The sequence below is a fragment of the Phocoena phocoena genome, chromosome 1 (genome assembly GCF_963924675.1).
Source record: "Phocoena phocoena chromosome 1, mPhoPho1.1, whole genome shotgun sequence".
Lineage (NCBI taxonomy): Eukaryota > Metazoa > Chordata > Mammalia > Artiodactyla > Phocoenidae > Phocoena > Phocoena phocoena.
In genome coordinates, this window is record NC_089219.1 from 153587697 (window position 1) to 153659785 (window position 72089).

Sequence of the window (72089 nt, forward strand, 5' to 3'; positions counted from 1 at the left end):
GGTGGAGCGGGAGTGGATGTGGGTGGCGGTATTCAACTGTTGCTGGGTGGAGGGAAAAAAGGAAGCTTCTGCCGGCGGTTGGCTTCCTGCAGCTCCTCTCAACCTCTTACTCACTTAGACCCAGAACCCAGAAACCCAAGGTGTCTGCGAAAACTTGGACCGCCCCCTGCCACCCTCCTGCCCCTGTCTGAGTAGGGGGCCCACTGGAGAAGGCGAAGGCATTGCTTTAGATGCACACACCTGTACACCGTTTGCTTATACACACACATTAGTACGCACTCCTCACCCAGAGTTCATACACACACTCCCAGGTCACATTTTGCTCCCTCTTGCCTCTGTACCCACATCCACAGTGCATGAAAATAGCTGCCTACATTTTAAAAATTATTTAATATTTATTTATTTGGCTGCTTCAAGTCTTAGTTGCGGCGCGTGGGATCTTCGTTGGGGCCAAGAGTGCGTGGGCTCAGGAGTTGTGGTGCACGGGCTTAGTTGCTCTGCGGCATGTGGAATCTTGGTTCCCCACAGTTCCCCCGACCAGGGATCGAACCCACATACCCTGCATTGGAAGGTGGATTCTTAACACCACTGGACCACCAGGGAAGTCCCAATAGCTGCCTACTTTTTTTTTTTTTTTTTTAGCTGCCTACTTTTGAGTTCAACTATGTGTGGGCTATGGCACCAAAAGCTTTGTATATATGGTTTATAATGCTCATGGCAATCTTGAAGGGTCTTATTATTTTCATTTCAGAGTTGAGATTGAGGATCAGTGACTCGCCCAAGATTACACACCTGGTAAATAACAGAGCAAGGATGCAAGGCCAAGTCAGACTGACTCCAAAGCCTGTGTACTCTCCTGCACGTGTATCATGTTCCGGCACTCATTTCCATTTTAGTTTGCACACACTCAGACATCCATGCACACTTATACATAGACTATAAACTGTTAATCACACCCAGCAGCCACACACCCACCAGCATTGTGCAACAGTGCCACTCCTAGATTTTGCCTGAAAAATTCTGGCTTTCAGGTGCAAACGTGCACCATCAACTGGTTCCCGCTGCATGTCTTCATTGACTGATATAGTCCTACACCTACCTCAGCAGGCGCATACACACACACACACACACACACACACACACACACACACACATATTCATATGCTAATGGAAGGCAGGTTAACACACACCTCAGAGGTTAGAGTTGTAAACTATGCTGAGAGACGGGTGACTGGCCACAACTTCAGGGTTGGGGAAGAGACCTCTTTGATCCTCCCATCCTAACTCAACACCTCACACCACACCTGTCCTCCTTTGCCATCCGACCTCCCTACCCGGGGATGAAGAACCATGTGCACGTGGAGAAACAGAGTTGTGGATTAGACACAACTGGTTTCCCTCTGCCTATTAACACCCTTCCCAGTGTCCTAACATTGGGGTCCTTTCTTTCCTCTCTTTATTTTTCTATCCTAATATTTCTCAATAACTCATCTATGTCCTATTTCTGAGCCAGGGAAAGTTAAAGAGACAAAAGTAAAGAAACTTTTTAGAGTGGTTGGGCTGGGCTCGGAACTCGGAGTTTCCTAATGTGGTGCTAGAGGTTGCCTACTGCCATCTATTTTGGGAGCTGAATCCAGAATAAGCCCCTGCCTATCTTTGTGCCTCTCCTTTCCAGCCCAGCCCAGCAGACGGAAGGTTCCAGGGGTGGGGAGGGGAGTTTAGGGTCACCCTCTTTGGAAGTCATCATGGATTGTTTTTCAAGCAGTCCTTTTTTCCTAGGGGTTGAAAGTCTCCTCCTCTTTGGCATTTAGAGGACACCAAAGGTGAGGTGTGCTCTCATTCACTCCCCGCCTCTCTTCCAACTCCTCTGGTCCATCCCACTCCACTCCCCAGGGTATTTCAGTGGAAGAACTGATGGCAGGGATAGAGACGGTACCTTGTTAGAGTTTGGAAGGTCCTACCAAAATGTCAGTTTCAGGAGCCCAGATCAATTGTTGGGGAAGACAGGGCAATGGAAGGAAAGGAATCAGCAGAACAGAGCTGCAGATTTAATGGCTTGTCAGGCTCCCTGCCGGACTGCAACAGCTTGACATTTTAGTCCCCAGTGAGTGTCAGTTGCATCTTTATCATGAGAAAGGCAGTCTCTGAAATGGTGCTTTAAATGTATTAAAGCGTATTTTAAGCTTGTCTGCAGTGGCTATGCGTGGAGGCCTTGCCTAACTGTTCCGTAAACTTGTCTTGGAGGAGGAACAATTTAGGCCAGATGTGTGGGCCCATTAAAGGAAGAGTCTGCTTTGGCTGCCTGGCATGTGGGGGCCGGGAAATGATGCCTGGTTAGTATTTGAAAGGCTAGATCCTCTCCTCAAACTCCTTGGGTTCCAGGGAGGCAGGCTGTGCAGGGCAGGTACTGCCAAAAGGGGCTCTGAAGTCTGTCCTACCTCTGACTGGCTGGGGTCCCTGGGCCAGTGTCAGGTAGATCTGCCCAGTGTCCCCTTCATCGGTGGGGGTTTGTGAGATGAGGGAAGAACTCCCCGACCCCATCCCAACTCCAGCCCCCTTGTAGACAGGAGGGAGAATGTAGGAGTGGGGTGGCTGCCACCTACCTGATCTCTATCACTGAGCCAGCCCCTGAAGCCTTCCAGTGTTTTCTGGAAACCCAGAGCCTTGGTGCCTTGTTTCTTTTAGCAGCGGGCTTGAAATCTAGAATGGATAAAGATAAAGATAAATCTACACATAAAAGTAACTGCCAGGCTTCCCTGGTGGCGCAGTGGTTGAGAGTCCGCCTGCCGATGCAGGGGACACGGGTTCGTGCCCCGGTCCGGGAAGATCCCACATGCCGCGGAGCGGCTGGGCCCGTGAGCCATGGCCGCTGAGCCTGCATATCTGGAGCCTGTGCTCCGCAATGGGAGAGGCCACAACAGTGAGAGGCCCGCGTACCGCAAAAAAAAAAGTAACTGCCAAGCGTGGGAGAGTAGGGTTGTGCCCCTTCCCCCACCATGGCAAGAGGGGGGTTACTGTCTCTAGCATCAAAAGTTCCTAGTTGGGCTGTTATGTATGGCTGGCTGACTAGCCTCTGACTAGAACCTTTTCCTTCTTATCCCTGCCATGCCCTTGACTTTGCATGTTCTCTACTTCTTGAGCTCTAGCCCCGCTCTCCTCATCCAGGTGTCATGGCCTCCCCAGAGCAGGTCAGTCTAGTGGGCTTCCATCACTGTGGACCCTGTCCTCAAGCTGACTCTTACTTGAAGAAAATGCAGTCAGCCTTGTCTCTCCCTTAGCTGTTAACAGAGTATGTTCCTCTGGCCTCTTGAGAGTCCCACTTTGAGTTCCCCAAATTACCTGTGTCATTTCTCCCCAGCTTTCTTGAATGCAGACTATACCTCTCCTTCCTGTGAATATCTACTGTTTTATCTGCCTAGAACAGCAAATATCCTCCCCACTCCCAGACCCAGGTCTTCTTTAAGGTGGTCTTTCTCCTCATTGTTAATACGGGAACTGTCATTTTATTAGAGGCCCCATCTCTACCTGACCCAAACTGAGCCAATTATATTCTTTCCTCAGATTTTTGAGTTTAAGGCCAAAAAGAAAATGAGGCTTGATTCTCTCCAGCAGTGGACACTCAGAGGAGTGAAGCTCTGGAAGTATGAGGGACTGTATTCCCTGCCACATGAAAGACGCCTGCCATAGGAAAGAATAAAGCTTACCTGCAGATAGAGACAGAGAAGGAAGCTAGAGACCAAGTTCTGGAAGCATTTGAATCAACTCTACCTCATATCCTACTGTACCCTTGCTATTCCTACAAATGAGTTAGTTACATGACTCATTATGAATGTATAATCTAGACTAAACTGGGTTTTTTGGTCACTTGTAGTCAGTAATATAGAAATGTAATATAGAAACCTTTTATGCTGGTACCTACTACTTAGATACACTCATTTCAGCAAATTTTATTCATTCATTTTATTCATTACTGAACATCTTCTATTCGATTCAGTACACATATATTGAATGTCTACTGTTTCAACATCTATTGGGCCCAGATGAGGTATACAGAGATAATAAAACTTACAGTTTAGTGGAGGAAAAAGAGATATTCATAGCATAAATAACCACAATAGAAGGTGTTTAGTCATTCTTTTAAACATATTTATTGAGTGCTTACTATGTGCTAGACAGTATATGTTGAAATATGGATTATGAAAATATTTCTCTGGAAATTCCAGGGAGTGATTACTTCTGACAAAAACATTAGGAAGGCTCTAGGAAAGAGATGGTATTTGGAGGTACCTGGAAAATCTTGAAGAGTAAGCTTTAGCCTGTTTTTGGCGTTGGGAGGGGGGGCAGGTGGGTTGGGGTGGAGCTGTGAGCAAAGGTCCAGAGGCAGAAAGTGTAGAGAGTGGAGGCTGGGAGATGGGCTGGGAATGGACTGTCCAGAGCCCTGAGTGGCCACTTCAGGTCTATGTTTAGCAAGCTGGCTGTGGCAGCAGTGTGTCTGGTAGCTTGGAAACCTAGGTGGCAGGCAGGGATAATCCCCGCCCAGTGCAATGCTGGGCAATTTTATATAATGTAGTTATATTTAACATAGTCCATATTTTCTAGAAGTTTCTGATCAGTTGTGGAGACACATAAAACAGATCACAAAACAAAGTGTGTGATTAAGTCTAAAACTTGGATCCAGGTGAAAAATCCAGTGAGGGTCTAGTGAAGGGAAAGGTAAAGATGGGCTGGAGCCTTTGGGGAAGGCTTTTTGGAGTTGGTGGGACTCCAGCTGGACTTTGAAATTCTTCCCAGTGTCTCTCCTCCCACTGCCCTGCAGAACAATTCTGGTGATGGCTGAAGGCAGGATAGACAGAGGTATTTATCCAAGCAACTTCTGCCTCCATGCCCTTTGTTTGTCCTTGTACATAACCCAGGACAAGGCTACTGATGGGGAGGAAACTGGAAGACAGAACTTAGGAAATTAATTTGGCCACAGGCTGGTCTCAAAGGTTGGGGGACAAGAGTACCTGCTAGTAACTGGGGGTCAGACTGCTAGGCAGAGATATCAAGACAGAAGTCCATAGAATTAGCCTGGGCCAAGATGACAGGAGATAAAAGAAGGCTGCAACTAGATAAGAACACAGATAGCCAAGACAAGCTCATCTGCACTCAGACAACTCTCAAGTCTGTGGTGAGGTTTGTTCCAGGAACCAGATAGGGAGGACTCTATCCTGGAAGGCAATAGTGATTTCAGCTGGGAGGGTCCAAGGATTATTAAAGGATGGATAGCTCTGGCTGTTAGTATGAGAGAGAAGCAAATCACAGCAGCTGTCTCAGCAGCAGTAGCAGCAGCAAGCCAGGGCTATTTTTCCACTGCAGGAACTTTGCTGGGCCCGCCACAGGAGGCCTGGCTCCCGGCTCACCCCCTTGCTGAGTGTGGGTGGTCACCTACCGTAGACAAGCAACAATCTCATTTTTTTCCACTTTCTGGGATTCCTATGGAGAGGACTGGATGATGGGACAATCTTTACTGAGATCATTAGAAAGCATGTCTGAGCTGCAAGGGTACGATGCAGAATTAAATCAAAGGATGCTTTCTCTGCTGGCTGGGAAGGGCTGGTCTCAGGAGCACCTCATCACAGAGGCCTTTGGTGCTCAACTTTTATTTGTTGGGTTTTTGGTGTTTTGTTTTATGGCTGGTGTCACGCTCTGATTCTGGCAATAATGAGGCTTTGTGGAGGTGCCGAGAGTTCCATCTCGCTCTGTGGTCTCAGGCAGAAGAGGGTTTAGAGTGGGGAGGCAGTTGAGATGGGCAGTGGGAGCATGTTTGAATAGGAAATACCTGTGTGTTGGGCCAGTCTCCTGGAGGGAAGGGATTGTCTCTTCCTTATCTTTGCATCCTTGGTGACTTAGCACATCTGGGACGTCTGGGGCATCCTGTTAAATGAAGGAGTGCAGAATCTGACTTGGGAAAGCGTGGACCAGCAGAGGTGAGGGCCAGAAGCGCTTCTTGGATCCAGGGCCTTTGATGATATGTAGAATCAGTTTGATTTACTTGGGAGCATATTTTGCTGTTCCAACTTCATTATGGTTCAGTTGTTTTAGAAGCTGCAGTGGCTTGGTTTTAATTTCATTTTGAACTCATTAGCTAGGTTTTTTTAAACTCAAGTTTGGTTCATAATCTGTTTTTCTAACAAAATATTTGTCTTTCATTTGTTTCAGTCTACATCAAATTAGTGACAGTTAAAAATAGTTTTTGGTTAATGGCTGTGCTCAATAGAGCTGAGGAAGTGAGCGTGGAAAGAAGGGAACACGTGATGACTTTTAAATTTAATTTTTTAAAAATAAATTTATTTATTTATTTATGGCTGCGTTGGGTCTTTGTTGCTGCGCGCGGGCTTTCTCTAGTTGCAGTGAGCAGGGGCTACTCTTTGTTGCGGTGCGTGGGCTTCTCATTGCGGTGGCTTCTCTTGTTGCAGAGCACGGGCTCTAGGCGCGTGGGCTTCAGTAGTTGTGACACGCGGGCTCAGTAGTTGTGACGCATGGGCTTAGTTGCTCCGCGGCATGTGGGATCTTCCCCGACCAGGGCTCGAACCCGTGTCCCCTTCATTGGCAGGTGGATTCTTAACCACTGCGCCACCAGGGAAGTCTCTAATTTTTAAACTTAGAGTGTCAGCAATGCCTTAAGTGCTCATTAAGTTTCAAATGAAGATCAAAGCAAAACCAATTGGAAGGATTCTTTCTGGCCCCCCTGCCAGACAGGAAGAATTTACAATCTGTCCCATCTCATATGTCCTCTGTTCCAGAGCCTTTAATAGCTCTTCTGTGTTTGCACAGTACTTGCAGTTTACAAAGCGCTTTTTCTGCATAGAATAATTGGATCTTTGCAGTAGTCCTGTATGGTAGGGAGAATAGGGTGTGAGCTATTATTCCCATTTTCCAGTTGGGGAACTGAGGCTCAGACAGGATTGCATGAGATCACACAGTTCATGTGGCAGGACTGTAACGAGGTCCTCTGCCTGTTGACCTAGGCTCTTGCCCCTACCTTGAGTTGACAGGCTTTCTCACCCTGCACACCTTGGGCCAGTTCTTCAGGCTTCAGGCTTTCTAGGCTTGGGTGGTACCAGGGAGACGTGGGGAGAGCACCCCTGGCTGGGAAGGGCTGCAGCAAAGGGGAGGTAGCAGTAGTTCTGCCTCCATCCCAGGAAATGAATTCTAGCCCCTCTGGTTTGTTCTCAAGCTGACACTGGATCCTGGATTCCAGAAATCCTCCTTCCTTCACGTTTTCACCTGGGAAAGACCACAGGAGAGGGACCCTCACAGAAACCCAGGGTGGAATTTGCTCTGCAGGGGAGGCTCAGGCTTTTTACCCCAGGATCTAGGGCCCTTCAGTCTCTCCCCTTATTTAAAGGCAGCTCCTTAGGCCCCATCTTCATGACCCCTTCCAAACACAGAGTGAACTGAAGTGTTCCCACTGGGACCTGGGCAAATGCTCAGGTTGGACACTTGCCTTTCAGTCATTCATCCAACTAATATTTATGTGCCAGACAATGGGCAGGCCACCTCACTTGCCTTATCTCCTTTCACCCTGGTGGTCTTAAGAAGTAGGTGGCATTACGCTCATTTCATGGGAAATGAAGCTCAGAGAGGGCTGCTAACCAGTAGGTCACAGAGGTGGGGCCAGTTCTAGACATTCTGACCAAGCCTGCTGTGCCCTCACCCTTCTGTGCTACTTAAAAGAAACAATGAACATATGAGTACGGTGTCCAGACCAACCCAGAGTGGCCAGGGCAGGGAGGAAAGAGAGGTTTTAAATGTCTGGCTAGTCTGCTTGTCCATCTCAGTTTTGTTTTTCTTAAAATATTTATTTATTTATTTTCTTTATATTTTTTGGCTGCATCGGGTCTTCGTTGCGATGCACGGGCTTCTGTCTAGTTGTGGCATGCGGGTTTTCTCTCTCGTTGAGGTGCGCGAGCTCAGTAGCTGTGGCTCGCAGGTTCAGTTGCCCCGCGGCATGTGGGATCTTAGTTCCCCGACCGGGGATCCAACCCGCATCCCCTGCATTGGAAGGCGGACTCTTAACCACTGGACCACCAGGGAAGTCCCTCCATCTCAGTTTAACAGCCTCCAGAAAGCAGGGACTGAGGATGGAGAACATTTCTGGGAAAAGGACACCTACTTCCTGTATTTAACCTGGGCGTGGGGAGGGTTGGGGAGAGGGAGAGTAGGCAGATGGAGGGCAGACCCCAGGTGAAGGGAGGGTCCTGTGGGCTGGGGTGGTGTCCCTCCCCAACGACTGTCTGCCCCACTCTGCCCCGAGCCCTTGGGGTCTCAGCCTGACCTCTGGAGGAGCCACGCCCTGTGCTCCCGGGAAGTCACTTTGTCCACACCCCTGCCTCCGAACAGACCCTTGTAAGGCTCACCAGGTAGAGTGCCCTCTTCCTCAAAATCCCCCTGAGAAGGAAACTCTGCTGCCTCCTTGGGTTACCACACATTCCTCTTTTATCTATTAGAAATAAGTAAATTCTTCGGAAGGTCTAATCTGAATCCTTCTTATTCAGATTCTGACAGGCACACACCAGAAACAGAAAGAGGACGATAACTGAGATAGGGGGCGTTTTAAGACTTACGGAGTCTCCCCAGCACCCCGTGCCACACTGACATTTGGGGTCTGCGGTTCTGCCTTAGAGGCACCCTCGTCTGCTGGAGCTGAAAGTGAAGGTGCCGGAGGGAGTGCGTCCACCAGAGCCAAGAACAGGCGCGTAGGGGCTGCTTCAGCCGTTGGCTCTAGGCTGGCTTCGTTTATCTGCTTAGTTTCTTCTGGGATTTGGTGGTTGGGGGTGGAGAGAAAGTGTGTAGGCAGGAAAAGCTGTTTTTCTTTGCATTGTTTGGAGGGGTGTGGCTTACCTGACCCATTGGAGTGGCCACAGACAATGTTCTATTTTTGGTTCCCTGAGTGGCCTTTTGCAAAGTGCTCAACTTCTGTAGGCCTCTATGGGCTCCCCACACCTGCGGCATAGAAGCATGGGAGTGGGATGCATGGATGCCTTTCCTGTGGTGGTGTGAAACCTGGCTAATTAGTTTGAGGGAAAGACCAATGGCAGCGCTTTGAGGCAAGATCCTTGGGATAAGTTAGAAATAAAGCCAAATTCTGAAACTTCTTATCAGAGGAGCCTCCTGAGGTCATCTGGTTCTTCCCTTCCACATTCCAGGCCGGATGGTCCTTGTCACCATCCCGTCTAGCTGATTCTTCATGAAGAGAAAATGATTCCACACCCTTCCCCAGTGGGCCACCACGCCCAGTCTCTGTGAGGACCAGGCCTCCATTCCTGCACCTTCCATTGAACATGGAGGCTGCAGCAACCCCTGTGGTGCATTCCAATGGGACCACCTGCTTCAAGGACCTTAGGGCATCATTCACCATAAGAGCCCATGGTGCCCAAGTTGTCATCACCCTGGAATCACAGACATTGGGCTGTAACTTCTGCTTGGTAATTACCCCAGCGCCTTCAGCATGATATCATCTCCATGGGATAATCAGCCTGACAGTAACCAATTGTTAGGCTTCTTATGTGATAAAGGCTGAGAAATAGTTCTCAAAGTAACTGTTGCTCAGATCTGCTTGCTCAGCAGTCCCTTAGGACTCAGCTCAAGTGTCACCTCCTCTGAGATGCCTTCCCTGAGTTCTCTCTCCCAAACCCAGGTTAGGTGCCCCTCGGGGCTTCCAAAGTGTTCAGAGGTGACCTCTGTTGAGGCCCTTACTGTGTACTATGATGATGGTCTATTGCTGTGTCTCCTTCCCACTAGACTCCAGGCTCCTTGAGGGCAAAGCATCTTATTCATTTCGTATTTCCAGAAGCTGGCATGGCGCCTGGCACAACAGGTGCCCAGTAGTTTATTATAGCAAAAACGAACCAACAGCTGAACGGATACTTGAATGAATATAAACTCTGGTTGGTGCTGGAGGGCTTGGAGTTAGTCACACGACCATCCTAACAGATTCCAGAGGCAGGCAGGCCGAGAAGTCTGCCACCTGGAGGTCTTTAAGCAGGAGCAACATGCCATCTGCCCGGTCTGGGCTAATTTTGGTTTTGCCAGACCTAGGAACAGGGATATAGGTCTCTGACCTCCTTGCAAGCCACAGATATTAAGTGAGGAGGTGACGAGTAGGGTCAATGGTTCTCCCTTTGGGAACTCACCCTCTTCTCCCTCATCTGTTTCTGAGGCTGCCTGTGGCAGAACAATGTTGAAATGCTCAGAACCCTTTGAGATGGGAAGTCTTGGGTGGGGTCTGTACCCACCATTGATCAGACGCTTCTGAATTTCCAAGGTGATAAAGGTTTTAGTTAGGCTACTGTATCTGAGTTTATGAAAACTCATTATCCTCATTGAATCATTATCCTTATTTTATTGAAGAGGAAAGTGAAAGTCAGAGAGGTTCAGTAACTTATCCAAGGTCACACAGTTGGTATGTAGCAGTACTAGTTTTCAAACCTAGTTTCCTTACTCTAAAGCCCATATTTTCTCTTCCAAAGCCTGGGGCCCATGGCTTCTGGACTTCTGACTTTCCTCCATCCCTATCCCTCTGCCTTTACTCGCCCTCTCTTAACATTTAGTCAGAAGTTTAGAGTTCACAAAATAGTTTATTACTGGGTCTGGCATCTTGGTGTATAAACTCAACCCCAATGAGGTAACTGATGCAGTCTCTGCCCTCTAGGACGGGTTGGCAGGGGCTCCCTTACACACCGGCTATCACAGCCGCATTTCCAGTTCCCTTTCCTGGATTCCCATTCCTTCCATCCCAGTCCATAGCCAGGGATGTTTCTCTTACCTTCTCCTGTCACACAGGAAGCAACACCTCCTCTGTCTGGGCTCTGAATTATCTCGGCTTTCATCACAGCTCTCTCAGTCTGAAGTCACTGCATCCCCTGAATTACGAAAACCAGAATTTTATAAGTGGTTTCTACCTCTACTGGACACCCAGGAGAGATGAAATTTTTGCTAAACATTCTTCATTTTTCTTGAACTCACAGTTTTTAAAAAATACCTTGGAGGTATTCAAGTCAAATGCACTGACCGCTGTTTTAAGACCGAAGAAACGAAGGTGGATAAGACTGACTCTGGCTCTTGAGGGTCCAGGAGTTTGTCAGAAGTTCCTCATGGCATGCATTTGTTTAAATGCTTTGCCTAACCCTGAAACATACTTTTTTTTTTTTGCGGTACGCGGGCCTCTCACTGTTGTGGCCTCTCCCGTTGCAGAGCACGGGCTCCGGACGCGCAGTCTCAGCGGCCATGGCTCACGGGCCCAGCCGCTCCGCGGCATGTGGGATCTTCCCGGACTGGGGCACGAACCCATGTCCCCTGCATCGGGAGGCGGACTCTCAACCACTGCGCCACCAGGGAAGCCCCCTGAAACATACTTTAGTAGTTAAATTGGTTGTCTTCATATTAAGGAAACTTGACCCACTGATTAAAGATAGGGTCAGTAGTGGTCATTTGTATGTTTGTCTGCTTCTGGTAACAGCACTTTGATTTTTCTTTGACAAATCACTGCTTCCTCATGCTAAAATCTTGCAGTTTGGGAACAGTTGACCCCACTCCTGACTCCAAACCTGGCAATGAGATCCAATTCTGGGACTTTGGTCGAAATCCCTTCTGGTAGAATCGAAGCTAGTAGGATTAACACCTGGAGTTGTGGGGCCATCTTGTCAATGCTTCCAGGAAAGTGGAGCCAATGTAGAAAGTCCAGCTGCAAGTGGGAAGGAAACCAGTCCTGACCATGTCATGAGATCTCTGTATGCAGCCGGGCCTGATATACTCATGGATTTTGCTCAGGCCAGGTATAGACGGGTTCTTTTCATTGCAGTGGAAAAAGTTCTGACTAATATTGGACCTGAGGCCCATAGTCATTAAAAAAAAAAAAAAAAAAAAAGTTGCCTTTTCCCACTAGCCTCAGGGAACAGGAGTGAATTCTTCTTCCTCCTACATCTCCTGCTATACACTGACCTTGTCTTACTTCCTTTCCCCTTCCAGGCTGTCCCTGGAGTTTGGTTTAGCCTGACTTCATCAGGATAAGAGTGTATAGATGATGGAGGAAGGGGCAAGCCTCCAGACACTACTGTCCTGATGGGGCAGGTGAGGCCATGGAGGGATTCAGAAGCAAAGTCCTCAGTTTAGGGTGGCCCCAGCTGCACTGACTCCCAGGAACAGCCCTAAGGATGGTAGGTTACTAAGACTGGGTGAGGGAGTAGCAGTCCGTCAATGGGCAATTGTACAGCCTCTTGAGATGTTGTCCACCCTGCACCTTCTGACTCCTGATACTGAAATAACTGTACTCTTTGCCTCAAAACTCCACAATACTTGGAGGTCTTGCTTCTATCCTTTTCTATCCAAGACCCCACCATCCAGGGAATCAGCTGGGGGTGGTTTTACCCACAAGAGCAAAGGGACCTGAACTTTTGCAGGTATGCATTATCACATCTGGAGGTCACATTTTGGACAGGTCATCCTATTAGGGGATTTCTCTACATACAAGGTATTGTTTTAATGCATTAGACTAACAGGACTCTTTGGTGTATTGCAGACAGATTTGTCAGTCACTCCTTTTGTTTGTTCCTTCCCTCTGTCTTCCCTGGTTCCTGTACCTATCTTGGCTTCTGGCCATATCCAGTTTTTGAATTACCTTGAGAGAAGCAGGGCTTGTATTAATTATCTCCACAATATTCTTCCCCTCTGGCCTGTGCTGAGATGAAAGAAAGAATATCCTAGCTAGAAATGCCTGAGGGAGGGAAGCTGAAGAATGTTCCAGCCTAGGACTAATGAGTCAGCCACACCCACCAGGCTCCTGTGTCCCCTCTGGGAGCCCTTTCCAATCAGACAGGGAACCAGTGCCTTTCTGTCTTCAGCTTGATTGTGGCCCAGTCCACAGGTGCCTCCCCAAGCCTGGATGCTACCTTGGCTGGGGTCCTTCTGTATTTCAACTGCTCTCCCGGTGGCCACCACCCTCGTGGACTCCAAACAATTGGCTGGCCCCTGCATTCCCCGCTGCTGTGCCCTGTCAGGCTGATTAGATACCCAGCACCATCTACTTTCACATTAGCACAGCGACACTTGTTCTTTTGGACTCTAGTCCTAGCCTGCCTGAGGTTTTCTCCAGCCCTAGTCTGTGCCGCAGCAACTGCATTGCTGTCTCAATCCGGTTCCATCTGGTCGTTTCCTCTCCTACAAGGTCCCAGTCACTTTGAACTAGATCAGTATCACAGAAAGCAGTAAGGTGAAGGAGGAAAAGGCTCTGCGCCCCCTCTGCAGGGCAGGTGCCTTTGTTCTGGCTGTGGTGGTGGGACGTGGTGGAAGGTTCATTCATGCTCACTTGTCCCATCCTTGACTGACCAGCAGCACAGAACAGCCTGGGTGGCCTGGACTCTGAGAACCATCTATAGCCTGAACCCTAAGCCCTGATCTCATTAGCCTAATGGTCTAGCTAAGCTCAGCTCCTTTGCTCATTCAAAATAGCTTTAGCATCAAGTATGTGACTAGTTTTGTTGTAGCTGCAGGAAGAGTTATTAAAAGGCTATGGTGGGGGGCTTCCCTGGTGGCGCAGTGGTTGAGAGCCTGCCTGCTAATGCAGGGGACATGGGTTCGAGCCCTGGTCTGGGAGGATCCTACATGCCGTGGAGCAACTAGGCCCGTGAGCCACAACTACTGAGCCTGTGCGTCTGGAGCCTGTGCTCCGCAACAGGAGAGGCCGCCATAGTGAGAGGCCCACGCACCGCGATGAAGAGTGGCCCCCACTTGCCACAACTAGAGAAAGCCCTCGCACAGAAACGAAGACGCAACACAGCAAAAATAAATAAATTAATTAATAAACTCCTACCCCCAACATCTTCTTTAAAAGAAAAACAACAAAAAAAGGCTATGGTGTAGCTGGCTGTAAAAACTTACACCCATGAAAATTACCCAACAGCATAATAAAATGAGATGTGAATAACACAAGAATGTCCCAGAATATGGTCTGTGATTTGTCGTTGCTTGAATCAGAAGGGAAGTTCTGTGGGTGTTCCGAGGATGGCAAGATGCCTGGCACTGGGATTGTCAGGGAAAGTCTGTCTGGATTGATGCAGGTCTTGAAGTTTTGAAGGATCTGGACCAAGTGGGTCTGACCTTCCAGGGAGTGGCTGGAAGGTCACTCAGGGAGGCCCAGACTTCGGGGAGCAATCCCTCTGAAGAATATCAGAGTTGAGGTCCGTCTAATTGAAGCCAAGGATTCTTGTCAGGGGCAGCGGAAGATGAGGAGAGAATGTGACCCTTCTTTCTCTAACTTTGGGGAAAATTAAGAACTCAGCTGTCAAAATAAGTAACATTCATTGCTGAAGTCTTTTGCACAGATTAATTCATTTAATCCCTAAAACAATGCTATGCAATCGGCATTTAGGTTATCCCGGGTTTTTAAAGATAAGGAAGCTGAGGCGCAGAGAGTTTAAGGCCCCAGAGCTCTGTCAGTATTTGAACCTTTGTGTCCTCAAAATACTTGCTTTTCTTACCATGTCATGCTGCCTACCCCACCCCACCCCTGGCCCTCCTTCCTGTGGGTCCTGGTGACTCATACTCCTTCTTGGCAGACATTGTGGTTTTTGATAACTCAGTAAATGAAGTCATCTTGATGTTGCTGCGCCCACTGGCCCCATGTCCGCGGGCTCCTCAGGGCTCTTGGCTGCTGGAGCAGGAACTCTGTAGCTAATATTTCCTGTTTTTTTTTGTTTGTTTGTTTGTTTGTTCATTTGTTTTGGTTTTAGTTTCTTCTTTAAAAGAACATGGACCAGGTTCCCCAAGGGCTGAGCCAAGGCCATTTAAGTGATGTGCTCAGTTACCTAAAAAAGCCTTTCTTCTACATCAAGAACAGGAGTTGTCATTTCAGGTGAGTTTCTTGCCTTTCCGGAGCTCCCCATATGCTCACAGTACTTGGAACAGGTTTTACCGTCCCTTTTCGTTTGAAGCCTTAAGCCTGATGTGCCAGAAGCCTGCTCATTATCCCAAAGCCCTTTACCTTCTTCTCAGTGCCCCTCTCCTGGCCCTTGTAAACATGGTGTATTGGTTGTCTCCCAGAATTCCCAGGGTGCGGTTGCAGTTAGGTGCACTCTGTGTGTCTTGTGGAGGGATGTGGAGGGAAGTAATAGCGAGGAAGGCAGAAGGGGGCTAACGCACACTGAGTGACTTCCACGGGCTAGGCACAGTACCTTATATATATTTTAAAGTTGAATCACAGCAGTAGGGTACCAGTACTATTGGCCTCATTTGGCAGTTGAGGAAACGGACACTCAAAGAGGTTGCAGTAACCTTCCAGTCAAGGGCAGAGCCAGGATTCTCTTGGTTCTGAAGTTGTTTTTCCCTCTATGTCAGACCTCATCCAGCTTGAACTTTATCCTTTAGGCCATGGGGAATCATGGTGCCAAGCAGGAAACCAAGAGGCTACAGGAGTATTTTAGGAAGATTGATTCGACAGCAGTGAGTGGGATGGATGGGAGAAAAGCGAGGTCAAAGCTGTGAGGACCAGTTAGGAGGTTACCGCCACAATGTCACCTTGAGACACCTCCAGGAGGACAGCAGAAGCAGAAAGGACATTGAGAAGGAGAGGTCAGTAGATCTCCACAGTAGAGAGGACCCAGATATGATGAGGAAACCCTTCCTTCTTTCTGATCATTTAGGGTCTCACTGGCTTTGGTGGCCTGTGCCAGGAGAGAGACCCAGTTGTCATTTCTGCTCAGGTCAGTTCATCCAGGAGCAGAGGCACATGTGTGGTGAGAAGGTACCTTGCTGTGCTCCTTGGCAGGGCTGGGCTAGGCCTAGACCTTTGAAAGATCTGTTTATCCAGCCCAGGAGACTGCATCTGTGTGCTCAATAAACTGTCATTGACAGTGGTGAGCTCAGAAGTGTCTCTGACATAGACTGAGCAACACTGATTATGAGCAACTCACCTCCTCAGCTAGGGGACGCAAATGGGTCTAATGACTCCTCCTCTTCAGATGGGGAAACCGAGGCTCAGAGGTTATGCCACTTTCCCAGGGTCGCCAGGAGAGCCCGAGGGCAGAGTTCCAATTCAGATGCATTGACCTGGAGTTCTGCTGCTTTCCCGGCTCCTCTCTCTGTGGTGTCCGACAAACGGGGGAAATTAGTGCTAAGCTTTCACACGAGCATGGCAGTTTACAAACCTGCGTCCCATTCATTATCTCATTTGATCCTCACAGCAACTGGGTATTATTATTGTACTCATTACAGAGGAAGAAACTGAGGCTCAAAGAATTGAAGGCTATGGTCATTCCACTGTGAGTGACAGAGCTGGAATTCAAAAGGAAGTTTTCTGACTTGCAGTCCACAGCTCTGTCCCAGAGCCATGAGAATGAGGAAACAAATGAAAACCAGGGCAGCAAAGAGGAGAAATGGAAGAGTCAGGGAGGCGGTGAACACAGCTTAGATGGTGCTGGAGGCCTTCAGGTTCAACATAATAAAAGCTTCTGGGCAGCAAAGATTATTCACTATAGGTGTGAGCTACCTGGGGAAATCAGTCTATCTGCTGAAGAAATGACCTCCAAAACGTATCCCCCTTCCTACCCGCAGATCTCGTGAAGAGAAAGAAGCCAGAGAAAGAGGAAAAATGCACGGCAGCTTTTGTCTGTTAGGTGTCCAGTAAATTAGGTTGAGTGGATGGATGGATGGATGAGGCTTAGGAAAACTGCACATCCAGTCAGGCAACGCACCGCATGGTCCTTCTTACAAGTCCTGAACAACTCTCCCGGCTCCCCGGTCCTTTAACCCATCCACAAGACCTCATGTTATAAACGACAACGACGTTCCCAGCCAAGGAGGAAGAAATAGGTGTGGCACTAGAGAGAAACTGGGAAGTAACTTGCTCTGTTGCAGAAAGGTGGAGGAATGGATGGAATGGAATCCCGTCCCACCCCCCCCCCCCGTCCCCCCCCCCCACCCCCCGCCCCGCCCCATACCTCTTCTCATTTGCTGAAGCCCTGCTCTGAACTGAGTCAGGATTTCTTCCCACCCGGCCTCCCATGGGGTGGTCAATATGGCATTTGTGGTTGGGCTTAGAAAGGTAAAGTACCTACAAAGGCCCAAGGAGCCAAGAATTCTGCTGGCTCAGGCTCTCTTTCCTCTTGTTCTTTGCCCACCTGTCAGAGAAACTCTGCAGTGGGGCCCCTCTCAAGCCAGGGAGGGGAAAGGCCAAAGAAAGTGTTGGTGATGGTCCATATAGGGCCGTGGCTTTGCTTACTGCTCAGACTCAACCACCACTTACCAGCTGAACCAATAACTCTGGCCTGAAGGCTGCATTGTGGTTTCATCACAGAGAACTCATGGGCCTATGTATCCCGACCCTGGGTTCCGGTTCTAGCTGTCACTGAGTATGCCCAGTATATAACATGACATCTGTAGGTAGTAGGTGCTCACTAAATATCTGATGGAGTGAATGAATGAATGAAATAATTAGCTGTGACCTTGGACAGATTACTTCTCCCTCTGGATCTTGATTTCCACATCTGTAAAAGGGGCATTGTAATGCTGGCCCTACCTCTCACTCCAAGCCATCCCCCAAACCTCAGGAGGAAATGAATGGATGGATGTTTATGCACAGTAAGGTCTGGGCACACACCAGTAGTTGACATTTGAGCCACTTCCCCTCAGGTCACATTACTGCTTGCTCTGTAGTTAGGATGGGCCCTATCCTTAGGCTCCTGAAAGTCCTAACCCATGGCAGAGTCCTAATTTTTTTTTTTTAATTACTTTATTTATTTATTTTTGGCTGCACTGGGTCTTCGTTGCTGCATGTGGGCTTTCTCTAGTTGTGGAGGGCGGGGCTACTCTTCGTTGCAGTGCGTGGGCTTCTCGTTGTGGTGGCTTCTCTTGTTGCGGAGCACGGGCTCTAGGCGTGCGGGCTCAGTAGTTGTGGCTTGTGAGCTCTAGAGCGCAGGCTCGGTAGTTGTGGCGCACGGGCTTAGTTGCTCCGCGGCATGTGGGATCTTCTCAGACCAGGGCTCGAACCTGTGTCTCCTGCATTAGCAGGCGGACTGGCAGAGTCCTAATTTGCCTGGTCACCTGGTCGCTGCCCTCCAAATTAACCTGCAGTTTCTTTCTCTCCTGAAGAGCTTACCCACCTCTGGGGAGAACGCTTCAATGTACTTGGAGGCCTCCTCCCCGCCCTCACTCAGCCCAGGACTTGGTGCCTGTAAGGAAAGGAAACAGCTCACTTATAAACTCATTCCAGCTGAGCCTCTTATGGAAACACTGACAGACCCTTCAAGCCTAGACGCCAGCTCCTGAGGCGCCTTTGTAAAACCCCCGCCTCTGAGCTAAATATAGTCACGGGAGGCAAGGTGGTGCTGGTTTGGGAGGTGGGGAGGGACTAAGGAGAGGGGACAATGAAGCCTGGAGGAGAGTGGGAGGAGGGAAGAAAGGAGGGAGAAAGAAGAGGCAGCAGGGGTCTGAGGGAGGGAGAGAGAGAGAGCAGGGGAGAGACAGAGAAGAAATGGGGAGAAAATACGAAGAGATGCAGAAAAGAGTTGCAGGGAAAGAGATGAAAAAGAGAGCTGGAGAGATAGAGATCAGTCAGTCCCTGGGAAGGACAGTAAATCTCAGCAGTCCCGACTGGTGAAACGTGCTAGCTTGGTGGAGGGAGCACAGGGGGAACAACAGAGGTCGCCTGGGATAGGGATAGGTTGGGATGGCCCAGGTCTGGGGTCTGGCCACCTGCTGAAAGCCCTTGCTAATTGATCATCTGCTGGTGATGACTAGCACAGAGACAGTGCGCTTCTCCGGATCCCTGCCTGCCTCCCCACATCTTCATGAGGAGCCAGACCTGACATTACCTTACCCCCAAGGCAGTAGTTAAGGGGCCTAGGGTCCCAGCCAGTCTGCCTTTGGCCTTGGGTGGGGGTAGGGTGGTAATGACGGTGGTGGTGTGCCCTTCAGGATGGCCTGTCCTGAGTGAGGGTAGGATTAAGACATAGTATAGTGAAAGAGTGCAGCCTCAGAAATCTTCTTCCTTAGCTTCAACCCCCTCCCTGTGGAGGCCATGGACGTAACAGGCAGGTGGAAGCAATGACCTGGCAGCACTGATGTGGAAATGAGTCGGGGCAGAGCAGCTGAGCTGAAGCCAACTGTGAGCTGGCTGAACTGGTGGGTTGTGGCGAGCCCAACGTGGGGGCGGGGGGTTCTGTGGGGAGGGAAGCGGGTGCTGAGGTACATGGGAGGAGAAGAAGGAACTGGAAGCCTGTCAGAGGGGTTTGGAGAGTCCACTGCATTTTGGTCTAAAACCTAAAACTGCGCGAGCACCACATGCAGCTAGGTTTGCTTTCACAGCAAGTGCTCTGGCCCCTTGGGGTGTGGGGTAGGCTCTGACCATGGCTGCTGGCTCTGTGGGGTGAGAGGTGAGTGGGGATCTGGAGGGAGGGTGGGTGTGTCTGCTGCTCTGAGGCTGCTCTGTAACCAGTTTGGGGCGGTGGTGAAGGGTGGGCATATCCAAAGCCTCAGGGAAGCAGGAGACTGGTGCTTCTCTCTTCCTCATCCCATTCCCTTTCTCTCACAGATTCTGGGAGGGAGTACCGGGCAAGGAAAGAGGGGAAAGTGGCTTGTTCTCTCACTGGTGTGTGAGCACAGGAGGAGATAGATAAATTAGCCTTGTCACCCTTTTCCCAGGCTCCACAGAGCAGAACGGTTCCTGTCCCCCGAGGGAAGATCAGCCATTATTTATGAGCTCCTCTGAAGGGGGCACTGCGGGTATATCCATCTTTGCTCCCCTCCCCCTAGCCCGGGAAGGGGGAGGGGAGGAGCTGGTGCTGCCTGCAGGCTCCTGCTTTCTTTTTTCCCTGTTTTAAAATTAATTTATTTATTTTTGGCTGCATTGGGTCTTCGTTGCTGTGCGCGGGCTTTCTCTAGTTGCGGAGAGCTTCGTTGCGGTGCGCGGGCTGCTCATTGCGGTGGCTTCTCGTTGAGGAGCACGGACTCTAGAGCACAGGCTCAGTAGTTGTGGCACATGGGCTCAGTAGTTGTGGCACACGGGCTTAGTTGCTCCGTGGTGTGTAGGTAGGATCTTCCGGGAGCAGGGCTCGAACATGTGTCCCCTGCACTGGCAGGCAGATTCTTTACCAACCGCTGCACCACCAGGGGAGCCCCAGGCTCCTGCTTTCTTAAAGGCACAGGAGACCCTTGCTGGAGAGACTGGGTCCGGCCCACACTGGAACCCGGGGCATCTTCCAGTTAAAACAGAGAGGTGCAACTGAGACCTACTGCAGGAGAAGCCGCTGATGGCACAGGATAAGAGACACCCGTGTGAGTGGTGCAGGGGGCGTGGGGGTTTTCTACACCTGGCACCCTCAGGAGCAGCTTCCCTGGGTACTGCTAGCTTTGGCCCCAAACACAGCCAGCGGGATAGACAGAAGTTCAGTGGACCGACTGACATGAACCAAAGATTAAAGGCTGGGAATCTGGGGAATGGGTAGAGGCCTAGGTACAGTCAGAGGATGGAAATAAAAATTTTCAAATCCTAAGTTTGGGGGTCAGGAAACAGCTCAAACCACATGATAGCCTGGCCTTTCTCCTTGTTGGTGAGGGTCCAAGGTCCCCAAAAAAGGAGCCCAGGCAGAAAAGGGAGAGAATGAGGGGCTAAGGGAAGGTAAGAACGCAGTGGTTAGAGGAGCTGGAATGGGAAAGGAAGGGAGGAGAGAGAATAAAGCAATGGCTGAATGGCAGGAACTTAGGTGGGCCAGGGATCTACAGCAGGGTGAGGAGAAGCAAGACGTGAGGTTGGAGAACCTGGAGACAGGCTAAGGGAAGAGGCGGAGGGCGAGAGTGACAGAGCTACTGCAAGGCAGGCAGAGGGACAGAGAGAAAGTCAGGAACGCTGGGGAAAAGGAAAGGAGGAGGCAGGTGCGGGGGAGAGAGATGGGGGGTGTGGAGAAAGAGGCCTGTGAGCTCTGAGGAGTGGGCCGTCTCAGGCCCCAGGGAAGAAGGTAGGTGGGAGGAGAGGGGAGGGAGGGCGGAGGAGGGCAGTGAGCCAGCAAAGGAGAGGTTGCTGCTTTTTTCTGTCTCTTTCATTTCAATTGCTATCAATAATACATTCCCAAGGAGCCGCCTTTGACAGCAATTAAAAAAGCATTTATGCTTCCAGAGAGAAATCGAAATGATTTCCTCCCACCTCCCTACGCTCTCTGGGCAACGGTCCCTAGCGATGATCTTCCTGGTGGTGTGCTGTCCAAACCTGGGACTCACTAGGGAAGGGATGGACAGGGGCCAGGGAGGATCCTCCACCCCCTTCCCAGGGGTGGAATATCTGAATGCTTTACACTGGGCTCTGGGTGTGGGGGTGGTGTGGGAGATGGGGTGGGGTGCAGAAGCGGGGATTTTAAATATGGCACCTTCGGAAAACCTTTCCTGATTACCGAACCTCAGCGGCACAGGGAGGCTGGCTGCCTCTTCAGCCTGACAGCTGGAGGTGACACCTGTCTTTGCTAAAGCACCAAGAATCCAGGAGGCTGCACCGTGAGGAGTAATTTCCAGAGCTGATTTCAGTTCAGTAGGCGCTTTTTTTTTTTTTTTGGCGGTACGCGGGCCTCTCACTGTTGTGGCCTCTCCTGTTGCGGAGCCCAGGCTCCGGACGCGCAGGCTCAGCGGCCATGGCTCATGGGCCCAGCCGCTCAGCGGCATGTGGGATTTTCCCGGACCGGGGCACGAACCTGCATCCCCTGCATCGGCAGGCGGACTCTCAACCACTGTGCCACCAGTGAAGCCCAGTTCAGCAGACTTTTACCAAGCTTCTACTGTGTGCCAGGACCTCTGACAGGTGGTGAGGTGTTTCAGAAAGAGTAAGAGGGTCTTGGTCCTCTAGGAACTTATTGTCTGATGGGCAAAGAGACATATTGAACTACACAAAGAACTGTGGTACTAGGCAGATGGCGCAGGAGGCACTGGGAGCATGACAGATTCATACAGGAGGGGGATAGAGAAGGCGAGAAGGACAAGTCGATGGGAGAAGCTCTTTCCCAGGATGGGGAATGGGGCGGGAGGGGGGCAGGGATGATCACTGATCCATTGCCTCCTTACCCCCGTGAGCCAGGCTTTGTGCCTGGCACTTTATATACATTACCTTTTACTTGACCCCTCATAGCTACCCTACAAGGAAGCAAATATTTTAACAGACTAGGGAACCAAGGATCAGTGAGGTCATATAGCTTGCTGGAGGTCACCCAGCTGGTTAGTGACAGAGCCAGGATGAAAGATAGCAGTCTTTTCCTCACCATCCTGTTCTGTTTCCCATTGGGAATGTTTAATTCCAGAGCCTGCCACTCAGCAATTTCATGTCTAGGAATTTATCCTACAGATGTCCTTGCCCATGAGCACAATGACCTTGTATGCAGAGTTGCTCACTGCAACATCCTTTTTCATAGCAAAGGATTGGAAACGACCTAGTGTCCATCATAGGGGACTGGTTAAATGGATTTGTAGACAATGGAATACCCTGCAATCATCAAGAGAAGTGGAGAGGTACTTCCCTGGTGGTGCAGTGGTTAAGAATCCACCTGCCAATGCAGGGAACACGGGTTCGATCCCTGTTCTAGGAAGATCCCACATGCCGCAGAGCAACTAAGCCCGTGTGCCACTACTGAAGCCCGCATGCCTAGAGCCCGTGCTCCGCAACAAGAGAAGCCACTGCAATGAGAAACTCGCATGCTGCAATGAAGACCCAATGCAACCAAAAATAAATAAATAAAATTGATTCTTAAAAAAAAATAATAAAGAAGTGGAGAGCACTTTATGTATGGATATGGAATAATTACAGGAACACATTGTTTAGTAAAAAAATACAAGCACAGAGCAATGTGTTTAATATACGATCATTTCTTTTAAAAGGGGGGAAAGAATATTTATACATAATTACTTCTTTTGCACAATGTATCCATGGAAGGAAGTATAGAAAACAGGTAACAGTAGTTGCTTCTGGGAAGAGTAACTACATGTTTGGGGATCAAGAGTGGAGGAAGACTTTTCATGGTATGTTCTTTTGTAACATGAGTTTTGGGCTTTTTGAATATATGACCTATTACAAATAGAGAAATAGAATTAAAAACAAATGTCCTGGCCTAGGCGAGGTGCAGTCTTAATGAGCAGGAAAGTGGAGATGACAGTTTAGGGCAGCAGTGGAGAGCTTGTTGATATTGGCTTTAGAAAAACCTGGATTTGGATCTGCACACTGACGCAGCTCCAGGTCTTCAGACAAGTTACTTCACCTCATTGAATCCCAGTTGACACATGTAACTAGGGACTCTCCCTCCTCGTGGGGAAGACGGGTGACGGTGCAGGCAGGCACTTAGAGTGCCTCTCTGTGCTGAATCTCAGAAAGTGGTAGCTGTGCCACCATGGGCCCTGGAAAAAACAGAGAAAAGGAGAGCTTGGGTGCTGTTCATGTCTGGTCAAGAGTAAGAACGCCTCGCTGCTTCTTGATGCCTCACTGGTTCAGAGCATCCCTGAGCATACCTGTGCTGCTTGAAAACCTGGCGTCCTCTGAGTGGCCGGGGCAGGAGGAAGTATGGAATTCATCACGCTGGCTGTGCTGGCTCAGTAGCAGCGCCCTCTTGCCTGGGCAGAGCTGGCCTCCACCGGGAACTGCTGGGCCCCACCAAAAGTCTCCATCTGGCCAGAAACCCTGAGGGCAACCCCAGCCTTGCTCCAACTTGACGGCTATGTCTATCGTCTTTTTGGCAAGGAGCTTTCAGTTGTCTTCAAAGACTTTCTCTCCAGACCAAAGGCGATGCCTTTCTGGAGGTTGCACTTTGTGTGACCCCACATCAGGTGGGGAGAGAGACAGAGGGCTGTCAGGTGACCTGGCAGGCTGGAGTCAGAAGATATCTGTCCAAACTGTGAGCTCCAGGTCCTTCACTCCAACTCCCTAAGCCTCAGTTTTCTCATCTGTAGAATGGAGATGCACCTGTGATGATCAAATATACAGTAAAAGCACTGTGTTAGCAGGAAATCTGCCTGAAGCACACTTTCTTTTTCTTAGGATGGTTGTGTTACAGACAGTTGTGGAGACTGAAACGGGCCTCAAGTCAAGTCAAACCAAAACAGGATCCGCCAGGGGTTTCAAAGGAACATGATGAGGCTGTGCTAGTTCTGCTCCTGCTGCTTGGGAGGGACCTATGGGCGGGCAGGTGAGCATTGGGTAGGGAAGAGAGGCTGAGTGGGCTAGCTGCAGAGACTTTTCTGGGGTTTTTCTCCACTCACTCAACAACCAGGAATGGGTATCCCTTTATTGGTTCTATTGGGAGATTCTAAGAAAAGGTAAGACATGGATGGCCCCATCCTTGAGAAACCCTCAGGCAAATGTGGGGGCAGAGATTATTCAGTCATTCAACAAACACTTATGGAACCACTTGTGAAAATGGTTGTGAAAGATGCATAGAATGGATCAGCCATGGTCCCTGCTTTCTAGAAGTTTATAGTGTAGCAGGGAAGATCATTCGTGGCACATAAGGCTGTATTTTCATAAGAGAAATCACCACTGTGCCAACTAATTTTGTGAGAACTGAACGAACATGGGGCATGAGTGCTCAAGGCCAGGGAGGCTCAACTAAGAAAGGCTTCCTGAGGAGGCTGGAGCTAGGTTAGTGGGACCAGAACCAAGAGGCCACACTGAGGGGAGGCAGGTGTCCCTTCAGGAGAGTGATGTGTGACGAGCTAAGACGGCTGCTGGTAGGTGGACTGGGGCCCTGGGGCAGTATGGGCCCCTCTCCAAAGCTCCCATCAGCCATGCAGCTGTATTGCTGCCTTGCTCTGTAGGGGGGAATAAACTGCTTATTATTTTCCCCTCAGCCTCACCCAGGCAGCTCACCCTGCTAAACACCAGAGTGAAAGGGACCTGTAAATGTCTGGCAGGGGCTCACATCAGATCTGGCCACTGGAGTGGCAGGGCCTGGTTGGCTCCTGGCTCATGCTGACCTCGGTCTAGCCAGAGGCACCAGGCACCTGGGTCACCTGCTTTGTGTCTGAGTTGAAACCCGCCCATGTTGGGGATGGCGACTCTGCCTCTGTCTGCTGGGTCTCTCTGTCCAGCTGGCCTGGTGGATTCACATAAATATTGATTGTCTGCTCAGCCATCTGGGAAGGGAGAGAGAGAGAGAGAGAGGGAGAGAGAGAGAGCGCGAAGCCGGGCAGTGGGGAGAGCCCTGTCAGGCAGCCCTGGATGGATAGAGTGCTCTCGCTGAAGGCTGACCAAGGCCCCCTTTGGCCTTCTCCCCGTAGGAGAGGCAGGAATCCTAGGGTGGAGAGCACCCTGGAGGTTGGTGCACACCAAGTTCAGAAGAGTGCTAACCTCGGAGCACTCGATGAGGAGCATGCCAGCAGAGAGACCAAGGGGGTCTACGGTCGTATTTGTGGTGGTTTATTTCTTAAGCAAAGAAGGGCTACACGCCTGTTCCTGATCTTGTTCTCTGTATCCTTCTCTATGTCTGAATAGTTCATAATACATTTTGTTTAGTGACCTTGAGAGTTCACTGACTCCTTCCACAAGCCTCTAGGCAAGACTTCAGCAACGTACTGGAAATTGGTGATGTTCTAGCCTAAGTTTAAAGCTTTGAAGAAGGAATTCCCAAGACCCCAACACAACCCAGGCGGCGTCCCGCTACCTGCTCTTCCTCCAGCTTTGTCGGGGACGTTGTTCCTTCTCTGGGCTCTGGGCAGCAGCCCTATAGCATTCCTTAAGTCCCCCAGTCAGACTGTAAACTCTGTGGGGGCAGAGACCCCTCCTGTGTTGGCGCTGGGCACACAGCAGGCACCTAATTAGTGTTAGCTGAAATGCTGGGGAAAAATCAGCCCAGGCGAGGGTGCTTTCATAGATGGGGAAGCGTGACACAAAGAGCACAAGCTTTGGGGTCAGACCTGGATTTGAACCTGAGCCCTGACACATATCAGCTGTGTGACAGGGGGTGTCACTTCACCTCTCTACTCTGGGGTTCCCTGATCTGTAAAAAGGCAATAATGATAGTGCCTACCTCATGGGGCATTACACGGGTAAACGATCTAATGTACAGAATGCGGCTGGTCCATAATTGGTGCTAAAATCCTAAAATCCCCAGCCCCCATCCTGAGCAGTTCAATTCCCAAGAAGCTTCTTGAAGCTCCTGATGGAGATGTTCTTATATCTTTGTCCTTGTCTTAGTCTGTTTCTGTGTCGTCTCGTTTCTGATTCTGTCACAGCTCTTTTTTTTTTTTTTTGTCAGTTTTTCTTTCTCCCCTTTCTGTTTCTCTCATTACCTTTCCCCCAACCCACTTTCTTAATTATCTTCCTCTCCACCCCCTCCCTCCCTTCTTCTTTCCCTCCTTCTTTCTCCTGATTCCTACCCTCCAGGGCCTCTGTGTGACTGTACTTCTCACCTTGCTGGCTGTGTTTCACATTCCTCTATTCAAGGCATACGATGACTCTCCTTAGTGCATTCAAGGAAATGAGCGAAAAGAAAGCAGACAAGTAGCTGCTGTCCACGGAGGCCATGTTTGATAATCAGTCATTTCTGGGAAAAGCTCTTAACTCTTGGAACCCAAATGGCTCCTATCCCATGGTTATTGCTCCTACTTCCCAAGGGCCCCAGTCTCCATCAGGGTCCTCTGCAAACCAACAGCAAGGCCTTGAAAATCGTGTCATCCAGGCAATGGACTCCTTCTCTGAGTCCACTCCCAGGTCAGGATTCTGCAGGACCCTGGAGGGAGGGGACGTTGTTTGGAGGATCAGGAAGCTCTCATCTAATGGGAGAGTCAGCACCCTCATGAGTCAGACCTGACACAAGCTCAGAAAACAAGCAATAAACAGGAAGCAACTTTCTTCCTGAGCACTGAAGAGCCGTGCCATTTAGAACAAAACAGATTTAACCAGAGAAGACTTCTTGGAGGAGGTGAGTATACGGCAGGGATTGAAAAGAGGACTTGGCGGGGGCGCGGACACCAAGATAGAGAATAATGGCCCAGGTCCTCTCAGAGGGCAGGTGAGGGTACCCAGGTTGTGCTGTGTTCAGGAACTGTGCGTTTAGTTTCACAGGTTGGAGCCAAGAGCCATCATAATGAAATTAGATTGGTAGGGAAGGGACAGCAGGAAGACAGGTTTCCCCAGAGCAACTGGGTCAAATCCAAGGATGTCAGGCTGTCAGTCTCTGGGACATGCAGATTCTTGGGCTGCTGGTGCCACTTCCCTCCTGGAAAAAATGAAAATGGTGCAGTTACTCCCCTAGCCCTGAGCCCCCTAGACTGCTTTTTGGGAGAAGCCCACCCTGCAGGAGGGAGGGGCAAGGTGAGGTGGGGTAGAAGGTGAGTGATTTCATTTGACTTTCTCGTATGTGGGGGTGGGGGGGAGGGTACATCAGGATCTTAAAGTATGCATCTCTGCTTCTAGTCTATGTGTGAACTAAGATCCCACATGCCACACGGCGTGGCCAAAAAGGAAAAAAAAAGTTAAAAATTAAACTGTACCTGAAAAAGACATGTTTTTGTAAATCTGTGTAAATGGGAGCGTATGTGTATGTATATACGTGAGACCCAGGGCCATACCCCGACTGTTTTTTTTAAATTAATTAATTAATTTTTATTTGTTTATTTTTGGCTGCATTGGGTCTTCGTTGCTGCGCGTGGGCTTTTCTCTAGTTGCCGTGAGCTGGGTCTTCTCTTTAGTTGCGGTGCGCAGGCTTCTCATTGCAGTGGCTTCTCTTGCTGCGGAGCACGGGCTCTAGGCGCGCGGACTTCAGTAGTTGTGGCTTGCGGGCTTTCGAGCACAGGCTCAGTAGTTGTGGCGCACAGGCTTAGCTGCTCCGTGGCATATGGGAACTTCACGGAACAGGGCTCGAACCCGTGTCCCCTGCATTGGCAGGTGGATTCTTAACCACCGTGCCACCAGGGAAGTCCCACCCCGACTGTTATTATTAACAAACTCTTTTGGTCCTTCTGAGGTGTTTCTCTTTTGTGGCCTGAGGGCCCATCTAGCTCTCCTGCTGATCAGGGGATGGGATCTGGGACCTTGGATTTGGCTGAGCCCAGCTGCATCGTTTTGCACTGTGATGCTGCAAATTGGCTGCGGAGAGGCCCAGGTCCAGATGGAATCAAGTGGGGAGAAACTCTGCTTTCCTCTCTGATGAGGCTGGTAACAGCCCAGCCTGCAGGGAGGAGGGCCAGAAGGATGGGTAGTTTTTAGGAACTGATTCACCAAAGCTCACCCAACATGTTTTAATGAGGTTCTTTTTTGCTGGGTTCTGTGGGGAGAGTTGTGACAGAGCAGGGGATTCCTTACATCCAAACTTTCCCTGGCTTTCTCCTGAATTTTTCCTTTTCCAGGGAAGCTCAGCAGCTAGAACTGGAATCACCAGGTTGGCACCTTCCCACCTTCTTGCCATTCTTCTCTCCTTGTCCCTCCTCCCTCCTACTGCAGCAGCCCAGGCTGGGCCGGGCAGAACAGAATGGGCCCTCAGCCCCTTGAAGCACCTTGGAACGGGAGCGGATGGGCCAGCCTGCAGCAAGCTGGGCCAGCACACACCAGCATCCAGGTCTTCCCCTCTGACTGTCAGAGAAGCCTTGGTTGCCTCGGATGAGAATAATCTGGGCAAGCTTCTGGCCCTTTGCCCTCACGTAGCCCTTGGTTCTCTGCAGGTAGCCGTCTCAGAAAGCAGGGATCAGACTGGAAATTTCCAGGGCAGAGGCCATATGTCTCCAGCATGGAGCCCCTTAAGGGCTCCTTACCTTTTCCCTATATCCTGCCTTCTGGGCATGTAGGGTGCCCGGTGGGGTGGGGGTGGGGATGGGGGTTGAGCATGGTTTTGACTGATTGGGAAACTTGCCACCTGCTGGGAGTCCTGGGCTGGCAGGAAGGTGGTGAGAGCCTGGAGCAAATTCATCAGCTTCTTCTTCCAAAAACCTCCAAAGAAACCTCCAAAGCACTTTATGAAAATCTATATGTCCTCCTACGACGTCTGGGAAACCAGAGGACAAAATCACTACTTTTCTCCATCAGAGTACGGAACCGCTGAGAAACCTAGCATTTTAGCCAGACAAACACATCTGGGAGTAACAAAGTCAGAGTTCAAATGCAGAGCCCTTCTGTCTCCAGTCCTCAGCTTGGCCCCCGTACCGCTATCTGGTGGGATTTTAAATAAGTTGGAAAATTAGCTCATTGGCATCAATAAGAGCTATTGAAACAGCTCACCAGCCCTCGGTGGTTTTATGCAGTCACTCCACTCACTTGCTCCTGATAATGTATCATTCTGTCTGGCTGTATAGTGAGACTGGTCAGACGAGGGGCTGCGTGCATACGGAAGAGAACCACTGGTCTGACTGAAAGCAGGTTTCCAAACACCATAAAGGGAGATGAAGAAATAGAATAAAAGAAGAGAGGAGTGAGGCTGAGAGGCAGGCAAGGAATGCTGTGGAAGGGCCTGTCAGCAAGGCTGACCTGGGGGCTGCAGGGGGAAGGCCGCTGAGCCTAAGGATGGACAGATCACTTCCTGCTGAGACCAAGAGCCAGATACTAAAGCAAGCTGGCCAGAGCAGCAGGCTGACAGAGGAGGGCCCGGCACGGAGAGATGGATGGGGCCAATGCAAGGCAGAAACTAAGACTTGGCTGAAAAGGGCAAGGAGGGCTGGTAGGGAAGGGACAAAGTTGTCCTTGGTCACCCTGTCTCCAGCTTCTAAGAGTGACACCCCTCAAACTTTTAAGAGTATGGCTGAGAAGGGGAGAAGTACATTGGTACTGAAGAGGATGGGGAGGTGTGGCAGGGAAGAGACAGAGGCAGGCAGGAAACCACTGGAAGCCTGGAGGGTGCAGGAGAGTGTGGGAGAGGTTTGCACCCACATCTTCTGGGCACCCAGCCCAGGCCTGATGATAGCCAAGACTGCCATGGGCAGGGGGTGGGGGAGGTCTGCTTTCCTCTTCTCACCGTGTGTCTGCCTGCCCCAGGAGGAAGAATGGAAAAAGATGCATTTACCGATTGCTTCCAAACATTAACCCCTCTCTCCCACCCTCTCAAATAAGCACACCCCACCCCATCCCCTTGTGACCCTGCTTCCCCAAACAAACATTGGCTTCACTTTGTCTTACTTTCCCGGGACTGGGGGCAACAGTTGCGTGCACAGAGAAGAACTTGGTAAGCGCTCAGGATTCCTTTGGGAGGTTGGTGTGTTTTGTGATCTGGAGCTACTGTTATATCACATTAGAGTTTAAGCTTGCTCCTGTTGGTATCTTTAAAATCAATGGCAATACATAAAGATTTTATCCAAATCAAGGCATATATCTGCAGGTGCTAAGAATTCATGCAGGAGAGATCCATTAGCAGTGCATGAACAGCAGAAAAGGGGCAGAGAGGAGGCCAGGGCCTGAGTTCAGATGCTAGGACCCAGCATGGGCACAGAGGTCCTTGGCATTTTGTCTGACACCTACCAAGTGGGGGCCTTGGAACTGCAGCCGGAGGAAAGCAAGCATTAAGGAGGCTGGGCATGGTCGCCTGTTCATCCATATCTCAGCCACATTCTGGGCAGGTGAGACACTCGTGTTTCTTGAGGACATCCAAAGGAGTGAGATAATCTGAATGGAAAGCCTAAATGAGGGTGAGAGAATTCCAAAGGATAATGCTTCCTCTTTCCCAACAGAAGGTGGGATATGTAGCTCTCTGATCTGAAGCCAGAAGGGTGGGGTAAAGCTCCTACAATTTCAGTTTTTACGAATCTCATTACTATCAGTGATGTTGTAAATGATTAATAAGGCATTTGAAATGGAGGCTTGTCCAGTGGAGATGAGGAAGGAAGGAAGGAAGCAAGGGAGGGAGGGAGGGAAGGAGGAAGATTAGTATTTATTGAGCGCTGACATATCAGGCGCTCTGCTTGGAGCTTTCACACACCTTATCTCTGTAGTTTAACCTAGGCAGCTGCAGTCTAAGGGTAAACTCCTTGCCTCCCACAGCTTCTCCCTGTTTACCTTTCCTCCATCTGGGCCTTTGGAACTCAGGTCCACATTCCCTCTGGGTTTCTGTCCCCAGGGGCTGTCTTGGAGTTGTTGCATCAAGGAAACAGTTTACAGGGCCTCCTGGCTGTCACTGACTCAAGACTCCAAGCCAGGAATGGAGCAGACAGTCAGCTGGAGACTTGTGGAACAGGCTTGGAGGGGGAGGAGGGGGAGGAAGAGGGAGGGAGGAGGGGACTCAACACTGCTCTTCATCTTCGCCAATCAGCACAGAAAGCCTTGCCCTTGACAGGTGCTCTGGGAAGGATGCTGGACTGGAGTCGCAGCCTACGTCCATTCTCTCCTCTCCTGCTGCTGATTGGGAGGCTGGGGCTTACTCCTCACTCTTCCTCTCAAGGCTTCAATTCCTCCTTGGTGGGAGCTCAGGGGCTATTTCTCAAGGCCTGGAACAATTCTGACCTTGCAGAATCGAACTTGCAGTAGAATGTAAGCTCCGTGAGGCAGGGACTTTGGCTGTTTTGTGCACAGTTGTGCCGGAACAGTGCCTGGTGCATAGTAGACCCTCGAAAAATATTTGTTGAGTGAGTCTCCTATCCTTTCTTCCCTCAGAGAGACATCCTTTCCTAGGAAGCCCACACCTCTCTGCCCTTGCACTTGCTCCTGGCAGCAGTGTGGGCAGCACATGGAGAGATGCGGGTTCTGGATGTTCTCACACAGCTTCCTTGGGGTCCTGGCTTCCCAGCAGGCTCAGTACCCTGCTGTGGAAATACCAGACCATCCCTTCCTCTGGTGGAGCAAAGCACAGTGGAAGACAGGGTTCTTCTTGGCAAACTCCAAACACGGCCACTCGAGGCTTGCCACCGCAGAGTAAATTATTACAAACAGGTGTTTCCTCTCAACCCCACAAACTCTTTAGAGATGGCTGGGCTGGGGTGGAGGGAACCTCTCCCAGAGGCTCGGTTACCAGGTGCAGAGAGAACACTGTTTCCTCACCCTCCCGGCCCAAGTCATGTTTGTGAAGCACCTCGAGCACCTTGGGCAGGAAGAGTCCTCCAGAGGTCATTCCTCTGCCGCAGGCACCCTGGGTGCCTCCTGCCTGGCAAACTGGTCAGAAAGGGAGACCAGTGTCCTCTGGGTCATTCAATCTTCCTGTTTCCCTTGCAAAGAATTCCCGTCCCTACATAATCCCTTTCCAGCCAGCTTAGGACCTGAGCAAGGTTACAAGTCCATCCCACTGTGGAGGGGCGAGCACATCCTTAGGCTCCAGGTGGCCACAAGCTCTTCATTCAGTGGGTGAGCCTGCAGTCTGCGCCCTAGGCTTCAGTGCTAATAGTCTGTGGGGCCCAGTGCCAGCACCATGGCAGAGGCTGGAACCTGGGCAGACTCTTGCCGACGGCAGGCTGGACCCTCCCCCACAGATCTAGAATGAGCCTTCCTGTAGGTGGGAAGAAAACATGGCTGCCATTCTACACGGGCTCCTGGAATCGCTGCCTGAGAAGGAAAATGGGTGTAGATTTGCTTCTCCCTACCTGCTACCCATTTCATACCAGAATCCAGGGAACTAATTCTGGGTCTTGCAATTTCCCTGTTCATTGTTAGCCTCCTCCTCCCATGGTCTCCCTGGTCACCCAGCCCATCCAGCTCAGAGGAACTCCAGGTGGGGAGGCTCTCCTTAGAGGCTGGGAGAGGTGGGGTGCTTCCACCACGTTAGCCATCTGGTCTCTGGAGCAGCCCCCCAAGGGCACCGCAAGATGGAAGCTGCTCTCTGCCTGTTTGGAATCTTTGCTTGGGTTCCAGAAGGACAGTGGTGTCACTTTCATAAGCTTTGGCTCATTGCTGCACACTACCTGCTCCTTCTAGGGGGCTCCCTCTCCTTCCTCCTCCTTGTACCTCTCTTCTTGGTTATTAGCAGGGCCTGGGAGGGCATCCTGCCAACAGACGGCCAAAAGGCAGAGCAGGCAGCCGTGGCAGTGGCCGTGCCAGCAAAAGGATGGGCGATTAAAACAAAATGATTCATCTTGGGAATGAGTGCAATTTGCTTTCCACTTACAGGAACCGGGGCTGGGCTCCAAACAGCCTCTGTGGACTCTGAGGGGAGATGGGAGTCTAGGCCATTGACTGTTAAGTAATGAACTCCACTGAGTGCTCCCTGTTGACTCTGTGGAGGGGGGATCTGGCTGGGAACGTGGGTGGGTGAGCCAGAGAACGGGCAGGGGAGGCCAGAGGCTGTACAGCTCAGTCAGGACACAGGGGAAAGTGGGGGCAGTGCTTCTGCAGGTGCCCTGGAGGATCCAGAGCAGTCCTGGGCACCATCATTGTTGGAGGCCTCCAAGAACAGTCAGGCTGGGGACACCTAACCCTTTGCTTTGTCACCAGTGCTTCAGGAATCCACAGGCTATTTAAAGAGCCTTTGCTGAGTGTGCCAGGCATTAAAGAGCTGGAGATTAATAAGGCGTGGATCTTGTCCTCAAGGGATTTATAGTCCAGGGGCGGGCAGTCAGCAGGTCAACAGAGGAGTGCAAAGGATAAAAGCACTGTGATGGAGACAAATAGAGGACATCATGGGGCCCAAAGTGTGGCGATGCCAATCCTATCTGGTGGGGGTGGGGGGAGTGAAGAAAGGCACCTAGGTGACTGTGTCCTGAAGATGACTAAGTGTTCTCTAGGTGGGTTGGGGCGGGGATGGGGTGGGGCAGCAGGATGGAGTGAGGAATTAATCTAGCTAGAGAGATGAGCCTGAGGATAGGACATGTGAAAAAGCCTGTTTAAAAAATGCAGACTTGGGCTTCCCTGATGGCGCAGTGGTTGAGAGTCCGCCTGCCGATGCAGGGGACACGGGTTCGTGCCCTGGTCCGGGAGGATCCCACATGCCGCAGAGCGGCTGGGCCCATGAGCCATGGCTGCTGAGCCTGCGCGTCTGGAGCCTGTGCTCCGCAACGGGAGAGGCCACAGCAGTGAGAGGCCCACGTAACGCAATAAATAAATAAATAAAAATGCGGACTTCCATGGTGGCGCAGTGGTTAAGAATCTGCCTGCCAATTCAGGGGACATGGGTTCGAGCCCTGTTCCGGGAAGATCCCACATGCCATGGAGCAACTAAGCCCGTGTGCCACAACTCCTGAGCCTGCGATCTAGAGCCCGCAAGCCACAACTCCTGAGCCCACGTGCCACAGCTACTGAAGCCCACATGCCCAGAGCCCCTGTTCTGCAACAAGAGAAGCCACCGCAATGAGAAGCCTGCACACTGCAACGAAAAGTAGCCCCCGCTCGAGACAACTAGAGAAAGCCTGTGCGCAGCAACAAAGACCCAACACAACCAAAAATAAATTAAAAAAAAAAAAAGAATAGTTTAAAAAAAAATGCTGGAATTTGAACAGCCTGACCCGGCTGCCGTTGGGGAGGGGATGCAAGCAGAAATGGACCTAGGGTTCAAGAGGGCCTGGGAACACCATGCTGTGGAGCCTGCCCTGATCCCAGCTACTGAAAGGGTTAAATCAGGGATGTGATGAGGTCAAGTTTGCATTTTTAGGCAACTTTCAGCCACCTTGTGTTTTTTCAATCATGTCTCATCCAAGCCCACTATATTCTAAAAAAGAATCTGAAACATGTATGTCAAACTGTTAGCATTTATTTAAAAAGGGCAATGGGTACATGAGTATATGTTATTTTATTCTCTGTACTTTTCTTTGAGTTTTCAAATTTCAAAATTAATAATGAATTTTTGTGTGTCCATATGATAGAATACTATGCAGTATTGAAGAATGAAAGTGAAATACGTATTCTGTCATGACAAAATGCTTGTGATTTTTTTTTTAAGAATTTTTTAAAAATTAATTTATTTTTGCCTGTGTTGGGTCTTCGTTGCTGCACATGGGCTTTTCTCTAGTTGCGGCGATCGGGGGTTACTCTTCGTTGTGGTGTGCGGGCTTCTCACGAGCTCAAGGTGCGTGGGCTTCAGTAGTTGTGGCACGTGGGCTTCAGTAGTTGTGCCTCGCGGGCTCTGAAGTACAGGCTTAGTAGTTGTGGCACACGGGCTTAGTTACTCCGTGGCATGTGGGATCTTCCCGGACCAGGGCTCGAACATGTGTTCCCTGCATTGGCAGGGGGATTCTTAACCACTGCGCCACCAGGGAAGTACCTACTTGTGATATGTTCATAAGTTGCTAAACAGGATGTATATAGTATGATTCTATTTTTGTAACAATAATAGCAACAAGTAAATAAATAAAACAGATCTGGAAGGAAACTATTGAAATATTAACAATGGTGAAGTTACCTTTAAGGGGTGGAATTTGGATACAGATAGAGAGAAGGCAGAATTTTCTTTTTCTATTTTATACCTTTTAGAGTTGTTTGATCTTTAAAATGAACCTGTATTATTTCAAACAAAAGTCTCCTGTTTTAATTGCTAACTCTTTATTTTGATGCAATTTCAAACCCAGAGACAAGTTGCAAGAATAGTAAACGCATTCAACTAGACTTCAATTAAAAAAAAAAGAAGACTTCCTTGGTGGCGCAGTGGTTGAGAGTCCGCCTGCCGAGGCAGAGGACACGGGTTCGTGCCCCGGTCCGGGAAGATCCCACGTGCCGCGGAGCGGCTGGGCCCGTGAGCCATGGCCGCTGAGCCTGCGCATCCGGAGCCTGTGCTCCGCAACGGGAGAGGCCTCAACAGCGAGAGGCCCGCGTACAGCAAAAAAAAAAAAAAGAACAGTAGAGGAACTCGTGATACTTTTTACCCGGGCTCAGCACTGGTTTCCATCTTGCCCCACACAACACACTTTTGTGAAAGGATTACCTCCATTTTGCAAACTCCAGTGGCCACTTTACAGTTTTTACTTCTAGACCTCTCTCCTGCTTCTGACCCTGCTGTCCTCATAGCTTCCTGAAAGGCCTGCTGTCCCTCGGCCTAAATCTCCTCTGCTTCTCCAACTCTCCTTTTGTGTTCTCCTTCTCAGGGCCCTCCTTTCCAGCACCCCTTAAACACTGGGGTTTCTCAGAGTTTCAGCCTGGGCCCACGACTTGGCTGTGTGTATTTTCCCTTTGGGAGAGCTCATCCACTTTCATTTACTAAAACTACTGTCTCTATGCTGATGAAGCCCACATCATATCTGCAGTCACCATCTCTCCCTTTAGTTTCAGATGCCCATATTCAAATGCCTGGTAGACACATATGCCCTTCGATGGTCTACAAGCATCCTGAACTCAACAGTCTCAAACGCATCATCATCTCCCCTCCCTCCTGCTAACTGTTCTCTTCTGTGTGTCTTTCATCTCAGGTAATAGCACCACCATCTTTCACTTTGGCAACTGTAATCAACTCCTAATTGGTCTCCCAGACTACAGTCTTCTGCCAGATAATCCCCCTCTGTCAAAGTGACAATCCTTAAATGCAAATCTTATTGTGTCTTGCCCTGTCGATGGCTCTCATCCCCTGCAGGTCCAAGATCCTTAGGCTGGCACATGTGGCTCCTCCCAGCCTCTCCAGCGTATCTCGCGCCCCTGCCCGCCCCATCCCTATCAGCCCATGCCTCCATGTGTCTGATGAAGTTGTTTTCCTTACAGGGACCTCCTCTCACCTTTCTTTCCTTGGCTAACCCATCCTTCAACACTGAGCTCAATGGGCATCTCCTATAGGTTAGGAGGAGTGTCCCTTTCACGTGTAATTGCATTCTTTTTCTTTCTTGTATCTATCCATCTACCAAACAATTTTTAAAATCTTGGTTTTTGTCTCCCTCACTGTTCCATAAACCCTGGAAGGTAAGGGGTTTGCATATCTTTATATACAATTATATACCTTTATATCCTTAGTGCCTTAGCACAGTGCCCGGCGCATGGTAGACACTAATAAATGTTTGCTCAGCAGAGGTGGACATTCGCTCTGGCCTTCTCCACGTCTCTCCCCCCTCCTCCCGGCTGCAGTACGCTTGACCACACGTCGCCTCTTTCACTGTCCCAGCCCTGGGCTCCAGCCTCTGCTCCACCTTCCCGCTCTGTCCCTATCCCCGGGCTTTGCTCCTACATGCTCCTTCTGCTGCTTTCCTCCCTCACACTCTCTTCTGCTTCTTCCCTTCTATTTTCAACAGCTCTTGCTACCCTCTCGTATCTTTCCAGATGCTTCTCTCCCACTATCCTCCCCTGTGGGGGCCACTCAGGGCAGTTCCAGCCCACTCCTGGCCCAGGGGTCTGGTGTAGGACTTTATATAATTACTTCACAATGGAGCTTAATGATTGTAAAGCATTTTCATCTCAGCCCACACAATTCCAGATTTACAGCAACCAAGACTTCACGCTTACAATTGAACTCACACCCCACTAGGCCCCTAACTGGAGTGTCTTACAGAAAATGTATCTTCACAGCCCTTTAGGGAAGAGGGTAACTTGCTAACAGGCTTTTCTCTCTAATACCTGGAAGCGTAAGAACCTAACTTTGCTCCTTGGCACCCCATCTCTGTAAGGATCCCATTCATCACATGCATCCAGGCATTTACCGTGTTATAAGCTGATCTACTACCATGTGAGGGGCTTTGGGGGTACACATTCATTCCGTCTTTCACTTGTAAACTTACTGAGCTCCCACTAATGCCACCCACTGGATACAGACAAGGGATCATGGATGAGTATGCCCTGAGCAAAGATCCAAAGGAACTCATGGTCTGGAGTGGAAGACAAATAGGCAAAAATTTTTAATAAAATAAGAAGGGTGTGGTGGAGGTACCAGGTGCTATGGGAACGTGGAAGGAGCACCTGAGCATGCCTGGGTTGGAGGAAGGTTTTAGAGGAATGACATTTGAGGAATGAACAGGAATGGATGAGGCAGACAAGGAGACAGTGAAGTGGACATTTGTCATGTGTCTGATTGCCCAGTGTCTGAGCGCCCTTCTTATTTCAGAGGGAATTCCCTATCGCATGAGTCTCAGTGCAGGCAGGATTCCACCTTCTACTCCACATGGTGGGTAGGGGCAGGGAGAGCATGGTGGTGCAGATTTTTTCTCTCCCTGCTTCCCCCACAGCATGGGTGTGGGCAGAGTAAGGGTAGAGGGAGGGTGAGCCCTGCAACCTGAGCTCAGCCAATCAGATGCCCCCACAGGGTCTTTGGGACTTTGACAGGAAGGGCAGGAACAATTGGGAATCATCACAGCAAAGATATCTAGGCTGGGGGGGTGTCAGTTGAGGGTGGATGGGAAAGGGGCAGAATTAGCAGCAGTGTCTAACCAGACGCCCTTGTCATTGACCTTGGAGTGTTCTCTGCCATCTAGCCTCCCTTTGTTCCTGCTTGTAGTGGGAGCTGCCGCTCCAGCCTACCCATCAACTCTCTTGAGCCACCAGAATTTCTCTTTCCAGAATACTCCTTATCTGCTTAATTAGTGATAGTTGGTTTCTGTCGTTTGCAGCCAAGTTTCCTGTCTGGTCTAGGCTGGGAAGAGTCTTGAAGAAGCTAAGAAGAGCAGAGCGCAGTGTTTGGGGAAAGGTGGGTAGGGTGATATAGCTGGAGTACAGGAGAATGTAAAGAAAAAGTGTTCACAAGACTGGGAGGAGGGGCAGAGGCTCATGATGGAGGGTCTTCTCAACCAGGCTAAGACATTTGCCTTTTTCCTCATAGGAGATGAGCAGCCATTGAAGAGTTTAAGTGAGGAGGGTCATGGTGAGACTTGGACTTTAGGAAGATCACAGGAGATCCATACAGGGATCGACTGGAGCAGGGCCACTGCTGCCCCTGGGGGAGATTTAGCAAAAAGGTGCCTCTTCCAGGCAGCCTCTATCCTGTGGGTTGTATTGCTTGGCTAGCAGAACGTGACTGGATTTCAACCGCAATTCGCTCGCTCTGTTGTGCAGAGCACAGGTGGTACAACAGTTCTCAATAGCCTGGAATTTCGGCCACAACACTATCCCTGACCCTAAGGAGCTTACAGTATCACCTCTACTTTGCTTTCCTCTGACACAAACCTCCTTCCCTTCTCACCAGAGAGACTGCCTCTCTGTCCCTGATTTCTGAGGAAACGAAGCCAATTTTTAAAAAAAAATTTCTATTGGGGTATAGTTGATTTACAATGTTGTGTTACTTTCTGCTGTACAGCAAAGTGAATCAGTTATAAATATACATACATCCACTCTGTTTTAGATTCTTTTCCCATACAGATCATTACAGAGTATTGAGTAGAGTTCCTTGTGCTATACAGTAGGTCCTTATTAGTTATCTATTTTATATATAGTAGTGTGTATATGTCAACCCCAATTTCCCAATTTATCTCCCCCACCCCCGCTAACCACAAGATTGTTTTCTACATCTGTGACTCTATTTCTGTTTTGTAAGTAAGTTCATTTGTACCATTTTTTTAGATAGCACATATGAGCAATAACGTGGTATTTGTCTTTCTCTTTCTCTGTCTGACTTACTTCACTCAGTATGACAACCTCTAAGTCCATCCAGGTTGCTGCAAATGCCATTATTTTGTCCTTTTTTATGGCTGAGTAATATTCCATTGTACATATGTTCCCTGGTTGTCTAGTGCTTAGGATTCAGTGCTTTCACTGCTGTGGCCCAGGTTCAGTTTCTGGTTGGGGAACAGAGATCCCACAAGACACGTGGCATGGCCAAAATAAAAAAATTAAAAAAACAAACAACCAAAAAACTTCCCCAAGGGCTTCCCTGGTGGCGCAGTGGTTGAGAGTCCGCCTGCCGATGCAGGGGACACGGGTTCGTGCCCCGGTCCGGGAAGATCCCACGTGCCGCGGAGCGGCTGGGCCCGTGAGCCATGGCCGCTGAGCCTGCGCTCCGCAACGGGAGAGGCCGCAGCAGTGAGAGGCACGCGTACCACAAAACAAAACAAAACAAAACAAAGCCACTTTCTTCCCTGGTTCTCAAGACACAGCCCTTCATTTCAAGTAGAAATTGGCTTTATAGTCAGGGCCTCTACCCCACGTGGTTGTGTTTCTCTAATTCCTACACCCAGAAATCTTCCACTGAGTTTTTCTTTAGGCATCTCCTCTTCAGTCTATTCAAGTCCTCCAGGGAAAACAGTGGCCAGGTCACTTGGCTGATCAGTGGGAAGGTCAGCTGCACCGGTGAATGCCAGTGTATGGAAGGAAGGGTTGGCCCCCTGCCCTCAGCCATCATGCACTGAGAGGGCCTGTTTCATGCAAAGACTCTGAACCATGGACTCTGGACTCTTCCTGCCACCAGAATCTCAGAGGTCATTTGACCTAAGCTGCCACTCATAGTAGCCTTGTCAGTGGGCACCCAGCCTCTGCTTCCATACCTCCTGTGATGGAAAACTCAGTCCTCATCGTAGCAGCTTGTGTCTTGGCTGGACAGCTCAAATCACTGGAAAGGTCCTTGTTTGATGGTGACCTTGGTCTGAGTTCTGGGATTTAGGAGCTGTAGAAAGATGCTAGACATGGTCCACTTTACAACCAGTCGCCTTTCACCATACTTTTTTAGCCCATCTCCCTGCCTCATAGTATCTCAGTTCACTTTTGGAACATCTGGAGAGGCTGAGGTCCGTGTCCCCCTATCACAGAGGGTGATGTATTTGGGTGACCTTCTCAAGGTCAGACTCCGCTCTGACTCCCACTGTGGAGCTTCTGGATCATTCCTGCACATTCCTTTCTCTGCGTGGCGCCTCTTCCTCTTCCTAAGGACTCATCCCCTCAGGTAGTCTGACTTGTTAGCTCTCTCTGGACTGACCAGCCTGAGGTGGCAGGGTGCTACCCGAGTGGGTGGGCTGCCTGGGGCACCCAGACCTCGCCAGCTCCGCAGGGCTCAGAGGAGAGGAGGATGGAGGTAATTGGGGCATGCAGCTCCACCGGGAGGCTGGCAGAGCAGATTGTTTTCCTGTTTGGTTTTCATTCTCTCTCCTCCTATTAGGTTCGGCTGGGCGATTGAAACTGCTGGTGTGTGTGTGGGCAGCACAAGCCTGTGTGCTTGCATGTGTGCGTGTGCGTGTGTGTGTGTGCGTGCGCACAGCTGTGTGGGAGGACATCCGTGCGGGAGGCTTCAAGAGGGAGCAGCCTCTCCTTGCCGACCAACTCAGGCTCTGACAGCGCTCCCACTGAAGTGGCCTTAGAAAGTTTCCTGGGTTTGACAGGAACAGAACAGAAGCTGCAGATAGGCTGCACGGTTTCCCTGACAACCCCAAAACGTGGATGGGAGAGGGAATGGTGGGAACCAGAGAGAAGGGAGTGATTTGGGTCCACCACCAGCTTCAGCCCCTGTCTTTCCCCCTCACAATAGCTTAGGATAAAATGTTAACCTGGTCCCAACATTCTCCTGGGAAACGGGGAGGGAGGACAGACAGCAGTGAGGGAACAGAGGTGCCCCCTCAGGTAAGGGAAGCAAGAGCTGGGCTCCAGAAGCAATTTCTGGAGGAATCTGGCACCCTCAGTTCTCCTTTCTTACAAAGGTGACTTCTCTCCCTCTACCATTCGCGTCCCTCACTTTCTTCTCCTGGCAGCTTTGAGGACCCCTCCCCTCCCAAACTAACCCAAGAAAGACCAGAACCCTGGACTCTCTCTACCTGAGAGGAGTGGGAGGGGCAGCGAGGAGCCGGGTGTCTCTCCTGATCCCACCCGCTGAACTTTGGGACCGCTCTACTCCTAGAAAGCAGGAGGCGGAAAGCTGAGACTGTTCACTAGGAACAAAAGTCATTTCCTAGTAGTTAGTAAAGCTGCCTCCCCTACTGCAAGGTCCCCTCCCAAGCGAATGCACTCATAGCGTCTCCCCAGAACCAGCTCCCGGGAAGACCTGTGCCTGGCAATTCTTGACAGCCCTCTGGTCCTTCCCAGCGTGGAGACCTCTGGATCAAATTAGCCCTGTCCTCGATCCCTGGTCCCTTGTCTTGGGCACTAGAGTTCCTTTACTTGAGAATTATGGAGGCTCTGAAGGCATTTTTGCATAAAATTTTAAAACCAAGCAACTCTGATGCTGTACTAGTCCTGCAATTAAACCTTAGTGCTGGTCGCCCAGCCCAGCCTCGGTGCAGACCAGACACCAGGCTTTGGGCTCCTTTGGGCACTCAGAGAAGCCCTGCCTTGTTGAGGTGTCAAATGTATTTAGCGAGCAGGTAGAAGGCAGGGGGAGACACTCACAGTCTCCCCTGATGGGTTGGTCTGAGGCTTGAATGGAGGAAGGGGTGCTGGGCAGGGAGTGACAAGGCCGGGGCTCCAGTCTGGCCCAGGCTCCAACCAGCTGACTGGTTGGAGGAAGACAGCCACACTTCTGGTGGCCACAGTCCCGAGCCAAACATTGGAACACAGTCTGACATGCATGTTGGGGGGTGGGCAGGTCAGTGAATCAGAAGATTTGCAATGAAACAGATGGTTGCTATGACCATGATCCCTTTCTGAGTCTGGCCTTTCTGTCTCTCTCCATGCCTGCTGGGCCCATAACTCCCAGGATGTTTGTCAAGATCTGCCTGGCTTTCTGTCTCCAGGGAGTCCAGGGTTCCAGGGCATGTTCCCTCTGCCTCCTCCCTATCTGCTGCCCCTTCCTCTCAGCTCCCTCACCCTCAACAAGGCGTCGTGGCCCAGAGCCTCCCCGTCTCCCGCCCCAGCCCGAGCCCAGGCGAGGACAAGACAGTGCCCACCTCCTCCTCCTGGCTCCCAGGAGAGCAGCAGAGCTTGAAACCCACCCAGGAGAGCCGAGAAGACTGAGTCTTGAGAGTTGCCAACCCCCACGGCTCTAGGAGGACAAGACAGCTTTGAGACTGTGATAATTTTAGGACACTCCAGTAGGTGGCTGAGAACCACTTATGAGGAGGGCAGTGTCTAACAAGAATGAGCACAGTACGGGGAGGGAGGGAGAATGACTCAGGAGATCAGGCTCCTTCCTAAGTAGTAGTGTAACCACGTGGACTGCCAGTAGAGAGGCCTCAGCGTTGGGCCCTTTGTCCACTCTGGAATGTTCTTCCCAAACATCATATATGCACATACACCCCATTTAAAGGGAAGAATCTTTCTCAGGTACCTTATGGGAGGAACTGGGGACAATAGATAAGAGAGTGTCTTCTTTTGGGGGTTCACTGAGGTCCCTACTTTGAGTGCTGGGATCCTGGTTTCCACTGGCTTTGACCTCCCTTAACCTTATACCTGTGGGTCCTCGGCTTCCCCCAGGCCAAAGAGACCCCTGTGACTGGCAGCCCTGGCTGAGACTGAGGAGAGAGCCGCTGGAGGTCAGGCGGGTGAGAGATCCATGGTGGACAGTCACCATCTGGCCTCATCTCCCAACCTGAGCCTCTGAGAAATCTGTATGGGGGAGGACTGAGCAAACTGAGGCCAGAAGCTGTGAGCAGATGTGGCGGTACAGAGAGGAGGTGGCAATCCTCAGGCTTGGCCTGAGGCCCACACTGAGTGGTGCAGAGGGCAGTTCAAGGTGGAGTGGCTATGAGGGAGCAGGAATTGGGGGGACTATGTAATAGAATCTCTAACTTCTGAAGATGCTCTACTGAGAGATGCTGCAGACACTAAAGTGTAGGCCATTAAACTAGGTGATACTCCAGGGTACTTTGGGGCCCTTGGGGCACCTCTGGAACCCTTCTGCCCAATTCCCTTGTATTAGTTTCCTGGGGCTGATGAAACAACTTACCACAAACGTGGAGTTTAAAATAACAGAAATGTATTCTTTCACAGTTCTGGAGGACAAAAGTCAGAAATCAAGGTGTCCACAGGGCTGGTTCCTTCTGGAGGATCTGAGGGAGCCTCCGTGCCATGCCTCTCTCCTGGCTTCTGGTTGTTGCTGGCAATCTTTGGCTTGTAGATGCCTCACTCTAGTCTCTGCCTCCATCTTCACATGGTGTTCTCTGTATGTCTTCTCCTCATTTTATTAGGATATCTGATGTGGAGCCCACCCTGAACCCAGGATGGCTTCATCTTGAGATTCTTAACTAATTATACCTGCCAAGATCTTATTTCCACATAAAGTCACAGTCTGAGGTTTCCGAGTGGTCATGACTGTTGGGGAGACACTCCTCAACCCAAAACATCCCCTAATTGCACCCTTACACCAGATCTCAGGAGGAGCTGAGAAGACCTCCACAGGTTTGTTCACCACCTGCTTGTTGGGGTGTCGCAGGTCAGGGTGGTCAGAGGACACTGGGACCTGAAACTGAGACCCACCTTCCCCACCTCCTTGTTACCCTGAGCCTCCCAGAAAGTTGCAGAGAAAAAGCTATTGAACCCCGCTCCCATCTTGGGCAGGAATGTTTCTCCTCCATCCAAAAGAAAGACAAATGTCCAGAATGTTTCCTTGGAAAATAAAATTGTACCTTGAACTGCTTCTTGTTAACTAGACAAGTGCCTTTCTCAAGCCTCCCTTGATCCATCTTGCAGCAGCTCAGCCATGTTTCCTCTTGGTCTGTCCGTGAGGTTGGAGTAGAACAACTTCCTCCTGATCTACCACTCTGCTAATGCTGAGGAAACATTTATCACGATGCCTTTCCCTGTTTCGGTGGCGAATATTTTCACCTGGAGAGGATACAGCAGAGACGTTCAGATGAAACAACCCACCTAAACGCACAGATTTTGAATTTTCTCTGTGAGCCATCTCGGCTGACTGTTATTTTTGCACCCCTCCCTTTGTCCCTCCCACCCCAGGGTTGGTAACAAGCTGAGCCATGACTGCCTACTTGCCTCAGAGCAATTATAGCCACTCCCACCCAGCACCACTCCACACAATTTCTCTCTCGTGAAAGAGAAAGCCAGGAAGGCAAGTGTGAGGTAGCACGGCTGTCAGTCACCCTGATGCTCTAGAATCAGCATCATTACTATGATAAATTTCTTTGGAGTTCCCATCACGAATAGTGCCTCAGAAGGGAGAAATCATATTTAGACGTGAGGCCCCGCTGAGTTCATCTCCTTTCGGCATTTTAAGGAGAAAAAGGGCCAGCGCTGCAGTGTTAGGCTTTCTTCTACAGCACACGAGGGCGGCAAAGGGTCAGGGGAAGGGGATACTGTAGTCTGAGGATTGAGCAGATCTCACGGCAGTCTTTTTAATCTTATAAACTCTTGAGTGTTTGGGAGTCTGGTGATAAGAGCAGATCCTGCTCAGGCAGAGCCCAGGGATGGGTGAAAACAGAAGAGACTGGAGCAGGGCCTGGGGAAAAGGAAGAGAGTGGGGCCAAGTGTTGCACCATAGATCAGTGTGTAGGCTGGGATGAGGACCCGGACCCCAGCTGCTGTGTGTCCCTTCCAGAACCATGAATTTCACCTACAGATAAACAAAGGAACCACCATTGTTTTGTGCTTTATACATTATCTGATTTAATCCTTACAACCCCACTGTGAGGTAAGTGTAGTTATGTATATTTTACTGATTGGAGAAATGAAGCTCAGAGGGGTTAAGTAATTTGCTCAAGGTCACACGGTAAGAGGCGGGAGTCTGGATTTGAACTCAGGTTTGTCTCACCTCAAGAGTCAGTAAGTACTCGCAAGCACCTTGCAGTCCAGCCTCTTTTTCTCCTTAAGGGCCAAGCTGGGGAACTCTGGAGCTGTGAGGTGGAAAGAGGGGAGACTGTACAGGTGGCTCACAGGAGCCACTGCAATAGGGCAGTGAGTAGGTTTGCTGATGCAGAAGAGGAGGTGTCCAGTGACTGGTCCTGGGTACCCATGGGAGAGAAGTCTGGCTAAGTCACTGGAATCAGAAACTGGCAGATACTAGAAATGTAGGTTTTGTCAAGGAAATATGAGGTGGTGATTGACTGGGTCAGGGTCTGTCTCATTCATGGAACTCTCTGCCCAAGCTTCTCCTCAAGCAGGACTTCTTACTTCTCTTAAATGACTTTATTTTGACCCCTCAGAAGCACAGAGTCAATCACGTCCCTTAAGTCACTGGCCTGTTCTAAGCCTGTGTTTTATGCTATTTTATTATTTTCTACCCTCACTCCTGTTAACTCCTTTACCATAGACACTCACTTCAGTGCATTAAATACGTAGCTCTCCAGTCTGCCTTTCATATGCTGATAGAGATATATGTGTATTCTTGAAAGAAGATTCATGATGTTATTGTGTGTGTGTTCTTAACTTGCATCATTGGTTTTGTGCTGTAAATCTCACTGTTTCTTCGTTCATTCAATGGTGATGACTTAAGATCAATGCGTGTTGTCATGCATACTTTTTACGGCATAATAGTCCATCATATGCAAATACCTTGGTTACTATCCAGCTCCTAGGCACTAGCAACCGTGCTGCAATGAGAATCTTTACACATCTCTTCATCAGCCCGAGGCAGTGTTTTTCCCACGGTGGGAATGGGAACGATAGGCCATAGGGCAAATAGATGCACCCCAGTCACCTCAACCTCTCCTTGCACGAACTCCCTGTAACCCACATTCATCGTTATGTTCTGCTTTTTAATTGCTGATTGTATCTTCACTTGTACATGTCTTGTCTCTCCTGCTAGATCATCTCTTGAGGTCAGAGACCATGTTTCACTCATTTTCGTATTCTTAACAGTTCCTAATATACATCTTATACATAGTTGGTGCTTAATAAAACATTTTTTAATAGACTGAATGAATATCCCCTTTCCCACTGGGATGTTACTTTCTTTTTTTATTATTATTATTTTATTTAATTAATTAATTTATTTTGGCTGTGTTGGGTGTTTGTTGCTGCGCTCGGGCTTTTCTCTAGTTGCGGCGAGCGGGAACTACTCTTCATTGCAGTGCGTGGGCTTCTCATTGTGGTGGCTTCTCTTGTTGCGGAGCATGGGCTTTAGGCGTGTGGGCTTCAGTAGTTGTGGCACGCGGGCTCAGTAGTTGTGGCTTGCAGGCTCTAGAGTGCAGGCTCAGTAGTTTTGGCACATGGGCTTAGTTGTTCCGTGGAATGTGGGATCTTCCCAGCCCAGGGCTCGAACCCATGTCCCCTGCATTGGCAGGTGGATTCTTAACCACTGCGACACCAGGGAAGCCTGGGACGTCACTTTCTTGAGAGCAAGATTGACTGTGGTTCATTCATCTCAACCAAGTTCAGAATCTGACCCTTTGTAAACTGTTTGTCTTAGGTCTGATGCATGACATTTCAGACGTGGAAAAATAGCACTGTTAAGAAAGAATTGGGTTGGGAATTAGGAGACTTGAGTGCCATGTGACTAGTTTTATGACCTTGGACAGGGTACATTTCTCCTCTGAGCCTCGGTTTCCCTGCACATTGGGAGGGGTTTAGTGGCTTCTTTCTCCCAGGCTTGGATGAGGAAAATGATGAGCTGTGTTGATGATGAATGTCACCTGTCCATCTCCCATTCGAAAATGCTGCTGGAGGAGAAGGGGAGCGAGGGGAAGCCGGGGCCAGCACACACCTGTCCCCTTTGGCCCCTCCTCTGTCCCCCATCACCCCATGCAGTTTCGATTTACCCATTTCTAGAATATTTGTCGCTGAAGACATAGGGTCTCTGAGAGGGATTAGGGCTCCCTTGGGAAGATCTAGACTATGAATGAACAGAGAAAGAGAAGAGAACGGCTGAAGGAAGACTAAAGGCCTGCAGTAGTAATTGGGGCAACAACCGGAATCCAAGGGAGGCATCACTCATGGCAACCAGACTGGAACACAGAAGAAATAGGGCAAAAGTGTAGCCCATAGTCACCTCTGAAATGTGGGCACCAGGGCTGATCCAGGGGATCCTACCACGGTCCTATCGGAGATACCTGTTTAAGGTCTAAGGGAGGAAAACCAAGTGGATTCAGGCTACACTGAGAAAATTCAATGGGACACCAGGGCCAAGTGTAGGACTGAATGGGTTCCCAATCAGGATGCAAGAAAATCACTACTGGGAGGTGTTTTGAAAGGAAAACCTACTCTCGTAGAAAAGGTCGGCAGCTCTGGGAAACTGGGGGTGGGGGGGAGGGATGGGAGGAGAGTATACCTACCAGTACTGGGGTCTATGGTAACCTTTTTGGGCTCAGCACTGAGAGATAGCGAGATCTCCATGGTGACAGGTTAGTTAGTACTATGGGTGATCAGGGTTAAAGATAGACCTGCTCAGGGCTCCAGGAGACCAAGGAGGAAGACCCCAGCCCCCTTAGAGTTTAGGCCTGGCACTGGCATAGCATCACTTCCGCAACACAGAAGTACAACACGGGCAACACAGTCACAGGCCAGCCCGGATGCCATTGGAGTAGCAATAGATCCACTTCTTCCTGGGTGGAATGTCAATAAACTCTTCGTCATTTTTATTCTGCCACACATGCCTCCCACTCAGTCCTTTCCCCTCCTACTCCCCTATTACCTGCTCCTAACCTGTTGCCTCCTGCATTCCTCTCACCTGCCTTAAGCACAGACCCTTTCCTCTGGCCTCTGTCTCTAAGCCCTAGGTTCCTGCACAGTCATTACCACCCTCCAGGGCCACCCCCTTTTCCCTGACCCCTCTATCTCAGCCTCTCTATCAGCTCCTTTCACAGGCCCATCTGGACCCTCTTCATTTTGGGTAATCCTTCCCCTTTCTCTTCCCTCATGAAATAGAACTTTTCCTCAGACAGAACCAGATCTTTACTGGCAATTTTCTTTTCTTCTTTTTTTTGGATTTCTATTTATTTATTTATCTTATTTATTTATTAACATCTTTATTGGAGTATAATTGCTTTACAGTGGTGTGTTACTTTCTGCTTTACAACAAAGTGAATCAGCTATACATACACATATATCCCCATATCTCCTCCCTCTTGCGGCTCCCTCCGACCCTCCCTATCCCACCCCTCTAGGTGGTCACAAAGCACCGAGCTGCTCTCCCTGTGCTATGCAGCTGCTTCCTACTGGCAATTTTCAATGACAGCTGCTGCTTCTCTCATGAAGAGGGCTCAGCTCTCTTGCTTCCTATCGTGACTTCAGACTCTGCACAAAACAGTACATAATGGAAATGAAATTATTTCATTAAAGTCTCTCAATCCAAATGGAGGATGAAGATAGAGATACAATTAATCAGTCAAAAACTTTTATTGACTGGAATGCCCAGTCCAGTGAGGAACCAACCACTTAATAGATAATCAGTTTACAGTGTATGACCAGTGGGTATGAACAAAGTGGTAGTGAGCTCCTCGAGGTCAGGGACCAAGTCTCATTTATTTGTGCCTTGGATCCCAGCTCAATGCCCACCAAATGTAAATGCATGAGTGAATACATGAGTTACTGAATGAATCGTTGCATGCTTCTGGATATAAAATTACCTCTAGAAAGCCAATTTCTCTTGGATGAACTGGCATTCACATGAGTCATGTAGAAGTCTCTGGAGGGCATTCAGGATCAAGAATTAAGACTCTTCTTTTAAAAATCTTTGCCATCTGGCCATCTGCTTATCCTGGCTTCTCCCCATCTTGACTAAGGATGCTCATAACTCCAGGACTTTCCAAATGACCTCAGCATCTGACTCACGGTTCTCTTGCACACCATGCACACTCTGTTCTCAGTCTCGGTAATTCAATATCTGTGTATAGTTGTTTCTTCTCTAGCCCCCTGATCTAATGATTCTTGACCTTGGCCCATTTTTTTTGTGTTGGTTGCTAGCTCAGCTTTCCAGCCTTACTTTCAAGATTACTTTTTACACCTTGTATTATCAACCTAGGTGGCCATGTCCCCCAACACAATTGTCCATGTTGAATGGGCACCATCCCCATGAACCAACGTGCCACCCATACTTCATAGGCAAGCTTAAACATTGCCTTCTTCACAGGACTTGTGCTGATTCACCCAACTAGCTGTGATCTCCTCTTTCCTGAAAATTGCAGAGAACCTTAGTTGTCCTTCTCTCATGGAACGTGTCATAGTCTGCTGTCTTAGTCCATTCAGGTTGCCACAACAAAAATCCCATAGTGAGGATGGCTTAAACAACTAAATTTACTTCTCACAGATCTGGAGGATGGGAAGTCCAAAATCATGGCATTGGCAGATTTTGTGTCTGGTGAGAGCCTGCTTCGTGGTTCACAGGTGGAGCTTTCTAGCTGTAAGCCTTACACAGCAGAAGTGGGGCAAGGGAGCTTTCTAGGGTCTCTTCTAAGAGGGTACTAATCCCATTCATGAGGGTCCCACCCTCATGACCTAATCACCTCTCAGAGATCCCACCTCCTAATACCATCATATTGGGGGTTAGGATTTCAACATATAAATTTTGGGGGACACAAGAATTCAGTCCATAACATCTGCCTTCTAGTATTGTTATGTGTGTCTTTGCCTTACCTTCTCTAGTTTGATGTAAGTTTTCATGGAGAGGAGGCTGTGCCTCACCCATCTTCTTGTCACACCCCTTCATAACAGTACCTAGCACAGAAAAGTGGACAGATGTTATTTTGTCTTCACAGCATCGCATCTTTTAAGGGATCCTCCTTCTATGTCTATATGATTAAAGTGGAGCTGTAAATTATGGTGTCCCACAAATTATGGTGTCCCACTTATTTTTGGGCAGAAAATATAGGCTGGCCAATGAACATACTCCATTCCCAGCCTTAGAGATGACACACAACCTAATCAGAAGCAAAGAGTCTGCCTTGAGATTTGCTACATGCATACACTGAGAAAGGTCTTTCTTCTTCTAAGACCAGAAACTATGGGGAAGAGGTAGATTGGCCTTTCTGTGGCCGTCTCTCTAGCCAACATGGAGAAAGCTACAGGAGAGAATGAGGCCTACCTCAAAGGGAGCAGACACAGAAACAATAATAGCTGGCGTGTTCAGAACTGACTTTACACTAGACACTATTCCAAGCACATTGTGTGGATGATCTCATTTACTCCTCACAAGAACTATGAAGCAGATACTATTATTATAGCCATTTTACAGATGAGGAAACAAGGGTACTAAGTTAAGCAACTTGTTTTCAGATACCAGCTAGATAGGTGGTGGCGCCAGGATTTGAATCCAGCCTGTGGGACCCCAAAACTCTCATGCTATGCTGTTCCATATGAGCCAAGACGAACATAAATGGGAGATAGATGGATTTATTCATTTATGAACAAGTGCAAGGGAGAACTGACAACATCATTTGTGCCTGGAGCCAGCTGACTCATGTGCTTTTTAGTTAAATAAGCCAGTGCATTCTCTTTTTGCTTAAAATAGTTTGTGTATCGGTCACTTGCAACCTCCTGGGTTCATGGAAGAACATGTCTTAGAGATAGAGCACTACTTCCAGGCTTCCATCCTGGCACTACCCCTCAACACTTGGACAAATTACTTGACCTCTCAAGACCCTGGAGGTAAATGCCCCAGACTCTCAGGGCTGAGGGGACTGTGACTGGAGATGAGATTACATGTAAATACACTTAACATAACATTCTGCTAACACAATTTAAGTACTCAATAATTGTTAGATCTCTTCTCTGCTCCTTTCCCTTATGAGGAGTACCTGTTCAATAAGCATTTGTTGAATTGAATTAAATCCTCAAGAGGCTGCAGGATGTAGCCTGAGCTTGAATGCAGCTGGAGTTACAGAGTCTCTAATCAGGGGGAGCTCCTCAGCTTGAGAGGCCACCTAACAACCCTATTTGGCCATTAGAAAGAAGAAGAAGGATGTTAGGCATCTTTTCATGTGTTTGCTGGCCATTTGTATGTCTAACAAACACATGAAAGGATGCTCAGAATCACTAATCATTAGAGAAATGCAAATCAAAACTACAATGAGGTATCACCTCACACTGGTCAGAATGGCCAACATCAAAATATCTACAAACAACCTACAAACAATGCTGGAGAGGGTGTGGCATGGATTGGGAGACTGGGACTGACATACATACACTACTATGTATAAAATAGATAACCAATGAGAACTGACTGTATACCACAGGGAACTATATTTAATATCTTATAATAACTTATAATGAAAAGGAATATGAAAAAGAATATATATATAACTGAATCACTTTGCTGTATACCAGAAACATAACACTGTGAATCAACTATACTTCAATTTAAAAAGAAAAGAAAAGAAAAATCAGAATATATAAGCAGATCATCTGATTTAAAAACAGTAAAGAAGGGCTTCGCTGGTGGCGCAGTGGTTGAGAGTCTGCCTGCCGATGCAGGGGACACGGGTTCGTGCCCCGGTCCAGGAAGATCCCACATGCCGCTAGGCCCGTGAGCCATGGCCGCTGAGCCTGCGCGTCCAGAGCCTGTGCTCCGCAACGGGAGAGGCCACAACAGTGAGAGGCCCGTGTACCGCAAGAAAAAAAAAAAAAAAAAAGGAAAGAAAAAAAAAAAGGAAAGAAACAATAGTTCAGCAATCTAACAGAGTCCTAGTTCCTTCTCAAGAAAAGCACCTAACAATCAGATATGTATCTTTGAGTTCTGCAGGAACTCAAAGGGCCCCACCCAGGTGGAGGAAGGAACCATGATGTTGACCCTCCTGACTTCAGTCAACTAAAGCTTGGACTCTGTCAAACTTTGCCCCACTTCTATGCTGAATTCTCCTCTGCTGAAGCCCCTCCATGAATATGCAAGTACTCTTAGCTTAAAACTTCCCCACTTTGGGCTTCCCTGGTGGCACAGTGGTTGAGAGTCCGCCTGCCAGTGCAGGGGACACAGGTTCGTACCCCGGTCCAGAAAGATCCCACAATTCGCGGAGCAGCTGGGCCCGTGAGCCATGGCCGCTGAGCCTGCGCGTCCAGAGCCTGTTGCTCCACAACAGGAGAGGCCACAGCAGTGAGAGGCCCGCGTACCAAAAAAATAAATAAATAAAAAATAAAATAAAAAAATAAAAACACTTTCCCACTTTTGCTGTTTGGGGAGACACTACTTTGGGAAAGATCCCCAGTGTTCCCCTTACTTGCTGCAAGTAATAAATCCTTCCTTCTCCCGAACTTTGGCTTAGTTGTATCTTTTGGCTCAGCACCCACCAAGAGGCAAACCCAGTTTTTAGGTAACGCTTTCCCTCCTCCTCATAGTTTCCCTCCTATCCAGATACTACTGATTAATTAAACTTCTAGGTCTTTCTCAGACCTGCTCTCCCTTCTTTACCCCAACTGACAGTGCCCTTCATCTCCTTTCTGGATGTTTGCCTCAACCTCCTCACAGCCTCCCTCCCTCCAGCCTGCCAGCCCTATGGTGCAACAGGAACACCCATGTTCAAGGTGACCAAACCACTCTTCACCTTAAAACCGCCATTGCCTACTGGATAACGGGCAAACCCTTAGCGGTCACGCAAGGCCCTCCTCAGCCTGGTCCCCACCCACATCTCTAGGCCCATCTCCTACCTTTGCTATTTTATGCCTCCGTGCCATCCTCACCCTGTTCCCGCTTCTGGAAGACCCTGCGCCACCCACCTCCTGCAGCCCCTTCCTCCAGTTCTTACTCATCCTTTAAGACTCTGCTCAGTTGTTTGGGTTTTTTTTCTCCTGGAAACCTTCCATAAACTCCCAGCCCACTCACTGGGCCAAGTGCCGCTCCTCCGTGTTCCCACAGCACTGGTACATAATTCTGTCTTCTCACATATTTTTTTATACTGAAAAGATCACTTTCTCCATCTCTCCTGAGAACTTTGCGGCCTTACTCAAGAACCTTGAGGTCTTACTCAAGTGTGTAACCCTTGCACCCAGCACAGTGCCTGGCTCCCAGTCGGCCCCCAGCTGCAGACACCGTGAAAGCTGATTCAAAGGGACTGAAAACGAGAAACAGGAGCCATTACACATCTTGCAGATGAAAATACTGGCTTCCAGGCTTCCCTGGTGGCGCAGTGGTTAAGAATCCACCTGCCAGTACAGGGGACATGGGTTTGAGCCCTAGTCTGGGAAGATCCCACATGCCGCGGAGCAACTAAGTCCGTGCGCCACAACTACTGAGCCTGCGCTCTAGAGCCTGCAAGCCACAACTACTGAGCCCACATGCCTAGAGCCCGTGCTCCATAGAAAGAGAAGCCACCTCAATGGGAAGCCCACGCACTGCAACGAAGAGTAGCCCTGGCTCGCCGCAACTAGAGATAGACCGCGTGCAACAACGAAGACCCAATGCAGCCAAAAATAAAATAAAAATAAAATAAATTAAAGAAAAGAAAATCCTGGTTTCCTTTTTTCCCTCTGGTTGATTCCTTAATCGCAGGACTGGGGCCAGTGGTCAATACAACACTTAGGGTTTAATTGTTCGGGGGAAGAGGGAGTGGTTTACTCACCTTCTAAACTGAGGAAGGGGTACTCTCTCCACTAGTGGTGGAAAAGGAAAAAAGAATTTTCTCTGGGATCCTGTGTGGTTGTAGCATTGTTTGTGTAATTGTGTGATTCTTCGTATAGTTTTGCATGCATGATACATGAATAGGTAACCTCTGGCTACCTTAAAATAGCCCCCATCTCAGTTTTAAAAAGGATAAAGTTATTTCATTACATCTAAATATAGGCAAAGAGTTTGTACTGATGCATAACTTAAGCAAATGCATGCAAATCCCTCGCAGGCTGGTGGGACCTGATGATGCCGTCACCGTAGTTACATCTCAGGCCCCCCATTGTTCCTCCTCCCTTCTGCTGGACCTGGAACAGCCATGTAACCTCTCGGACTCTTAGGATTCTCCTTGACCTAGTGGGCTAGTGATTCCTGTCAGCCTGCCTCACAGGGCCCTTGGGAGAAGTGGATGGAAAAATGGGCAGTGAGAGGGCTGTGCGCCAGGAGATGCAACCCCGAGGAGGAGGAACTGGGTGGAGTGGTGGGCAGGCCATCGTGGGAAGTCCTTCTGGGCCAGCTGCCCGCTGCTCTGCTGGGATTTCTGGGGTTTCATTCCTCTATAGTTCTCATTTTCCCCCCCTCTCAAATCTGTTTTCCATCAAATAGAAATGCGTTCTCTCTGCCTTTCTCCCTGAGCCGTGCCTGGCCTCTCAGAACTAGGCTGCATCTTTTGACACGCACTAATTAAAACCAAGAAGGCAGGAGGCGGACTAGCCGTGCGGCCACCCCTCGCGATCCCCCTTCCCCCCAGCTCGCCCTGATTCCCGCCTTTCTCCCTGGATGGAAAGTTTGGCCTCAGACTGTCCTCGTGACTGGAAAAAGCAGGGTCAGCTCATCAAAGCAGAACAGGGGTTGTTAGTTATCTTTCTTCTTTCGGAAGGTTATTAAGAAGGCATCGCTTGGGAAGCGGGGCTCACCCGGGCCCGGCTGGCTCCAGCCAGAAAGGTGGCGGCGTGGTTCATCAGGGAGAAGGCCTGCCAGGGGCAGGGAGGACGTTATCAGCTGGTGGTGAGGTGTTGAGAGGGGGTGGCTATGGAAGGGGAATGTGTGTGGTGAAGTGGTCGCTGTGCCAGGCCAGGAGGGAAGGCCAAAGGGGAGTGACTTATTCTATGTCAGGCCAGTTTTCTCTCAAAAGATGCTGGGGCCAAGCCCAATGCTCCCTCTTTCTGTCTTTCCTGCTTCCCTGGGAAGAGGAAGGAAGTGTGTGTGATGATGAGGAGAAGGGCTCTGTACCTCTGAGGGGACATTTGGGGCCAGCTGCTGGGTTTTCCAGTTTTCATGTCTCAGTAACTGCAGGAGACTGTCTCTTTCTAAGGGGCAGCTGCGATATTACCTTAGAACATCTGGGTTGCCATCTTGTATTCCTGGATTCTCCAGCAGTACAGTGGGGCTGGGGTATGGCCTGGAAGGGAACACCTAGGGTGGGAATAGAAAGAAGGAGACTTATATGGTGATCATTTTGAAATGTATAGAAATATTGACTTACTATGTTGTGTACCAGCAACTAACATAGTGTTGTAGGTCAATTATACTTCAAAAACAAAGAGGCAAACAAATAAACTTATCAAAAGAGATCAGATTTGTGGTTACCAGAGGTAGGGGTTGGGGGTGGGAGTGGGGAGAGGGGAATTGGTTGAAGGCAGTCAAAAGGTACAAACTCCAGTTATAAGATAAATTCAGGGAATTCCCTACTGGTCGAGTGGTTAGGACTCCACGCTTTTACTGCTGGGGCCCAGGTTCCATCCCTGGTTGGGGAACTAAGATCCCACAAGCTGTGTGGCCCGGCCAAAAAAAAAAAAAGATGAATACATACTAGGGATGTACAACATGGTAGATGCGATGAACACTGCTGTATGTTACATATGAAAGGTGTTAAGGAGTAAATCCTAAGGGTTCTCATCACAAGGAGAATATTTTTTCTACTTCTTGAATCTTGAATCTATTTGAGATGATGGATGTTCACTAAACTCATTGTGATAATCGTTTGATGATGCATGTAAGCCAAGTTTCTATGCCGCACAGCTTAAACTTATACAGTGGTGTATGTCAATTATATCTCAATAAAACTGGAAGAAAAGGAAAAAAATGAAATAAAAAAAAGAAAGAGGTCTGGACAGGAGTCAGCTGAATTGGGGGACAACAGAGGGTGGGGTGTGCGGGAAAGGACGCATATGTCTGTCGAAGATCAGTGGTCAAAGGCTGAGGCAAGAAGAGCATGGTCGGAGGGGGAGGGGATATTACAACCTCCACCAACAGCCAGCACAGCGTTCTGTCCCTGTTGAACTGCCGTAAGCTCTCCCACATTTCTATTTTACCTGTAGAGATCTGAGAGTTTTCCGGAACGAATTCTGGGAAGTTCTGACTCTGTTGTGAAAGGCAACAGCAGAAACCACAGCATACCAAGGTGTGATTGCCATCCCTAAAAATGTATCTATCCCTTCTTCTCTGAGTAATTAAACTCAGAATTTCAGTGAGGCACCTGGCTCCTCAGCTCAAGACCCCATCTCCCAGCTTCCCTTGCTCCTAGCTGTGGCTTTAGGATGAAGTTTTAGCCAATGGAATGTGAGTGGAAGGGATGGGTGCCACTTCTGGGTATTACCCTAAAGGGAAAGACATACACTCCACTTCCCCTTTCCCCCTTCTCTCTGACCAGATGTGGATGTGATGGCAGGAGCTGGAGCAATTATCTTAGATCTTGACATGGAAGCCACATGTTGAGGATGGCAGAGTGACAAAGTAGGATGAGTCTGTCCTGCACTGTGACACTGCCAGATTTAGTCCTGGACTGCTTATACTAGGACTCTCTCTTGGTGAAGCCACTCCTATCATGACTTTGTCACAGCAGCTGAACTTGTACCATACCTATATAAATAACACAGCCAACAGTGACTGAGAGCTTTCTATGTATCCATCACTACACGGGGGGTTTTACCCGTAGCATTTAATTTAATCTCCTCCTAAGCCAATGAGTTGGTGAGCAGCATGCTTTCCTGGCTCTCAACGCCCCTGACATAGCTCTTCTCCCCTCCCTAACCTATCCAGGCAAGGTCAGGTTGTTGGGGTATCTGCCTCACAGCCCTCATTGTCTCTGCCACATACCATGCAATGGATCATGCACACATGAAGGACCCACATCTATGAATAAACTCAGACTAAGACACAGCCCCCCCCCAATTTAACGATCATTCACGTGGAGTAGGAGTGGCGATCCCTTCTTGATGGCTGTGGTTACGTGAAGTAGTCTGTATACCGGTCCTACCCCTACCCTTCCTTCCCACTCAGGAATGCCTATTGCAATGCAGGGGAGTCGGAGTGACATTATTGAGGATGAGTCTTGAATTTGTTCTAATTTATTTTTTAAAAGGTGGATTTCTCCATAAGTGTTTTGAGCACTATTAGTAACAAATCTTTCTTCACCCTCGCATTTGACTGTGGTGGGTCAGTTGTCATGACACTGCTGTGGGGAACCACCAGCCTGAGGGACTGCTTCAGTGATTGGTCGTGTCTGCAGCTGGTCAGCTTTCCCTCGCACGGTCTGCAGCACCACAGGGCAAGGACAGTGGGGTGCTAGCTCTTCCGTGTGGACGGAGCACACGGATGTCATCAAAAAGAACATGGGCCGGTTTTGCGCTCCCTGAGTGTTCCTTCTGCCTTCTGCTCACAGTGTCTTGCTTTCCCTTCAGGGAGCACCTACTGCCTATTCCACGTGTTCAACGCCTGCTCTTTTCAAAGTTTAGGCACATGACCCAAACCTGACTAGAGTCTCTCTCTCTCTCTCTCTCTCTCTCTCTCACCCAGTGGTGTGTCCCAGGTAACAAGATGTATAACAGTTGGGACTGAATTGTCTTGACTCATGAATTCTCACTACTCTGGATACTGAGTATTAATTTACATAATTAATTAATTAGAGCAAATTCAAGATTATCCTTAAATGCAGTCACTCTCTCTTGCATTTCAATATGTCTTCTTGAAGAGGAGAGAGAAGACTCACGCTAGAGTTAACAGGTAGGAAAGCTGCATAATGGGCAGGGCCCCAGGTCCTGTCCTTCCCAGGCATTGTTGCCCAAGTCCCCCTCTCATTCTGGGAGCTTCCCTGTAATCCGAGCAACCACACTGCACAACTTTAGGAGGAACCATTCACATGTCATCTCTGGTGTTGTGCAAAGAGGTGGCATTGCCCCATAGCCTTCCAGTACATTCCTCGTTGTTGTTTAAGTTAGCCCAAGTCAGTTCTTGAGGGTTACAACCAAAGAAGCTAACCTGGAATCTTTAGCCATTCTCCCACAACTCACTGCTATTCAACCATCCAGCAACTAGACTTGCTTCCCTTTTCCTTGAAGTGCTCCAGGAATAGGATGATCAGATGTGAAATATAAAAAAGTAAACAAAAATACAGGATACCCAGTTAAGTTTGATTTCAGATAGACATAATTTTTTAGTATAACTATGTCTCATGCAATTTTGGGGCACCCTGTGTTGTATCTGGCAGCCCTACCCAGGGAAGAAAATGATGTCTCATCTTTTGGGGTTGATCTAAAGGCACTCACCCACATTTACCCTTTTCTCCTGCCCCTTACCGCAATATGTAAAGTGCATCTTTAGGAGTGGCCATATAATTTACCAGATGGTTGGTTTAAGGGTAGGCACCTGATACAAAATGGACCAAGGTGCCTTCCCAGAATTTTTCAGACAGGAAGCAAGAAACAGTTAAGTACTCTCAGGTGTAAGAGTTTGGAAAACACTAAGCTCAGGGACTAACGGCAGCCTCGATTTCTTACACACGAACAGGACTGGTCTTTATTGAGAGAATAAGTTGGATGTGCAGGCAGAAGCAGAGCGGAGAGAGGGAGACAATTCTGACAGTGTTCGAATTGCAGGTTCCAGTTGTTCTTGAGACCTCCCTGCCTTGGCCATGTTTTGAATTTTAATCTTTCTTAGATTCTGAAATGCCCACGGTCACGAGACCCCTCCACAAGACCACCAGAGACAAGAGTCAAAGCCAAACGGCAAGGGTCATTTATTGCAGGTTCGAACCTGGACCTCCGCGCACTCGTTGCCGGTGACGCTAAGAGGTCCCGATGGAGTTTAGTACAGCTCTTTTATAGACAGGTACAAACAAGCTCGGGACCTTCTGCGGGGCTTTCCAGGGGTGGGGAGTACTGATTGGCTAACTTTTAAACAAAGACACTAGTCACTGATTGGTTAACTTTTAAACAAAGACACTAGTCACCGTCTGATTGGTTGGATGGTTGCAAAAGGGGGTTCAGCAAGCATAGTTACAGAAGCGAGAGCGGCTGGTTAAGTTTCGGTTTCCTGAGGCTTTGTTTTTCAATTAGGAATACTTAAGATGGGGCCATAGTTACAAACAGTACAAACAGGAAGATCGATGCAATCCTAGCAGCGCTACGGCCTAATGGCAGTCCTATTTCTACCAAAGTAGAACATAGCCCTTCAATTCTATGAACTATTCAGTTCTTTTTTGCCCAAGAGTTGAAGCCAAATTAAAACAAGTTGCAACCCTTATTTCATTGTATTGGAGTAAAGTTCTTAAGTTTCCTTCTTCCCAAGATGTGAGTGGGAGCTGTATCTTACTCATTCTGGCCACCACAGCATGTAACCCAGCACCTGGCATAGCCTAGGAGCTAGATTATATTTTAAATAAATTAATAAATGACTCCGTGGGCTCGGAGGTCAGCTGCATAATGTCCATTTGACGAACTTCATTTCTTGAAAGATACTCACACCAGGAATTTTCTCAGCAGCTCACTGAAAAGCCCTGAAACTTAGAGCATCTGCCACCCACAGCTGGCCTGTTTGGAAGCAAGACTATATTGGGTCATGTGTTTTTACAGAGGGTGGAGAGTAATGAGCCTTTATGATAAGGACCGTGACACTGAAACAACCTTGCTTCAAAAGCTAACCTCCTTGCATTTTGCAGTGGTTTCAATTCCCTTCTAGACAGATGAGAATGGAATAGGAGCAAGTCCTGTCAGGCCCTCCTGAGGAAGCCCTGGGAAGATGGCCCTGGCACTCCTGGTCCAGACCTAGCACAATTCCTGACAGCAGGAAGTATAGGGAAAGGTCCAGGTGTAAGCGAATAGGGTAGGGGTCCCCGGAGAAAGAGAACCAAGCCTGGCTTTCTTGACATAAGAGAAGCCATTTTAGGCCTAAGCCATTTTGGGATCTAAGCCTAGCCAGAATGCTTGCCCTTGAACAGGTCTCAGTAATAATGATCTTAAGGGCACAAAAGAACAAACGACTGTTATCAGGAAAGAGAAGTAACAATAGCAAAGATAATAAATCAGTTGTAAAGACTCCCAGTTCTGTTTCAATGTTAAAAATTAGCCTGAAGCATTTTCTTGAGCTGTTCTGCAGAATTTAAACCCACCTCGAGTGCTCAACCACCAGATCTACTGGAACCTAAAAGATTGACTTTTCTGACCCTGGTGACTTCAATCAGGGAAAGCTTGGACACTTGTAGACTTTTGCCCCAGTTCTATACTGAATTCTTCTGTTCAAGCCCCTTCATGAATATGTATATACCACTCAAGCCCCATCATGAATATGCATGTACTCTTAGTTGAAATTTTCCCCAGTTTTGCCATTGGGGAGACACTGTTTTGGGAAAGATCCTGGTGCTCTCCTTACTTGTTGAAAATAATAAGTCCTTCCTTCTCCTGATCTTTGGCTTGGTTGTGTCTTTCAGCTTGACACCAACCAAGAGGTGAACCCAGTTTTCGGGTAGCATCTGTAAGGCATGCCCAGGTGGTGCCATCAGGAGCGGTGGTATGTAACCCTCAGCCCTCCGACATCCTAATTGTTACAGAATGTCCTGCCTGGGCTCTGACCCTTCAAGCCCCATCACCCTGTCTCAGGCCCCTCAAAAGCCTGAAATTTTGTTGCCAGAGGTTCAAATGTCTCAGGTTACAACAGAGGCGGGGCACCTGGAAGCACAGGCCCCACGTCCCCTAACAAGACTTTCAGGAAAGAGGAGTCAGCTTTCAGCTCCAGTGCCAAGCTGTCTAGAAAGGGGGACCAGTGAGTGTCTTGCCCTCCCTAGAGAGCGGTAGCCCCTGTCTCCCAAGCTGTGCAGGGAGACAATTCTTTCTCTCGGCCAGTGGAAGAATGAACTCTGTTGCCCTCTGCACTTGAGGAATTCCATCATCCTTAAATTATTTGTGTCAACCGTTTGAACCGAAAGAGAATTTTAGAGCTGGGAGAATTTGTTTATATCGTTGCAATTTATAATGCTCATTTTGTCACAGCAGTTTGCCTATACAAAAGGATGACCTAACATTCACTTATGGAGAGAGAAAACAAAAAGCAAACTAAGGCTTTGCAACATCAAAGTGAATATTATTTTTGACAAAATGTACAGAGATGTGGAAAAAAGGCCGATCAGAAGGTTTTGTTAATAATGGGCTTGCTGGCTGATCCCTGAGGCTCCCTTCAGCTCTAAGTCTTTGTTTCTTCTGTGCTGAACACATTTGCATGCTGATTTTTGTATCAATGGTGAGGAAAGACTCCAGTGAAAATGTTGTCAGCACAATGGGCTGACAGAACAGTTGTGATTTGTGGAGATGTCCTCCCAACTATCTTATCTCTGTTAAGTATATTCTCGCTGGGAATTCCCAGGAGAGAACCTGATCATTTACTGACCTATTGACCTGCATACCTACATATTGATGTCTCTTCTTTATCATCAACTACTATTGTTATTATGCTAAGTGCTTCAGATATATCACCTCATTAAAAATTCTCACTTAAAATTCTTTTCAATCTTATTAAGAGATACTATCTTCTCATTTGATGTATGAAGAAATTGAGTCCTAGTGAGATTAACTTGACTGATGTCACACAGCTGGTAAATGACCAAGCCAGGGTTGGGACTGAAACCTTCCTGACTTCAGAATCTTAATGAGTTTGTGTAATTGGCTTCCTTCCCTGATCCACTTCCTTAAATTGTATGTTACCTTCTTCTTTGTCCCTTAAGACATTTCAGGGCCTTTATATTCTCCAGTGCAGAGGGTCTTAATCTAGGTTTGCAGAAGAGTTTCAGGGAATCTGGGTTTGCAGAAGAGCTTCAGGGAATCAGTGAAGGCTTTGAAAGACACGCATATTTTATGTGTAGATACTCACGTATGTGTTTCTGGGAAGAGATACCATTGCTTTTATTGCATTCTTGAATGGTTATGAGACCCTGAGTGTTGGTGTGAGTTGGCTCATTCCAATGAACTCTAGTGTCAAGTTCTAGGACAGAGGTTCCCAAACATAAGTGAGCATCAGTCTCACCCAGGGAGCTTGTTAAAATGCAGATGTGCTGCCCCACTCCAGGTGATGTTGAAACTTGGTCTCTGTGCACTGGTGCCAAATCAAATCTCGGAGACAGAGTTTTGGGTGCCCAGGAGCCCCAGAGGATCCTGCCCAATTTCATAGGGAGTCTGATTTGGTAGATCTGGGGCCAGACCAGGAATCTCCTTTTTTTTTTAATTTAATTTTTATTTTATATTGGAGTATAGTTGATTTATAATGTTGTTGTTAGAGGAATCTACATTTTAACAAGCACCTCAGTTGATCGTGATGCCGGATATCTGGGATACACATCTCACTGGGAGAACAGATTATTTTATCTGATGAGTTACTGTGCAGTTCCCACTCATTTCCCGGGGACCTTAGATCCTATGGTTACCCTTGTGACATTACCGTAGCAACCCCTTTGAAAAGAATCCAGGCATTTTCCACTCCTCCCCCCAAAAATGCTTGAACCTGTCCGTGAATGTCAGGGTTGTGCTCCATAGAAAGAGGAGATCCAGAGAATAAAGACAAATCAAAAGGAATTTCAACAAATTCTCCCAATGGAAATACTCAAATTGTTGGATATTCCAGTACTGATGCCATCAGCCAGTGATTCCTGATTCTTCATACAGGAGCCTTTGCCCTGGTGAGTTCACTGGGGCCCAGGAGGGGGCCTTACCTTGTATGTTCCTAAATCTTCATGGCAGACTGGTGGGTCAGTTTGCCCTGCCCAGGCCTTTTGTCTAACCCCTTTTGTCTCCTTTCATCGCCAACAGGAGGCTAGTGGGGTATGAAACTTCATAACCCTTTTTGTTGCATTTTGCACCAGGCATGGCTAGAGTGGCCACCCGAATTACACTGGGTCAATTAAATTGTCTCAGGATTTTGAAATGGGGAGGAGGGGGCTCAGAAACCCTAAACTTTCTGGAAGTGAGAAGTTATGTGAGTTTTGGTTGAGGCAGCTATGTTCGTTTTAATAAGCAAATGGAACAGAAAAGGTCTATTGGGGAGAGGGAGGAAAGTTTCCAGTTATTCTTTCTGAGTTCCAACTGTGTTTCCTGTTTTTTTTTTTTTTTTTTTTTTTTTGCGGTACGCGGGCCTCTCACTGTTGTGGCCTCTCCCGTTGCGGCGCACAGGCTCCGGACGCGCAGGTTCAGCGGCCATGGCTCACCGGCCCAGCCGCTCCGCGGCATGTGGGATCCTCCCGGGATCCTCCCGGAACGGGGCACGAACCCGTGTCCCCTGCATCGGCAGGCGGACTCTCAACCACTGCGCCACCAGGGAAGCCCCCTGTTTTGGTTTTATGAGGCATCTCCATGGCCTTTTTTTTGCTAAAGCAAGTTTGAGTGAATTCTACTTCTTCCAATCAAATGATTCTTTACTAGCATGCTTTCCAAAACATTTCCATTGCAGACAGAAAATACTAGTACTTGCATAGCACAGTCTTGGACCACTTGTGGTACCACATCTGGTGAGCTCTGCTTTACTAAGACGTAAAATAGTATAAAGAAGAGGATTTGAAATCAGTAGACTGACAGAGAAAATATCGAATGGGCTGTGGAGTTGAGATGGGATATGGGTTGTGCTGAAGTGGAATGGTGTGTGAAGATCTCTTCCTTTCAGGACAAGTGACCAGTGGGCTTTAGTACCCTCAGCCTCTCAGAACCTAGACATGGTCTAGCCCACCGAGATCAAGGTTTTGGGGAACTGTACAGCTGTAAAACATGAGACTCACTGTGCTGGTTATTTCCTGAAACCTTGCATGGAGTATGGCAAGAAAGGGAGAAACTCCAGCCTAGGTTACCCAGTTGAAAGCACATAGGCCAATTATGTAGTTAATCTCTTTGTGGGATGCCCTTTCTGAGCTGATGGGAACCTTATCAAGAAATTATTAATTCATCTTGCCAAATTATAACAGATGAATTCTCTGCCATCCCCTTTTTGTGACTCAAGTTAATGCCTTGATTAAAAAAGAAAGGGGTCCTCATAAGTGGAAATATGCATAACTGAGAAGTGAGTAAACTGGGCCCCTCCAGAGAGCTTCCCACTGCATACCCTGTAAATCAATGTCATGTTGCATTCCACTGTAAAATGCATTCTTTGACCAGGCCAAGTGTATAGTGAGTTCTGGGTGTCAAGCTTGAGAGCAAACATGAGAAAGGAGATCCAGTCCCTTTTTCCCCTCTGAGGAAGAGTAGGTAAGAAACAAAGATAGAGCTGGGTGTAGCCTAGGTTGTTGCTAAGCAACAGAGCCCCTGCAGAAATGGTCACCCCAGAAGACTTGCAGTGCTCTTTCTAAACAACCCCTCAGGCCAAGCATTGAGGAAGCAGTCTGACCCAACAAATTTCTGTCACTGGCTTGGAACCAATAGAATTCTTTAGAAGAGACAGACAGCCCACTGGGTTTCTATGGAAAGAACACACTTCTGTGCTTGATTCAAACAAATAGGGAGTCTTACTCTGTCCACAGTTGGCCAGGCACCAGACAGAAGTGAACTCCCACACTCTTGAAGCAGAGCATCCATATATTTACAATGGGAAATACAGTGCCACACTTTAATGCTTATCTGGGGGGAAATGTGCAATAGCCAAGATATAGTTAATGAGAATAATAGCAGAGAATCTCAAAACATACCACAAAGCTTCAGTAATTAAAACAATATGTATTAACGTAGGAATAAATAAATCAGTGTAATAGAATAAATAATCCAAACACGCTATATAATTGGGAAGTTAGTAAATGATCATAGTGGCATTTCAGATCATTGGGGATAAAATGTTGTGATTATTAGTTATAAATTTGGAAATAAAATAAAATTAGAATTACAACTGACACTGTATCCAAAGATAAGATTCCAGGTGAATTAAAGATCGAAATACAAGGAAAAATAACCACCAAATTATAAAAAAAGTACAAGAAAATAACATTGAACAGGGAAAGTTTTTATTTTAAAAGTAAACCATAAATACCAGAAGCCATAAAAGAAAATATTGTCAGATTTGACAGTATGAAAATTTCTCTTTGAAAAAAGACATCATAAATAAGATCAAAGACAAACAGCAGAGGGGATTTCCCTGGTGGTCCAGTGGTTAAGAATCTGCCTGCCAGTGCAGGGGTTATTGGTTCGATCCCTGGTGGGGGAAGATCCCACGTGCCGTGGGGCAAATAAGCACACAACTACTGAGCCTGCACTCTAGAGCCTGCCAGCTGCAACTACTGAGCCCACGTGCCACAACTACTGAAGTCTGTGTGCCTAGAGCCCTTGCTCTGCAACAAGAGAAGCCACCGCAATGAGAAACCCGCACACCGCAATGAAGAGTAGCCCCTGCTGGCCACAACTAGAGAAAGCCCACATGCAGTAACGACCCAGTGCAGCCAAAAAAAAAAAAAAAACAAAACAAAACCAAAAAAACCAAAATAAAAAGACAAGCAGCAGAGAGGAAGAAAATATTTGCAACATACAGAGCAGAGAATAGGTTATTATCCATTATATATAAAAAGTTTCTACAAGTTAATAAAAACAATCCAATTATTTGAAAAGATAATTTATAAAAGAACACGAACAACTTAGAAACTCATCTCACCAGCAAACTAAAATAAGGCTGATTTGCTATTTTCTACCCATCACATTGGCTAAAGATAAAAAGCAAAATAATATATAATTCATGCTTTTGGGAAATGAGCAATCACATACATCCTTGGTAGGAGTAGAAATCTAAATTCATACCAAGTTTTGGAAGGCGATGTGTAATATCTATTCAATTTTAATTCAATTTCTAGGAATTCATCCTATAGAAATACTTATCCATGTACAATCATAAGTAATATATGGGTAAAAGATGTTTTATTTAGCAGTTGACAAGAATAAAAAAACAAGACAAAACTAGTTCATTCCCTATTTCTGTTACATAGTCTTTCTTTGAACAGGGTACAATTGATTAAGCTTACCCTCAACAAATTACAATTTTATCTTTCTGAAATTACACCCAATTTACTTTGATTGGAAGGCATTTCTAAACTCTTCAGTCACACTTTCCACACAACACCTCATTCACTGTGTATGAGTTTTGCTATTTTAACTCTCAGATGGCAATCTTATTTTCTAGCACCAAAGTATGAGAAATTAGAAGACTGGTAAAATGCCACATGAATTCAATATATTATTAATTTTCCTTTCCCACTTTTGAGTCAAGAGGGCTGTTTCTCTCACGGACTCATCATCACGTTGCTGAGGCAGAGGAATCTTTGGTGGAAGGTATGGTGGTAGAGGAGGCAGAGGAGAAGGGAACCAAAACATAATAAACTGTTAGTAAGTGCCTGGCACCATAAAAAGCAGTGGGTCACACCTTGAATGATTTTACTCTGCAGGAGACATTTGGCCATATCTGGGGATATTTTTGGTTGTCACAACTAGGAGGTTCTTACTGGCATCTAGTGGGCAGAGGCCGAGGATGCTGCTAAACAACCTAAAATGCACAAGACAAGCCCCCACAACAAAGGATTATCCAGTCCAAAATGTCAATCAATACTATTGATATAAGGCAATATAAAGCATCTTACATGGATATCTCATTAATATTCCCAACAACCCTATGAAGTTGGAACAGTAGAAAGTCTCTTAGTAGACTCGCACTAAATCAACTCACTAACCCAATTAACTGGCATTCTCCCTTTCCTCCATAAAACACAATGAGTGTGTTCAATGGGCACAAAAAGTGCTCAAGGCTGACCACTGACAAGAATGCTTGTGCACTTCTGCTTCATCAATACAGCTGTACTTACCAAGTTTCTTTTGTTACTGTACCTTCTAATTTTCTTATTATCGTAATTATGTAATTTAATAACGTATCACATGAATGAGAATTTTTCAATCTTGACACTGACATAAATCAATGATATCATTACAGGAGTGCAAATGTAAAAGGAGGGACTTCCCTGGTGGCACAGTCGTTAAGAATCTGCCTGCCAATGCAGGGGACATGAGTTCAAGCCCTGGTCTGGGAAGATCTCACATGCTGCAGAGCAACTAAGCCCGTGTGCCAGAACTATTGAGCCTGTGTGCCACAACTACTGAAGCCCATGTGCCTACAGCCTGTGCTCCACAACAAGAGAAGCCACTGCAATGAGAAGCCCGCACACTGCAATGAAGAGTAGCCCCTGTTCACTGCAACTAGAGAAAGCCCGCACGCAACAACGAAGACCCAATGAAGCCATAAATAAATAAATAAATAAATAAATTTAGAAAATATAGAAGGAATTGTTTCTATGATAACTGACATGGCAAAGACTGGCTAGACCTCACTAACCTAACTCCTGGACATACAACTGGACCACATTTCCCAGACCCCTTTGCTTTGGATGGGAGCATACTTCTACTTCTCACCAGTGGAGTGTGAACAGAGGTGGTATGCATCTCTTCTAGGCTGAGGTAGTTAAAGGGTGAGTATGCCTTCATTATCCTCCTTCCTTCTCTTTCCCCTGCTTGTCACCTGATGCACCCAAAACAGTAACTTCAGAAGCCACGTATTGAATACTCCATGGCCAAAACTGAAGGACCTTGCACCCGTGAATCATGCTAGGAGGAGAGTCACTCACCAACTAGGAGCAACTGTTTTGGCCTTTATGTGAATAAGAAAAAAAATTCTATTGTTCTTGAACCATTATACATTTTGGGGCTTGTTGTTAGAGCAAGTTGTGTTTCCTTAATTAATTCAGTGGGTTAAAGACTCTGGAAATACAGGCATGCCTTGGAGACACTGAGGATTCAGCTCCAGACCACCACAATAAAGTGAGTCACTCGAATGTCTTTGGTTTCCCAGTGCATATAAAAGTTATGTTTACACTATACTGTAGTCTATTAAGTGTGCAATAGCATTATGTCTAAAAACACTGTATATGTCTTAATTTAAAAATACTTTATTGTGGGAGGGAGGGAGACGCAAGAGGGAAGAGATATGGGGATATATGTATAGCTGATTCACTTTGTTATAAAGCAGAAACTAACACACCATTGAAAAACAATTATACTCCAATAAAGGTGTTTAAAAAAATTCCCAGAAATTTAAAGCTGAGTCAAAAATAATGAAAAAAGAAAAAAACTTTATTGACTCCCTCTTGCGAGAGCACCAGGATCACAACTACCTACTGAACAGTCATCGACAGGAAGACACTGGAACTCACCAAAAAAGATACCCCACATCCAAAGACAAAGGAGAAGCCACAATGAGATTCTAGAAGGGACGCAATCACAATAAAACCAAATCCCATAACTGCTGGGTGGGTGACTCACAAACTGGAGAACAATTATACCACAGAAGTCCATCCACTGGAGTGAAGGTTCTGAGCCCCATGTCAGGCTTCCCAAACTGGGGGTCTGGCAATGGGAGGAGGAATTTCTAGAGAATCAGAATTTGAAAGCTAGTAGGATTTGATTTCAGGACTTCGACAGGACTGGGGGAAACAGAGACTCCACTCTTGGAGGGCACACACAAAGTAGTGTGCACACTGGGACCCAGGGGAAGGAGCAGTGACCCCATAGGACACTCAGCCAGACCTTCCTGCTAGTATTGGAGGGTCTCCTGCTGAGGCAAGGCATGGCTGTGGCTCACCATGGGGACAAGGACACTGGCAGCAGAAGTTCTGGGAAGTACTCCTTGGTGTGAGCCCTCCCAGAGTCCACGATTAGCCCCACCAAAGAGCCGGGTAGGCTCTAGTGCTGGGTCGCCTCAGGCCAAACAACCAACAGGGAGGGAACCCAGCATCACTCATCAGCATACAAGCAGATTCAAGTTTTACTGAGCTCTGCCCACCTGAGTAACACCCAGCTCTACTTACCACCAGTCCCTCCCATCAGGAAGCTTGCACAAGCCTCTTAGATAGCCTCATCCATGAGAGGGCAGACAGCAGAAGCAAGAAGAACTACAATTCTGCAGCCTGTGGAAGGAAAACCACATTCACAGAAAGATAGACAAAATGAAAAGGCAGAGGACTTTGTACAAGATGAAGGAAGAAGATAAAACCCCAGAAAAACAACTAAATGAAGTAGAGAGAGGAAACCTTCCAGAAAAATAATTCAGAATAATGATAGTGAAGATGCTCCGGGACCTTGGAAAAAGAATGGAGGCAAAAATCAAGAAGATGCAAGAAATGTTTAACAAAGACCTAGAAGAATTAAAGAAAAAACACCTAGAAGAATTAAAGAACAAACAAACAGAGATGAACAATACAATAACTAGAATGAAAAATACACTAGAAGGAATCAATAGAAGAGTAACCGAGGCAGAAGAACGGATAAGTGACCTGGAAGACAGAATGGTGGAATTCACTGCTGCGGAACAGAATAAAGAAAAAAGAATTAAAAAAAACGAAGACAGCCTAAGAGACCTCTGGGACAACATTAGATGCACCAACATTCACATTATAGGGGTCCCAGAAGGAGAAGGAGAGAGAAAGGACCTGAGAAAATATTTGAAGGTATTATAGTCGAAAACTTCCCTAACATGGGAAAGGAAATAGTCACCTAAGTCCAGGAAGCTCAGAGAGTCCCAGTGAGGATAAACCCAAGGGGAAACATGCCAAGACACATAGTGATCAAATTGACAAAAGTAAAAGACAAAGAAAAATTGTTGAAAGCAACAAGGGAAAAATGACAAATAACATACAAGGGAACTCCCATAAGGTTAACAGCTGATTTCTCAGCAGAAACTCTGCAAGCCAGAAGGGAGTGGCATGATATACTTAAGGTGATGAAAGGGAAGAACCTACAACCAAGATTACTCTACCTGGCAAGGATCTCATTCAGATTCCATGGAGAAATCAAAAGCTTTACAGGCAAGCAAAATCTAAGAGAATTCACCACCACCAAACCAGCTCTATAACAAATGCTAAAGGAACTTCTCTAAGTGGGAAACACAAGAGAAGAAAAAGACCTACAAAAACAAACCCATAACAATTAAGAAAATGGTAATTGGAACATACATATCGATAATTACCTTAAACGTGAATGGATTAAATGTTCCAACCAAAAGACACAGGCTCGCTGAATGGATACAAAAACAAGACTCATATATATGCTGTCTACAAGAGATCCACTTCAGACCTAGGGACACATATAGACTGAAAGTGAGGGGATGGAAAAAGATATTCCATGTAAATTGAAATCAAAAGAAAGCTGGAGAAACAATACTCATATCAAATAAAATAGACTTTAAAATAAAGATTGTTACAAGAGACAAAGAAGGACACTGCATAGTGATCAAGGGATCAATCTAAGAAGAAGATATAACAATTATAAATATATATGCACCCAACATAGGAGCACCTCAATACAGAAGGCAACTGCTAACAGCTATAAAAGAAGAAATCAACAGTAACACAATAATAGAGGGGGATTTTAACACCTCACTTACACCAATGGACAGATCATCCAGACAGAAAATTAATAAGGAAACACAAGCTTTAAGTGACACAGTAGACCAGAGAGATTTAATTGATATTTATAGGACATTCCATCCCCAAACAGCAGATTACACTTTCTTCTCAAGTGCACATGGAATATTCTCCAGGATAGATCACATTTTGGGTCACAAATCAAGGCTCGGTAAATTTAAGAAAATTGAAATCATATCAAGCATCCTGTCTGACCACAACGCTATGAGATTAGAAATCAATCACAGGGAAAAAATCGTAAAAAACACAAACACACGGAGGCTAAACAATACGTTACTAAATAACCAAGAGATCACTGAAAAAATCAAAGAGGAAATCAAAAAATACCTAGAGATAAATTACAATGAAAACACGATGACCCAAAACCTGTGGGATGCAGCAAAAGCAGTTCTAAGAGGGAAGTTTATAGCAATACAATCCTACCTCAAGAAACAAGAAAAATCTCAAATAAACAATCTAACCTTACACCTAAAGGAAATAGAGAAAGAAAAACAAACTAAACCTAAAGTTAGTAGAAGAAAAGAAATCATACAGATCAGAGCAGAAATAAGTGAAATAGAAACAAAGAAAACAATAGCAAAGATCAATAAAACTAAAAGCTGGTTCTTTGAGAAGATAAACAAAATTGATAAACCTTTAGCCAGACTCATCAAGAAAAAGAGGGAGAGGACTCAAATCAATAAAATTAGAAATGAAAAAGGAGACATTACAACGGACACCGCAGAAATACAAAACATCCTAAGAGACTACTACAAGCAACTCTATGCCAATAAAATGGACAACCTGGAAGAAATGGACAAATGCTTAGAAAGGTATAACCTTCCAAGACTGAACCAGGAAGAAATAGAAAATATGAACAGACTGATCACAAGTAATGAAATTGAAACTATGATTAAAAATCTTCTAACAAACAAAAGTCCAGGACCAGATGGATTCACAGGTGAATTCTTTCAAACATTTAGAGAAGAGCTAACACCCATCCTTCTCAAACTCTTCCAAAAAATTGCAGAGGAAGGAACACTCCCAAACTCATTCTATGAAGCCACCACCATTACCCTGATACAAAAACCAGACAAAGATACTACAAAAAAAGAAAATTACAAATCATTGATGAATATAGATGCAAAAATCCTCAACAAAATACTAGCAAACAGAATCCAACAGCACATTAAAAGGATCATACACCATGATCAAATGGGATTTATCCATAGGATGCAAGGATTCTTCAATATATGCAAATCAATCAATGTGATACACCATATTAACAAACTGAA